At 32.8% G+C, this 60948-nt stretch overlaps 7 protein-coding genes and 1 pseudogene across 8 annotated transcripts; 3 read left to right on the forward strand and 5 right to left on the reverse strand.

Moving 5' to 3' along the window:
• Nucleotides 1-16706: 16706 nt before the first annotated feature.
• On the reverse strand, nucleotides 16707-19885 carry LOC106407808 (scarecrow-like protein 28). The gene has a single exon (XM_013848669.3). It carries the CDS (start codon nucleotides 19136-19138, stop codon nucleotides 17225-17227), a length of 1914 nt encoding a protein of 637 aa, XP_013704123.1. The 5' UTR covers nucleotides 19139-19885; the 3' UTR covers nucleotides 16707-17224.
• A 10390-nt stretch (nucleotides 19886-30275) lies between these two features.
• On the reverse strand, nucleotides 30276-32214 carry LOC106411309 (RHOMBOID-like protein 2). The gene is made up of 4 exons (XM_013852051.3): nucleotides 31503-32214; nucleotides 31178-31341; nucleotides 30947-31110; nucleotides 30276-30862 (listed from the first exon to the last, which is right to left on the reverse strand). The coding sequence occupies exons 1-4, from the start codon at nucleotides 31769-31771 to the stop codon at nucleotides 30512-30514; spliced, it is 948 nt and encodes a 315-aa protein (XP_013707505.1). The 5' UTR covers nucleotides 31772-32214; the 3' UTR covers nucleotides 30276-30511.
• A 3311-nt stretch (nucleotides 32215-35525) lies between these two features.
• LOC106410764 lies at nucleotides 35526-37196 on the forward strand (annotated as a pseudogene).
• Nucleotides 37197-38956: 1760 nt separating this feature from the next.
• Nucleotides 38957-40986, reverse strand: LOC106410763 (replication factor C subunit 2). The gene is made up of 7 exons (XM_013851361.3): nucleotides 40582-40986; nucleotides 40252-40358; nucleotides 40082-40183; nucleotides 39807-40002; nucleotides 39571-39699; nucleotides 39295-39489; nucleotides 38957-39217 (listed from the first exon to the last, which is right to left on the reverse strand). The coding sequence occupies exons 1-7, from the start codon at nucleotides 40984-40986 to the stop codon at nucleotides 39107-39109; spliced, it is 1245 nt and encodes a 414-aa protein (XP_013706815.2). The 3' UTR covers nucleotides 38957-39106.
• Nucleotides 40987-41264: 278 nt separating this feature from the next.
• On the forward strand, nucleotides 41265-43003 carry LOC106410766 (E3 ubiquitin-protein ligase At1g63170). 2 transcript variants are annotated; one of them, XM_013851363.3, is made up of 5 exons: nucleotides 41265-41689; nucleotides 41926-42045; nucleotides 42145-42277; nucleotides 42345-42536; nucleotides 42619-43003. In XM_013851363.3, exons 1-5 carry the CDS (start codon nucleotides 41265-41267, stop codon nucleotides 42793-42795), a joined length of 1047 nt encoding a protein of 348 aa, XP_013706817.2. In that variant the 3' UTR covers nucleotides 42796-43003. The 2 variants fall into 2 exon arrangements, with proteins under 2 accessions (XP_013706817.2, XP_013706818.2); XM_013851364.3 differs by having other exon boundaries at nucleotides 42357-42536.
• Nucleotides 43004-43091: 88 nt separating this feature from the next.
• LOC106410765 (bifunctional UDP-glucose 4-epimerase and UDP-xylose 4-epimerase 3) lies at nucleotides 43092-45438 on the reverse strand. Its single transcript, XM_013851362.3, has 9 exons — nucleotides 44980-45438; nucleotides 44708-44757; nucleotides 44476-44611; nucleotides 44276-44377; nucleotides 43949-44176; nucleotides 43777-43858; nucleotides 43618-43700; nucleotides 43443-43534; nucleotides 43092-43297 (listed from the first exon to the last, which is right to left on the reverse strand). Exons 1-9 carry the CDS (start codon nucleotides 45175-45177, stop codon nucleotides 43213-43215), a joined length of 1056 nt encoding a protein of 351 aa, XP_013706816.1. The 5' UTR covers nucleotides 45178-45438; the 3' UTR covers nucleotides 43092-43212.
• Nucleotides 45439-56558: 11120 nt separating this feature from the next.
• On the forward strand, nucleotides 56559-58897 carry LOC106420414 (16 kDa phloem protein 2-like). The gene is made up of 6 exons (XM_013861247.3): nucleotides 56559-57419; nucleotides 57774-57839; nucleotides 57908-57955; nucleotides 58232-58331; nucleotides 58413-58527; nucleotides 58632-58897. Exons 1-6 carry the CDS (start codon nucleotides 57353-57355, stop codon nucleotides 58698-58700), a joined length of 465 nt encoding a protein of 154 aa, XP_013716701.1. The 5' UTR covers nucleotides 56559-57352; the 3' UTR covers nucleotides 58701-58897.
• Nucleotides 58898-60118: 1221 nt separating this feature from the next.
• On the reverse strand, nucleotides 60119-60734 carry LOC111210852 (CLAVATA3/ESR (CLE)-related protein 14-like). Its single transcript, XM_022711557.2, has one exon. The coding sequence runs from the start codon at nucleotides 60594-60596 to the stop codon at nucleotides 60342-60344; it is 255 nt and encodes an 84-aa protein (XP_022567278.1). The 5' UTR covers nucleotides 60597-60734; the 3' UTR covers nucleotides 60119-60341.
• Nucleotides 60735-60948: the final 214 nt, after the last annotated feature.

The raw sequence follows: 60948 nt of genomic DNA on the forward strand, positions 1-60948 counted from the left end.
ATTAAGCATTTTATTCTTAGTATCATTTTCGAACAAGGATATAAAATGGTCACAGTTTTCCAATAATTATTCAATTTTTTCAAATATAATATGTAATACTTGAGATATATAACCTTTTATTTTAATATATAGAAAAAACAATTTTAATAAAAAGTATAATATTCATCATATCACAAATTTTTCTTGTAATTGTTTTAAACGCATCAATATATTTAAAATTTATACCATAAATATTTCATCCAGATTTTTATGTTTTGATTTTATTTAAATAATTATAATTGGATATTATTGTTTTCTATAAAATACATTTCAAGTTCATCAATATAAATTATGTGAAATTATATTTAAATATTAGTATTATAAATATATAATTTGTATTCACATACATAAAGCTATAATTTTGAACATTTATATCAATAATTTTAATACAAGAAATAAACACGTTTATTATTTTTTATTTAAAAATATATAGTATTAGATATTATTATTTCAGTGAAATATGTCTTGACATTTTTCAGAAACATATTATGCATATTTAAATTTTTATCGTAACACAAGATTAATATTAACACAAATTATGTTATACATTGTGTATTTAATGATGTATATCTATATTATTAAAAGACAACTACAAAATAGAAATACCCTTTAATTTTACTATTTATTTACATTAGAATGCCATTGAGATATTTATTGAACCTATATTTGAGGTTGCTTGTCTTTTCCTAATTTAAATAATAGATTTAAGCATTTTAATGTCTTTTCCTAATTTAAATATAGATTTCTTTAATCAAATTTTAACTAAAATAAATTTCCTAATATATTTTGTATTAACATATTAAATATTTTTAATATTTGTTAGTAATAAATAATAAAATAAAAAATCACACATCATAATCAATTTATATAACATAAAAATAATATATAAAATAGTTTATTCATATATTATTAGTATAATGCTTTCATAATATAAGTCTAATTAGTTATAAATATTGGATTTTTAATTAAAATCACAAAATATAATTAATCAAAGTAATAAATTAAATTATTATGTTTTAAAATTTTATATTAACAATTATGTAATACATTTAAATTTACAAATATATATATATATATATATATATATATATATATTTTATACCATTAGTACAAATAAAAAAATTAAAGTGAAAGCAAATATTTATACGGTCACGGGTCAAACTCTAGAAATAAACAACAACAACGCAAGATTATTTTTCTTTAATAAATTTATTTTAATAGAAATTATAGTTCCAAATATGTTTATATATTTTATGTATTTATAAATTTAGTTTCTTTATTTTTAAGGGATGCTAAGATTTTGAAATTAGAAAAAATTATGACCCACCACTATCTTATTGGAAATTGAAATTGGAAATTTAAAATTTGTATCGAAATATTTTATTAAACTTTCAATTTTAATTTTTATTATAACTGCAAAGATTAATTTTCAATATAGATTTATGTTTAAATACATCATTTAATATAAACAAAAAAAACTAAAAATAGAAAATAAATACCCGCCTGATTGGACGGGTCAAGGTCTAGTTTAATATTAAAACAAAATATAGCTGGTGTTCTGCCAAATAATTACTATATTAAAATTAATAATTTTGAAGATGTCAAAGGATATAGATTTGAAGATATTGTTTCTTTTGATAAATTAAATTGCAGAAAGGGTTTTAAGGAATTCAAAACTTTGCTAAAAACATTATTAGATTATGTTTTATTTGCGAGGGATTTACCAAATATGATTCAAAACTTGATTTTGATTGTAAAAGTATATCCAAACTTGAATCAAATGCAAAAGTAACCCAAAAGCCTTGTGAAATTACAGTCAGCCTCTTGTGACCAAACAAAAAACAGAACTCATTTTTACGAATATAATTCCGCTAAGTCTTCTGAGATTCTGTTAAGTCTTCTGGACGACGTCCACGGAAGTCGTCTGATATAGTTGATCTTAAAAATAATTTATAAATTTTGTAAAAAAATTTTTGGATAAACGAAAAATTAAAATCATATAATTATAAACAGTTTTAAGTGATAAAAATTAAGATATAATAAAATTGAATTGTTTTCAACATAGATGAGTGAAAGTAGTGAATCATGATATTCTTTGGTCTTGGGTTGGCAACATATGTTGTAGTATTGTATTTATTCTTAGGGTTAGATTTTGGAAAGCTTAAATTTTTTTTTTGAAAAATTAAAATTTTACCTACATATGATTATTTATGTGTATAGTAAACATTTTTTAAGTTTAATTTGATTTTATGAAGTGTTTAGTTAGTTAATTTAGTTTAGGGGTTATGTTTAGGGTCTAGACGACTAACATGTAAGTCGTATGGGGATTAGAAGACTTCTCTGAAAGTCTTCTAACTCCCCCTAAAAATATTTTAGTTTTCCGCTAAAAATATTTTAGTTTGCCGCTAAAAATATTGAAGTCTTCTGGGCGACTTACATCGTCTAATAAGTCTTCTGATAAAAAATTTCTGATAGAAAATATTTGAATTATTGTCTCCATATATAAATAAAAATTTACACATTTTCTCTTCTCCTCTCAAATGGCTGCAACAAAAGTGGTATGTTCCCCATTCTAAAATTCTCGAACCTCTTTCTAATCTCATATCTTTCTCAATAGTTTATCTTGTTTTACAGGTTTTTCATCACATGGTTCTCATCTTCCACTCATTTAAAGGTAGATTTGTTAATTTTAGATATGTATTTTTGTGTGTTCTATAAAAGTAGATTTATCTAATCTTCCACTCATTTTCTCTGTTTTTAAGCCATTTGAACGTTTTTGGAGACGCATGTTTTTCAGATCTGGATTTGGATGTGCAGTTTTTTCAGATCTGGAAGACTTCTGAGCTAGAAGACTTCCACATGACTTCTAGGAAGTCTTCCAGACGACTTCCAGGAAGTCTTCCGACGGAGTCTTCTCTCATGTCTCCCTTTCATAATAGATCTGAGCGTTTTGGTAAGTTTTTATGTCTGATGTTTCTTCATTTGGTAACCTTCTGTTGCATAAAGTTCATACCTTTTTCCCAAACTAAAACTCTCCAAACCCATTCTAATCTCTTTGACTTGAAAACACTAAACTTTATATGCATTTTTCATTTTTGTCTCATGTCTTTCTCACTAATCTATCTTTTTGTTGCAAGTCTTTATTCAGATGGTTCTCATCTTCCACTTGGATATGTACTTTGACTTTTAAATGGGTTCTTCTAGACGACTTACATGGAAGTTGTCCATCTTTGTTTGTTAAAAAAAATTCGAGACGACTTCCATGTAAGTCATTTAGGAAAAACGGGTTAGTTTTGCATTTGACCGGACTGTGTCGAGAATTTTGACTTTTCCTGGACGAGTTACACATAAGTCGTCCCGTAGAAAATTAAAAAATCAATATTTTGTTATACCTAGACGACTTTCATGTAAGTCGTCTCAGATTAATTTTGCAATTGAAAAATAAAACAAAAAATATTATTTTTTCTAGACGACTAATACGGAAGTCGTCCGTCCGACGACTTACATGAAAGTCATCCAAGATAAGCAAGGTTTGACCAGAATCTCGGACTAAAATCATTGACGACTTTCGTGTAAGTCATCCATCGGACGACTTCCTTGTAAGTCGTCTAGAAAAAAATAATATTTTTTGTTTTATTTTTTAATTGCAAAACTAACCTGAGACGACTTACATGGAAGTCGTCTAGGTATAACAAAATATTGATTTTTTTTAATTTTCTACTGGACGACTTACATATAAGTCGTCTAGGAAAAGTCAAATTTCTGACACAATCCGGTTAAATGCAAAACTAACCTGTTTTCCCTAGACTACTTACATGGAAGTCGTCTCGAATTTTTTTTTAACAAAGAAAGATGGACGACTTCCATGTAACTCGTCTAGAAAAACACATTTAAAAGTCAATTGCAAAACTAACATGTGCATTGACCAGAAGACTTCCATGTAAGTCGTCTACAGCCAGACGACTTACCCGAAAGTCGTCTGGACGAATAGATCTGGAAAAAAAAACTAATTTCATAGTTTCAACCAGTGAGATAACTTGTTTAGCACACAAAAGTCTTCTCCAAGCACCCATAATCTCAAACAATAGTGACCCACCAAGAATCGTAAGCTTCAATGGCTCTATGAACCATCAAAAATTTAAAATCAAAATCTTGGGTTTTTTTTGGATGAATATGAAGAGAAAGTAAAGAGATGTTGTTTTTAGTTCATAAGAATTGAAAAAGAAAGAACGTAAATCGATTTTTAGGTAGAGCTTCAAATTGGTTGTTCATGGTGGTTGGTGTATTGATGGCAATGGTAATATTGTGAATACTTGAAGAAGATGAGGGTGATAAAGTAAAATATGCATTTTCCAAAAAGTAAAAAAAGAAAAAAACAGTGATGGCATTTTCGTGAATACTATGAACTTTGGAGATAAAAGAGGCAAGTCAAAGTTCCAAAAAAAATATGGGTTAATTTTGTGTTAGCTTCAAGTTTTGAATCATATTTGCAAAAACTCTTTATTTGTTGACAAAAATTATGTTTTATTTACCACAAATAAACAAATGGAAAAAGGGAAATCAGTTCAATAAAAAGAAAGATATTACATCTCATTTCAAAAAACTTACATTCCATTTTAAATAATTGGGTATATGTATCTACAAACGAAGAGAAAAAAATCATTTTCCCAAATATGTAGGGGTGTTCAATCTGGATATCGGTTTGGTTTAGGTTCGGTTTTTTCGGTTTTTGGTATTTCGGTTAGTAAAATATAACTACCATTCTAAATCCATATTTACTTCGGTTCGGTTCGGTTTATATACCGTCGGTTTTCGATTTATTCGGTTTTATACCAAAAAACATAATTATTTAGTTTGAGATCATATTATATGAATTTTACAGTCATATTGCCAACACAATCATTTATTAAAAATATATTACATGTTCAAATAAATGAACAAAAAAGTAAAAATGCTTCTACCATCAAATAAAATAATCAAATCTATAACTAAAATCAAAGCTTGAAATTTTGAAAATAAAAATATGAAACAAAACAGAAACATGAAAGAAAAGTTTTTCCACTCTTCCATATTTAGTGTTCATTAAAGTCATGCTTTTTCAATTGAACACGAAACTCTGTTTGTTTACGGATAAGAAAAAAATTGTGAAAATTTTTCATTAATTATTGTCCATCAAATTTATAATCTTCATATTAATTTAGTGAAGACAAAAATAAAGCAAAAAGATCAAAAGAAGACTTAGAAAATAAGATGTCTGAATTGCGATGTATTGTTATTAATTATAGTTCAAGTGTTTTACAAATTAAGGTTCTTTATTACTATAAAATTATGGTAATAGTTATTAACACAAATTTAACTTATGTAACAGATAGATTTTCATGTATTGTTATAAAATAGATACATATTTATATGTTTCTACTTTTAATCGGTTTTATTCGGTTTATTCGGTTTAATCGGCTATATACCAAACCATATCCAAATCCTATGGTTTTTATAAAATTATATCCATTCGGTTTATATGGTATATACCAAAACCAAACCATATTGTCTATTTCGATTCGGTTCGGTTTTACCAAATTGAACAGCCCCACAAATATGTATACGAGTGGATATAAGCTACATAAATATGCAAGGCTCCCTTTCTCACACGTTATATTTTTTTAGATTTTCCAAAACAAAAACTGAAAGTTATATGAAATGGTAAGTTGGCAACAATGGCGTCAAGTTATTTCCCTTCAAGACGCATGGAAAACATATTCTCTCCGTTTTATATTAAGTCTTTATAGAATAAAATTTTGTTACAAATTAATATTTTTCCAAATTTTCAATATAACATTAATTAATTTTATTTTATAGTTTATTTTTTACTGATTGAAATATAATTAAATTTTTAAATAATAATATTATTTTTTAAAAATATATAAAATTAAATATTTTTTTAATTTTTATACACAAATCTAAAACAACACTTAAAATGAACCATAAAAAAATATTTCTTAATAGTGTACTTTTAAGAGATTTTATCATTTTATGATAATATGTGTTTTTAAGAATGTGTTAGATTAATTTCATTGGTTTTCGTTTCATGAATTGACCAGTTATCAAATTTGAGTTCTCATTTTACAGAATTCTTTCTCTTATGTTTTATCTGATTTGAACATTTGTGCAGTGGAAACACTCTAGGCTAATGGTTAAGGTTTAAAAACTTCTATTTTCAGGTCTGGGGTTCGACTATGCAATTTCTTGCAGATTACAAAAAATCCAGATTTCAAGTCTCGGAAAGAGCGATTTATTAATGCAAACTACAGAAGAAAGATTTACAAGGAATCTTCAACATGGTGCAAGTAAATCTGGTCATGAATTGATCTTCATAGGACGGCTCAGATGATGCAATTAGACGTAGATCTTCATAAAGCAGGTAGTATTGTCGGTTGTTGAATCATCTATGTAATATTTTTCATAAATGTAATGTCATAATAAATCAGCGATATAAAAAAAAAGTTGTGCAAACTCATTGATTTTGAGTTTGTTTACAGCAGAAACTAACATGTTCAGTTTTTTTGGTCATCTAAAGATCATTCCATTTATTAAAAAGAGGTGGCTTGAAAATCAAGATCAAAGCTAATATGTTTAGTTAGAATAAGTTTAATAATGAATTTTATTTGATTACAAAAATTAAAATTTTATTAATCAGTCATTGCTAAAACTTATTTAAAATATGAATAGGAAGAAGATCATTTGTTTGATTTTAAAAGTTTTTCACTAACGCATTCAACATATTTAGTTTATTAATATTTTTAAACAGTCGATGGTATAATAAATTTAAAAGAAATAAAACGGGGATGACAAGAAAAAGATGACAAAAAAATGAAACGGTTAAATGAATTTGAAACGGTTAAATTAATTTGAATTTTTTAGTCGCTTTTAAATATTGTGACAATTAGGACGACATTTTGCAGTAATTAGTCACAACATTTTGCGGTAAAATTGTCTATAGTTAGTCACGTTTTTTTGTGACAATACTATGCCAGTTATAGCAGCGAAACAAACATGAAGAATCATGTTTTTTTTTCCTGTTTATGCCTTTCGTGCCTATTTCAGTATTTCTGACAGTTTCGTTACTAATTCAAAAGTTTATGCATTCATCGTGACTAAAACGTGACAATAGCGAATATTTCTACATAATCTTTTAAAATAGAATGATGTTAATTGCATTGGTATGATTCTAAAAGAATTTGAATATCATTTGTGACATTCACCTATAATCTCAAGAAATTATGGTTAAGAAAAATTCATAAATAAAAAGTCATAAAGCAAAGAAAAATGTGAAACAATTCAGCAAAAAGTAAACTCAAGAAAAAAACTTTTTCTGTTTTCGAAAACATGTGATCCATAGCGGTAGCACCCGACATTTTATCCGTTAAATTTGATTCGATTCGAAAATTTCGGATATCCGTAAACCTTCGAAGCAAAACAAATACTAAAAATCAATATCCGTTAAAATCAAAGCAGATCACAAATATTAAAATTTTGGAAAGCGGATATCCGATCCGATCCGATAATATATAAATACATGTATATCTTGATTATATTTAAAGGTTTAAATGTATAAAATTATACAATTTTTATTCTAACATATGATTTGACAAATTCTATTCACATTATTACTTATATAAAAATATTACATAAAAAGAAATGAATAAATTTATTGCAATTATATTTTTTTTCTTAAGTTTTGTCTTATTATAAAATATGTAGATTCACTATTTCTTTTAATTTTTATCTTATATATCATGTAAAAAATTATTTTACAAAACAAATTTGTATCAAAATTTTAAGATTATTTGCATTAATCAAAACATATGAGATATCCGTAAGTATTCATAAATATCCGTAAATATCTATTTATTTTCCGGATATCCGTATTTTTCCGAAGCAAAGCAAATCGAAAAATTAAATATCCGTGACATACGAAACAGATCACAAATATCTTCAAAAATCCGGATATCCGATCCGTGTCCGGGCCTACATAGAGGTTAGATTTTTCAAGAGACCGAAGATTCAAATATCAAATATCCAGTGTCCAGAGAACTTTCACCAGCAACTGTTTTTCTAGTTTTTTTTTTTAACTTTTTGTTACTGCTGTATGTGGTCGAATTCATGTTTTGCTAGTTCAGTTAACTGTAATTCAAAATGGTTTCGTTCAAATATTATCCGTGTGATTAACAACGAGATTATTTGTAAAATAACAATGAGCCAACAATTGCGAACAAGAGATCGTGTTTTCTCATAACGTAAGAACAAATTACGTTTCATTGTTTTGTAGAATTTGATTGGAACAATAATCCAAGCAAAAGAACTGTCAGCACAAAAAAAACTCACGATGTGCAATTAGCTGGCATTTTTTTTTGTAACTTAGGCTAATTAGCTGGCATTTTTGTTGGTTTGATTTGCAATTTTTACTTTTTAATCGGTTGTAGTCTCACATATGAGCTTTTATCGTAGCGTCTAGAACTCATAGTATCATATAATCTCGTCATTTGCCACGTATATAATAATCGAGTATTATCATCGAAAATGCAGTACAAAAGCTAACATGAAGAAGAATAAAAAATGATCTCTGAAGTTATAAAATAAAATTTTGTAACTATCGAATCACAATTAATTAGTTAATTTTGCTTTACTATTGTGTCTTGTTTTTAATGTTAAACTTCATTTATAAAGTTCAAAACTGCATATACGAACTATACATTTCTACAAGTTTAGAAGAGATTTTACCACAGAAAAAAAGTTTAGAAGAGATCCCATACGAATACCATCACTTTATCAAGCTCAGAAATAAGAAAGCGACAGGAAGCTACCACGCGTACGGTTTATTCGTATATATATATAATTTTGACCAGTTTATTAAGCCGTAAGTCTTTTATCAACACCTTATATACATGGCTGATCAAATAATAGAATATCAGAGATATCATACAACGTGGGATGTAATAAAATAACAGCAGTTTGACATAGAGAATGTCAAATAAATAAACAACGCTAGGCCATGGTCAGTGGCCATCGCCGAAAGTTGCAATTATTTGAACTTAAGTGTATTCCATAACAATTACAAGGAAACCATTTGAACATTGCCGTTTCACATTTAAAATAAGGATGAAGATTAAAGATTTATAAACAGTAAATAATTCCTAATCGATGATAAAAGTTTACCAGTGATAATATATGCTTCCATAACTCATACTGTAAAAAGTTCGAATATTCTCCTCAATATTAATTTACTTGAAAACAAGTCATAGTTCTAAAAAAGAACTCATAGTTCTCCTCCGGTATTTTTTTTTTCTGTACAACACTTCTCCGGTATTTTTATCTACTTATTTTTCTGCACCCATATTTTTTATTTAGTTATGTGATAAGTTATCACCCACCACACACTAGGAGTGATAACTCGCAGAACCATGTTACAATTATTTATCTCCGCTGACCGGTACAAATATTAAATGACTAAACTGCAATTGAAACATGGAACATAGACTAAAAAGACGAAACGTTCCATAAATGTACATAAATAAATAATGAAATACGACCTATACGCGTAGTTACAGATGAGCCACGAGTGAAAGACCCGAAGTAGAAAACGCGGCACGTGTAAACGTACGTGTTGAACGTGGTACACTTGTCTCTGACGAGGCTACTATACGACGCGGATCTGGACCATACGTATCTCGCACAAAATATTTATAATCGAATTATCCAATTTCTGAGTCTGTTTGGTCAAATACACAAGCACATATTATTCAACAAGTTGTAAGATTTGACGAGAAAGAAGAATATTAGTTTGATAAACCAAAGAAGAATATTAGTTTGATAAACCAAAGAAGAATATTAAATTGAGAATTCCGTTTAGCAGGGGTTGATTGTTTACTAGTTTGGTTTATGCATTATGTGTTTAAATATAAATATGTGGTTTTGATAAATATAGAATAAATGTGGTTTTGATTAAAAAAATGCTTTAAAATGATATGAAATAATGTTTAATTGGTGAAAACATATTGTTGTGATTTGTCTAGATAAATATTAAATAAAATACTTTTGAAATATTTAAATTTAAATTGAAAACTTAATTTTGATTTTAAATTTAATCACCGGTTTTGACAAAATGAGATAGATTTTTGAAAAAAAAAATCTGACTTAACTCAAAAATTGTTTTGAATATAATTCGTAATTGGATAGAGAACAAATCATGATTTGACAGGTTGGTCGGACTCAGTTTTAAAACACTAATTAAAATTAAATGTAAATAGTATTTAATATAAAATTAATATATATATAATTTATAAAATGTTTGAGAACAATTATTAATTGATAAAAATATTAACTTTTGATTAGTTTCAATAATTTTAATATTTGACATCTTGTGAAAATAATAAAGTGTGTTAAATTTTTAAATCTACATATATATATATATAAGAATATAAAATAAGTGATTAAAATTATTAAAATTTTAAACTAAAAATGATTGGTATAGAGTTATTTATTAAAAGGTGATGTAGCATGTTTCTTATTAATTATAAATTTAAAAACAGTAATACTTGGTGTGAGAATTGAAAACAGATGAATAACGAAGTTTCTTCATGCCTTTAAAGTGATTTTCCTTTAATGAAAATGGTTAAAGTATTTATTCTTTCAAGGTAAATTTAAAATTTAGTATCTAATTCATGGTAAAATTGAAAATCTCTCCTTTTAAGAGATGGTATCAAAATTTAAAATTATTTTAAAACATTTATAAATGATTTAAAAAGATAATTTTAGTTTTTCATCACAAATTTAAAGTATTTGTTAAAATGATTATTCCTTAAAAATAAATTTGAAAAATGGTATCAAATTCTTAGAAAATTAAAATTCTCTCATTTTATTTAATTTTTTTGTCAACAATTTTTTTATTTAATCTTAACATTCATATCTTTTCATATTTCATTATTTCTTTAGCATATAACATATCTATTATAACGAAATGATGAACTAGACAACTGACTATAGCATATATAAAAAACAACTGATTATAGCTAATATTTTTACAAATCTAACGACTGATGTAAGTGTTTATATTTTGCGATTTATTTTGGTTAATTGAACAGTTTAGAGACCAGAAATATGATTCTTTCACTTTTGATTAAGACTCACCAGTGACCTACTTTTCCGACCAACCTCATTGTATGGCTCGGCTCTCCGTAAGCCTTCCGTGCATCAATTAATATTTTTATAAATAGAACCATCCGTCGAAAGATATTTCACGTCACTAAATTTTCAAAAAAAAAAAAGAACAAATTGATTTTAAGACATCCAATTCTCGTGTTTCTCTTTTTATATGGAGAGTGACACATGAGTGATAAGACTCGATCGAGCTTGTACGACAAAGATTAGAACGACAAGAAAATATAATTTACCTTCAGAACAATAAAGAACCAACAAAAAAAATCATCAGAACAACTGTAAAATCAAATAAACAAGAAAACTGAGATAAGGACATTAGAAGAAGTACGTAGGAGACAAACTTCGTGCAATTTGTCCTTTGTTTTTTATTCTCATATCATAAAATCATGTTCAAGTTGGTACCTTCTTGAAGTTAGAATATTTTTCCCTATGGATTTATTTTACAAATTCTGAGTTAATTTTTAACCCAGGAGAAATTATAAATAATATCTTTCAGCTGTGACTGTTTTGAAATCACTAGTATACAAGTACTTCCCTGCGTCTAAGCTAAAAATGAAATAATAAAATAAATGATAGAATTACAGTGTATATTCTAGCAAAACTTTTTGCTACATGTAGTTTGTTAACTAATATTTTATGGTTATGTATGCTAATTTATTTATTTTTACTAGAAGATGAATTTTCAAAAAAAAAAAATCTGAAAGAATAGTAAAAATAATATAAAATACTTTGTATTTCCTATGTAACATACGTCAGTGTCAGGGTTGTGTGTGATCATAACTTTTCATATCAAATAAGTTAATGCGGTAAAAATAGTATATAAAATAATAATTAAGTTGTTTGCAAAAGTTATCTACTATGATCAATAGTTATTTTATTTTTTTAGGAAAACTGGAAGACATAACCATAACAAAACAAAGATTAAATACATATCTATTAATATGATATAATGTATAGTTTTGTAACAAATATAATAAATGCACAGAAAAGTCAAATGCACCATCGCAAATTCCCGAAGCCGTCCACCTACCACTGCTACTCCTAACCGAACAAGAAACAGGTTGTAATCATTGGTGCTCCTTTACATGTAGCCTGTAAACCTGCACAGAAAAGTCAAATGCACCACCGCAAATTGCTAAGTGAACCAATGCGAACATGGGATGTACACATTGACCAAGAGCGACACCATAGCGACCAACGGCTGCAACTGGGATCTTCCACAACTCTTGAGATCTTCGAGAACCGAAAGATAAATTTACGCTAAAAGAAAACTATCTCCGGTGTCAGAGACCTATTAGACAAAAAATCGGAGGCCAACTCTGAAATGAAAATCACCAATAAGCTGTGCAGAGAATTCCAAAAGTGTAAAAGCACCGTGACTACATGTTATAACTACTCACCATAACTACGCAAGCCGGACCTGAACCATGTACTATATACTGCTGCATACAGTGCTCAAGACTCGCCACTGTAATAGAAGAACTTACCAGAGTACACCTTGACAAATAGGCGAAGAGAACTCCTCTCAACGACACCGCTGAGAAAGAGAAGCATCCCTTAGCAACCTTCAGAACATCCGCCAACTAGCAGAGAAGGAGCCAAGCCTATCCTCCTCCGCACGAACAATGATAACCATAGGTTACTGTGAGGAGAAAACAGTTCAACTTTCTTAACCCAAAAAATGACCACCACCACGACCGTCGCTGCCCCACCTTTGAAAAGCCAGAGCAAGACAAGTCACCACCGAGTTTGAAACACCTCTCGCCACATCCAAAAATGAAAACCTGACTAAGATTCGCGTGTATATCGGAAAGGAGACAGACGAACGAAATGATAGCAAAAAGGAAGACGAGGATGAAAAGAAGAGAGGATCTCTCGTACCGGTATGCGCGCACATATACTGCTGACGCCAAAAAAACTGAAATGCCTTTATTTGTCGCGAAAAAGTGAGGCTGGAGAAAGATATATGTAGAAGTTAACAAGATTCTTTCCTCTATGGACATTTTATTTAGAATATATCTTACTCCTTCAGTTCCAAAAAAATCCATATTTTAGATAAAAAAATTGTTTCAAAAAATATTCCCTCCGTTTTTTTAATATAAGTCGTTTTAGAATTGTGCACTTAGATTAAAAAAATCATTAATTTTTATATTTTCTAAACAAAAACATCATCAATTATTTACCTAACCACAAATCAACCAATAATAAAATAGAAGGTATATTATCATTGGTCATATTACATTAAGTGTTAATAAATTTTACATATAAAACCAAAAACGTCATATAATTTGGAACATTCTATAAAACGACTTATATTAAAAAACGGAGGGAGTATATGTTTTACATTTTCAATGCATAAAGTAATTAAAAATTGTAAACTTCGAAAACATAATTGTGTTTATTAAAAATTTATTGGTTAAAAATTGTGGGGAATAATTGATAACGGAAAATTATGCATTGGTAACTAAAATATGATATGTTTTTCTAATAAGTCTGAAAAACCTAAAACATACTCCCTCTGAATTTAAATATAAGATGTTTAAGGTTTTACACACATATTAAGAAACAATAAATACATTATTTTAATTGTTACTTTTTGATTATATCAATAAAATTTCACCATTCATAATTTTACTTTTCAATTTATGTTTAAATTTTAAAAATAAATGCATTAATTATATCTCAAAACATCATACATTTGTATACAAGATAAAAATATAGAACATCTTACATTCGTATCCGGAGGGAATATATCTTTCTGAAACGGAATGAGTAATATATAAATGATTTTTCTAATGGACTTACTTCAAGGTTTTCTATTGTCTTGGCGAAAATGACTTGCAAATATTTTCATCCACTAAAATCATAAATGATTAAATGCAATCGTCCTTCATAAATTCAATCACCCATGCCAACTTTTCTTTTACAACCGAACTAGGAGCCACTACAGCGTGAATGAGCCACAGGGCACAGAGTTTGTAGAAGGTGAAATCCCTTATATATTAATTGAGGAACATTTGAAAAGATGTAACCTCAATTTTGTATTAATTAAAAGAGGCCCCAATGCATAGGTGGCACTCAATTAGGTAGTCAATTACATTCAATTGAAAAATAAGTAGGTCCACATTCGATTTTTATATGTTGTTAGATACATAAGTTGGTCAAACTATATGATATAATGATATGATATGATATTTTCTTTCCTTAAATAAAACCTACGGAATTACCATAAATGACTAATATATATATGATAATTAATGAGTTTAATAATAAAGATTTGATAACAATGTATATCTCCTCCATCATTTTTTGTTTAATTTTATATTATTAAAATAAATTAAACAATCAAATTAGCTATAAAAATAAAATTTAGATTTTTTCGTATATGCTATATTTTGAATTTTTAAAAACGACAATAAATGACTAAAACTATTAAAATTATTATGTTAAAAATTAATGATCAATGGTTTAACATTTTTATTATAAGAAGATACACATGATTTTAAAACCATATGAGTAAAAAATATCATTTAATAATAAAATAAATATATATATATATATATATATATATTAAACACTATATACCATAAGATTACATAAATATTTTAATATTAAAACTTTCAATGAATTTTCAAGAACATTTATAAATTATAAATTTATTAAAGATTTCAGATTGAAAATTTTGTTATCGATGATTTAAATATTTTGTTATAAAACGATATGAACGATCATAGAACTGTATGATTATAAATTCTTATTTAATAAATAACTATACAAAATATACTATTCCTAGAAAAATAGGTTGGTTCATCTTAACTTATATTACACTTTTTATTAAACTAACTATCGAATTGATAAATAACGTACCAAAAAATATTTTGCACTTTCCTTAAATAAAAGCTACGAAATTACCTAATATGATTAACGTATATATGAAAATTAATTATAATGAATAATAAATATTTGATAACAATTTTTGTATCTTAGTTCTTTTTTTAATTTTATATTATTAAAATATATTTAAAAATTGCATTAAATATATAATAAAAACATTTATAATTTTTCTTATATGTTATATTATGAATTTTTCAAAACGTCTATAAATTATTAGAAATTTGAATATCCCCACTCTGAAAATTTTGTGATCAATAGATTATTTTTTTTGTCATAATAAGTTACAAATGATCATAAAATTATATTAATATGAACTTTTATTTAATATTATAAGAAGATACACATTATTTTAAAACCATATGAGTAAAAAATATCATTTAATAATAAAACATATATTTATATATATATATATATAGATTATACTATATACCATAAGATTACATAAATATTTTAATATTAAAACTTTCAATGAATTTTCAAAAACATTTATAAATTATAAACTTATTAAAGATTTCACATTGAAATTTTTGTTATCGATTATTTAAATATTCAGTTATAAAATGATATGAATGATCATAGAACTGTATGATTATAAATTCTCATTTAATAAATGACTATATAAAATATACTATTCTTAGAAAAATAGGTTGGTCCATCTTGACTTACATTATATTTTTTATTAAACTAACTATCTAATTGATAAATAATCTACCAAAATTATTTTTGCACTTTCCTTAATTAGAAGCTACGAAATTACCTAATATGATTAACGTATATATGAAAATTAATTATTATGAATAATAAATATTTGATAACAATTTTTGTGTCTTAGTTCTTTTTTTTTAATTTTATATTATTGAAAGATATTAAAAAATAACATTAAATATATAATAAAAACATTTATATTTTTTCTTATATGTTATATTTGAATTTTTCAAAATGTCTATATATTATTAGAAATTTGAATATTCCCACTCTGAAAATTTTGTGATCAATAGATTATTTTTTTGTTATAATAAGTTACAAATGATCATAAAATATAACGCATATGAATTTTTATTTAATAAATATTCAAACTAAATAATATATATATATAAACACTAATGATTTAAAGCAACAAGATTGGCTGATCAATTTAGTCGTCCAGTTGAAATCTTTCAAAAGTACGTGAAAGACTAAAGTCAAAGTAAATATTGATTTAGAATAGTAGTTATATTTTACTAACCAAATACCGAAAAAAACCGAACCGAACCGAAACTAACCCGATATCCGGGTTGAACACCCGTAATCCAAATGAAGCCAAACTATTGTTTCATTCTCCAAAATATAATAAAAATAATAACTTAATCCCGCGCAAGGCGCGGATCTTATCCTAGTTCCTTGATTAAAAGTTAAAACCATGAATCGAAAATGACCCATTTAATGGACAGACCTCAAATAAGGCTCACATCAATACAACACTGTTACAACACTTGTTGTTTTTTTTCTTTCTCAGACACAAAAGTTGTGGAATGTTTACTTGTGTTTATTTTTTAATATAAAACCGTTAGCAAAACAATTTGGGAAAATTTCATAGAATATTTTAAAATGACATTTTTTTTTACCACTAGATCACATAAGGAAAGAAATGACCAAAAAAAATTTCATTAAAAAAGTAAAAATCATTTTGAAACCATTTAAGGCTATAAGTGTTTTTCTAACTTTTTAACGAAACATTTTGATCATTTTGAATTTTGATCTTGTGTACTATATTTATGATAAAACTATTTATGACTATTTTTAGGAATTTCTCCAAAAGAAAATAAAACTAATAAAGTAGATTATCACTACGCTTATAAAATAACTTCACCTTTGTTATTGATAAGAAAAAATATATTAAAAATTCAAACTAGTACAAAATATTTCTTCTAACCCTTCAAGTTTTTCATATAAAGAAAAAAAAAAATCCTACCCAAGCAAAAAGAATGAAAGAATAAAATCAATTTTTTTTTTTTTTGTTCCTCGCTATCTTAATAAATAAAAACCCATTTATCCTTTTCTCTAAAAAGTCTCTAAACCCTATAAACTTTCTTTTATCTCAAAACGAAGAACTTCCTCCAATTCCCCAAGCCGAGATTGTGTAAAGCGGCTGTTCCAACCACCGTAACGTGACTCCTCCGCCGTCACCGTCTTCAGCGCTCCTCTCCACATTAAAGAATCCCTCATCACCATCTCCATACATCCTAAGCAGCATCTTGCTCTGCAAAACCTCTCTCTCTGAGACTCCGAGACTCCTGAACCCTAACTGCTCCATCATCCTCCTCCACTGCCCAAAACCCACATGCCTCCCTTGCCGATGACTTCCTTCGCACGCTACAATGTTCCTGATCTCTCTCCCGAACAAAACCTCCTCGATCTTGACTCTCATCAAGCTATCCGCACGGAGATGCGTGTGCATCACGTCAAAAACCGCCGAGTAGTACTTGAGCGAGTTACAGACACGCGTCTCGAGCTGCGCCGAGTCGTGTTCCGCTTCCTGTTCGGCTATAACGACCGCGACTGGGTTCGTGCTTCTGACCAAACCCACGAAGTTCCTAAACGCGGCTCCTCCTGTCCCGTCGTCGTAAAGCGTCTTGTGCATCTGCATGAGGCAGTTCACAGCGACGGCTTCGCCTTCCTTGACGTGAAGCATCCACAGCCTAACGTCCTCGAGTCTATCAACGACGGGATGAAACTCGAACGGGAGATTCATCGCCTCTGCGAACCCGTGAAGACGGTCTCCCGTCTCGTTGAGCTCGAGTTTTGATTCTCCGACGCCCGTGATGCGCACGTGTCGCGGTGGGTTTGACCTTGAAGCTAGGCTTTGGAAGAAGCTGGGCCATTGTAAGCCTTGCTTGATGTCGAAGTCGATGATGTGAACTCTCTCTCTCCCTTCGAACGCTCTGAGTAGCATCTCGTTGGCTGTGTAGTGAATGAACTTTGGGATCGGTGTCGCTTGGTTCAAGAACCTCCATGCGTCGTCGTCCTCGAGGGTTCTTTCGAACTCGCGAGGCGGTGCGATGTGGAAGATGTGAGGCCACATACGTGAAACTCTTAGAGCCAAAGCTTCTGTGTAGTAAGATATGAGTCGAGTCATTGGTGTTGTTCCTCTAGGAGAAGCAAGTTCACCTGTTCTTGCAATGAGATGGTTAATGGCTGCTATGTTTCTTGTTCTGATTGCTTCTAAGCATCCAGTGAGCAGATTCACAAGCTCGAAATCTCTCTGCGAGTCGTTCATGTGATTGTTGTTGATGGTCCTTTCCTCCGTGTTGCCTCCTCCGTGTGAATATTGATTCCGTGAACCATTTGTGGGTTCTGGTACTCTGTGTCGACTGTCTGATGATGCGCTTGTTGATGATCCTGAAGCTTCTTTAACTGCTGCAGGACGGCTACTACTGTCAATGTCCTTATCGCCTAAACCAGCTAACTCGGTGGTTATCACCGAGTTAGCCCAGTTTGGATTATTACTCTGTAAAGGCTGAGAGATCACTTCGCTTGGCGCAAACCAAACCTTTTCTTCATAGTCATCACCTGAACATGTCAAGGAAAAGGGTAATGCTTGAGATGAGTTCTGCGTGGTGAGATGTTCAAACCAGAAACCCCTGTTGTGATCATCATCTCCGCCTCTTTGCCTCTTCACTCTGCTCAGACAAGACTTGTCTTCCTTGTTCTCCTCCGCAAATCTCTTCAAACTCTTCTTCTTCTTCTTCACTATGTTGTTGTCGTTGTTCCATGAAAACCCTTCTGTGTTTCCTCTTGTTGTTGCCAAAGGTGGAAGCTTTATGCTTTGCTTAAGGGAACATCCACCGCTCTTGCGCTCAATCGGTTCCTTGCGGGAGAAGCTACTGCTGCAGGGTAAGTCCAGTCTCTGTGTGTTCATGGGAAAATGTACTGAAACTGTTGCTGCTACTGCTTCACTCCTTAGTCTTCGGGTCGGTGACAACAATGATGAACTTGAACAACCTGCCAACATCCTCTACAATATTCTAACCCACCCAAATGTCTAAGTGTGTGTGTGTGTGTTTGCACAAACAACAATTGATGAAAAAAATGGAATCCGATGGGAAATGAAATATAACCAATAGTCCTAAATGAAGATGAATAATGAATTTTTGTGAAATCAAATGAAAGAATGTTTTTTTTGTGACTTAATATGCAGTGTTGAGAGAAAGAAATAGAAAAAAAAAATGAAATGAATCCCCACCCCTAAATGTATATTGAATTAAAAGAATGAAAGAATATAACTAATCTAATAAACTTTTCTCAAATCAATCTACCATTAAAAACAATCATCGGATTCCTTTCACAAACAAAATCTAAAAATGTAGATGATAATGACGACCAACGAATTCACATCATCATGCACAGAGGATGCTCTTGAGGAAGAAGAAAATCTCCTCAGTTGATGAGCAGACTCGAAAGTTGTTGTAAACCCGGTTCTCCATTCCGGTTTGCCAAAATCCCCAGATCAGAAATTCACTCAGAGACCACTGCAACTGCTCGAAGTTATATCTCAAAGATCGTTCCTTTGTTTCTCCCTCTGTTTCTCTCTCTCTCTCTCACTCACTCACTTTTGTTTCTCTCTCTCTCTAACACTCTACAGAATGTACTATACAGGGTTGTTCTACAAATACCATACTTCACCGACTTTTTTAGTTTGTTTTCTTCCTTGGGTCTTCGAAAATTGAAGTTGTCACTTTTCCTTTTCAAAGTAGATTGTTTTTTTTTCAGTGTTGGGAAGAGTGAGTGTTATACGAGGCACTCTTGATGTTTATGCGCCGTTGGATCTACATAATCGAACGGTGTAAATTTCGTTGAAGGTTTAGTGACCGTTTTGTCAATTGTCGGAGAAATATGACCGTTGGGGGGAGGTTGGAGAGTGTTGGGTGTGTACGGACATATCAATGAAGTGGTCTCATTGGGAAAGCCAAAAACAAAACGACTTTTACATACACAACAAAAAAAAAGCATTACTATTCATAGTTTACTCTTTTTGTCAACAAGGCATTATTAATTTAATTTGATAGGATAAAACATATTAAAAAAACAATTTGATAGACATAAAAAAAGTTAGACATGTCATCAAATGTTGCTCAAAAAAGAAAGAAAGAAGAAGACATGTCATCAAATATATGTCTTCACTTATGTCTTAAGAAAATAGATATATTTATTATTCTTTCTTTTACCGTAACATTTATAAAATAAAGAACTGACCCTGAGATTTAAGGATTTCTAAACATTTTAGTGTAATTCCCAACAACTTTTTACAATTTACAAAAAAAAAAATCTGTACATTAATTTTTTAAAAAACTGGAAAATATAGACCTACGCTCATAGCAGATCTTGTAAAAACTCTTGATCCTAAAATATGCAATTTTCAGTTTTCAATTTTGGTGTCTTAAACAAAGTACGTAGAAAACTAAAAAATGAATTTAAAAAGTAACAAAGTAAATGATCATCGTGAGTGTTTGTATTTAATTGGTGTTGAATTACTTCAACAAGAAAGAAGAATTACTCGCCATTGATGAACCAGTAAGAGTTATCCTTATTCAAACTTGGAAAGAGAGGGTATAATTTATCTTCAGGCAAATCTACAAAAATACTTTTAAACAATTTTTATCAATAAAATATCACATAAGGAAGAAAATGATTAATTATAATATGTTTCATTAAAGAATAAAAGACTAAACTATTCTTAATAAATAATACATTTTGTAAAAATAAATATTTTAAAATTAAAATTTTAAATTATATACTCTAAAATCTAAATTCTAAACCCTAAACCCCTTTCTCCTCCCAAAATCTAGAGTAAGTAACCCATTAAATTTATATTTTTTGCTCTTTAATGAAATCTATTAAAAATTGTTGTGTGCTATTAAATGGTATTTCTCTTTATCTTCTTGTATAAATTAAGGATAGTTATTCGTCGCTCTGTGTGCTGGTTTTATGTGGCTTATAGCATGGTGTGCTCGAAGAGATGTTCAAGAGGTAACTCTTAGCTCGATAAGTTAGATTCCAAGTCATATCATATAAGTTTAGACGTTCTGATGTTAGTATGCCTGTGCCCCTTAATATAGGACATATGGTTTCATTCTCAGTATCGAATATCTGTCACCGAACATCGGAGCCTTTTGCTAAGTATAAAGTCACATGGAATAAGAAATCTCTGCTTTTCTATTACCACTAATTGATATTCTTCTCTCTTTCACTTCTTTGCTGAAGTTTTCGACTTCTTCAGAAGTTTCTTCCTAATAGTTTTCCACGTAAATATTCTGTTTATGTTACTGCCCTTGCTTCCTGGCTTTCTTTCATCTACTTAATTAGCGATCTCTTCAATTATTAAATCTTACCCTTCTGTAAGTACCTTAATTCTCAGTGAACTAATTATTATTTTTTCTTCTGAAGAATTGTATTCATCAATGTTAACTTGCCTAGGTTGGAGATTCAGCTTTATATTTTAGCTTATGGGCACTGTTCATCAATGAATTGGCAGGTAAAAGCAGTTCTCTTCTGCAATGTTTTAGCCTTTGCATATAATCAAACTCTACTTTTGTTTTGACGTAGATATGAAGTTCTCGTTCTTCTTCTTCTTCTGTGTATATCTTGGGGTTTCTCTCCACAGTCCTGTGATGCACAATCTCTGGATATGGCGTGTAACTATCGTAAGCTCAAATTCATAACCAAATTCATCACAACATTAGCAACCAAATGTTCCAGTGATCTCAAGTTGAGAACAGCTTTTGAATTCAAAACCTTACTATTTTTATTCTTCATTTCAGGGCACCGGTAATGCCAATTTCCACTTCGGAAACGCGATTGGCTATGCATGCTTTCAGGTAAAATATTGGCCTGAATGAATTTAGAGATTCAGTACTATAATAGTGACTGGGAGTTTACATTCATGGAGATCACTATTTGATATGATCCATTGGGATGATATTATCAGTTCTTGATTAAAGGATGTTTGGGTTCTACGATTTTACAGATCGTTCTCGTGGTTGACAGCGTAGGCGCAATGCTGAACCATGACCGGGCGCTGAAGAAATGTAACTCGAACCATCAAAAAGTCAAGAACTAAGCTGTTTACAGGTCAAGCACCACACGTAAAGAAAATAGTTTAGTCTTAAGCTTGTAGGTGCGATTAAAGCAAACGCTTAACGATGGCCACACATGTGTTTGTGATTTATACGAATCACATCTTCAGACTTCCGTGCCTTGCGATTAACGTAATGACTGATTTGCACTTCGTAACGAGACAACAATTTGAGTAGTGTTTGTCTAACTGTCTTAGTCTTCATCGTTCATTTTATACTATAAACTAAATCTAGTTTCTTATCGTAGTTGTAAAATAATACTTACTACATATACCTGACATATCCACTTGTGTTTCAAAAGAAAGTTGTAAATTTAAAAGGCCAAAGCCTATAGGGATATGCATGGGCATTCGAGTTGGGTCCGGGTCCTTAACATTCAAATTCAATTAGGTACTTGGAAAGTTTTGGTTCAGTTTCAAGTAGGGTTTGGACCGGTTAATTAAGGTAAACAATTTTATACATGTAAAGAACCTCTATATTCGGATACAAATAGTCTCGCGCGGTTCAGTCTTTGGGTCTTGTCACTTGTGGATACTTTATGGGTTGATTCCTTTGTAATTTTCAGGTATGTTTTATAAATTTCGAGTATAGCAAGATCCATTTTATTGTATACATGAATTTACACCTGAAAAATTCACTTTTTACAATAAATATTAGACTAGGATTATTAAAATTCGAGTCCATTGTTAGCCGATCAGATCTAGGGTTCGGTTCGGTTTAGATCCAAAACCCCCCAATCTTCCATAATAAGATCCCATGAAATAAAATGACATTATCCATATACCTGACCCGAACCAATTTTTTTGGATCAGTTCGGGTAAAATGTCCATGCCTATATAGGGACATGGAGTATATACCACCAAATATGAATATTTGTAAATTATGAGTTACCTTCCTATCCCAACAGTTCTGAACGTTTAAGATGTTGTTCGTTTGGATATCTGAACATAGTCTCTAGACGTAATAATATGTAAACATGTTATTTGTATAGAACATTTGCATACTGTATCTGGATAAGACCTGTCTCAAAAGTAAAATAGGCCCTAAGCTAAAGAAAAATGGGACTTATTTAACAAAATATAAATTTTTAAAAATTTAACTCCAATCTAGGCTAGAATTTTAAAAAAAAAAAACTCGGTGCAAATGCACCCCATGCATATGCATACAGCCTGGCTTGATAAGCTATCTGATAAACACGGGACTTTAATGTGAATGAGTCAATATTAACTATTCCCTCTATTTTAAAATGATCCATGTTTTAAAAATTCCTTCAAAATATACATTTTTTGCATTTTCATTGCATTTTATTATGTAATAATGGTAAATTAGAAATTTAGAGTAAATTAATTGTGTTTATTGAATTTTGATTGGTAAAATTTGTAGGAAATAATTAATCACTAAAATCATGCATTTATATCAACATTTAATATGTTTAAAACTCCAAAACACACATCATTTTTAAATACATGGAGTATTAAAATTAATAGTATACCATTTTATCAATTTAGTGATCTTTTAATAGAAATAAAAATAAATATTATAGTCAAAGAAACAAAATTAAACTTATTACTGTAGGTAGTTATTTATATTATAAATTAAATACTATAGTTAGTCAATTTATTTTTTGGTGCATTATTTAGTGTTTACTATTTGGTTCTTTTCGTGTGTTATTTAATTTTTCCTAACTAATTAATTCTTGCAGTTAGAGTATTGAATCCTAAGATAACATATTTACATATTAAAACAAATGGGAATTTTCGAGGCATAAATTCTGCAATTGTGGTTTCAAATAGGTTTTCTTTTAATTTGGATATACTATTTTGGCGTCAATCTTTGAGGAATAGTTTTACGTAGTTATGGTTTATTTACATCGAATTAACTAAAACATTAATAAATAAAAAAGATATGAATCCAAATAAAAAAAAGGATCTATATAATTTCATATATGTTAAGAAATCAAATTTAGTTTTAGAAGCAAATCATCAAAAATCTTTTGAATCATTGTGAGGAATTAAAAAAATATATAAAAGATGGCGTTAATAGGATAAAAATCTGGGCAAATCTCCAAAATAGCACATTTCTAAGTTTATATCACAAAAATAGCAATCAAAAACTAAAATGATCAAAATAGCATTTTATCTTTTGAAAAATTTAAATTTTTTTATTTTTCAAATTTTGAAATCTTATCCCCAAAACCTCACTTCTCAACTCTAAACCCTAAAACCTAAACTCTAAACCCTAAACCCTAAATTCTAAACCCTAAACTCCACCCCTTGAGTGCTATTTTTGTGACTTTTGACCTTGAGTGCTAGTTTGGGAACAAAAACTTGATTTAGTGCTATTTTGGTCTTTTTCTCTAAAAATCTTCTTGACATATTTTTCTCCCTTTATATTGGTTACCTAATTAAAAAAAAAATTAGGTCTGGACGATTAATCGGACCAACACCCTTCCTCATGCTATAAAAGATAGAACTAAGGTTCTTACAACAGTCGCCACTATACTCGTCCAAGGTTCTTCTTTCTCGTCGTGTTTTTTTTTTGGGTCTAAATGTTAAGATTTATACCAGCTTTTTTAGTTTTTTACATGTTGTGAACCACAACTTATTACACAAAAGAAAAGGAGCAGAGAACACAAGAGCAGCAGCAACAGAAAGAGAGAAATGTAGCAGCACTAACTATAAGGGGAGATAAAGCAGAAATAGAGCTCAAGAAGAGAAGGAGAGCGAGCAGTCGCTGCGGGCCTAGGCACAGATAGGAGCCTATCACGCATTGCGCGATCCACCACCCTGAAAGTAGCTTCCTGAGATGTCGAGACGCCTTTGAAGATACGAGCATTCCGCTCACGCCAAAGGGAGTAGATGACGACCTGGTTGAGGAGCTTCAAAACCGCTACTGCGCGAGGAGCATAAGGGCCCTGAAGGTTGTGACACAAGCTAACAACTGCAGCTAGAGATGTCGGTGGAGACGCCAAATACCTGCCACAAAAACGACTCCAAGTAGCAACCGCAAAAGAACAATCGAAGAATAAATGACTAATAGACTCATCAGCGAGAGAGCAAAGGACACAACCTGGCGGAACTTGTAGTCCCCAAGAGATTAGACGATCTCGGGTTGGTAATCTACCAAGGAAAGCAGTCCAAGAGATAAAGGAATACCGAGGAACTTCCTCCTTAAACCAAACCACCTTGTGCCAATCAACGGGGGGGTTAGGGACCCGGATTCTCTCCCAAGTAACCCTCGATGAGAAAGATGGACCAAAACCACCAGAACCCTGCCTCCACAAATACACATCATCGCTGCTAGCTGCAGATGGAACCGACATAGTAGATAGAATAATCTGAAGGGTCAGAGCATTTTCGGAGCGCGCCGGAGGCAGGTTCCAGTGACCGTTACAAACAACTTGAGAGACTGTGGCTGAGAGAGGAATCCTAAGAGACCTCGGCCCGGATGAACCTAGTAGGAGGATTAAAGGACCTAACTCAGTCCAATAGTCGTACCAGAACAACGCTTTGGACCCATTACCAACGTTGCATCGGAGAAACAGCGACAGGTCTTGCTTCAGCTGTAACATGCTCCTAACTGTACTCGAAAATCGTGGCGCGTCGTTCACTAACCAGATACTTCTTCCCCCGAACCTGTTGTTGATGAGCCAAGGGACCCAAAGCGAACCAGAGCCATAAAAGAAGAGCCATAACCTCTTCAGCCTGAATACCATCTCGAAGTCCTCGAGCTTTCGAAGACCAACCCCCCTTCAGATTTCGGCTTACAGACATTGATCCAAGAAACTCTAGCTCCTGCTGCCGACGTTGTACTGTTTTTCCACAAGAAACCCGAACAGAGAGAGTCCACCTTCGCGTAGAACCACTTAGGGAGAACAAATACTGAACTCCAAAAGTTAACCATGGAGTAAATGACAGATGATATCATTGTCACTTTACCCGCAAACGATAGGAATTTAACAGTCCAAGAGTGAAGTTTCGTAGTGATACGATCAATAAAAGGCTGAAGAGTAGCCGCAGAGATCTTGTTAGGGCTAAGAGGCAAGCCAAGGTACCGTGTAGGAAACTCACCACGACGATAGCCAGATAGAGCACACAAAGCCGTGGCTTGATTGACTGTATATCCCCTATGAAATATTTCTGATTTGGCCTCATTTGTGTCTAACCCGGACCAGTCTTTAAACAAATTCATAATGGCTTTAATACCAGCAGTCGAATCACTTGAGCCATCAGAGAAAACTAGAAGATCATCTGCAAAAAGCAGATGGGTGAGCTTAGGAGAAGAGCACATAGGGTGTAACAGAAACTGTCCATCTGATTCAGCTTTATCCAGCAACTTTGAGAGCACTTCCATAAGCATGATGAAGAGGTAAGGGGAAATAGAGTCTCCTTGTCTTAATCTTTTCCTTCCTTCAAAGAAACCAGCAAGCTCACCATTTATAGCCACTGAAAATCTAGGAGAAGATATGCACTCAGTGATCCAAGTGATAAACATCGGTGAAAATTGTTGAGCCTCCAAGACCTTGATCACAAAGTCCCAACAAACCGTATCAAAGGCCTTTCGAATGTCGATCTTCAGCATTGCACTCTTGTGGCAAGAGGACTTGTTGTAAGGTATGTTTTCAAGGTATGTTTTCCTTTTCTCATTTTCTTTTCTTGTGATATCGATGTGTGGTTGTGACAATGGTTTCGCAATTTTGTTTTCCAATTATACGGAGTCTACCGCTCTGTTACGTGTCAATAGATCTCTCTTCGTGCGTCTGATTAGATTCCTCATGATTATATTTATAGCTATATCTTTTGTGTGTCAATTAAACGTTGGGTGATTGTTATTCAATTAAACCCTAGCAATTTGATGTTATTGAGAAATAATGCTTGTTTTCATGATTATTGACATGCATGCATGCCTTTGTTGTTTTTCAAGAGATTTTATATACCCCTATGTTTTGTGTCAATGTATCTCCCCTCGTTTGTCTGATTAAATTCGAAATATTTATATTACAGATCTAAGGGCTGGCTTAACAGTTATACAGACCCTGAATCGAATTTTTTTACCTTCTAATATTTATATTTATTTAATGTTTAAAATATTTTTAAAATATAATCAATAATACCGTGTATATTTTCTGATGAAATAAAACTACATACATAAAAAGTATTTTTGGGTCATTTTCAATTTAATTTATTATATATTTTAATTTTTTGTATACAAATATAGATTTATAGGAAAAATTGAGACCCTTAACTATTTAATATAAAGGGACACTGGGCTGGATCCGGGGTAGTCGCACTGTTTGTTCTCCTACTAATCCGGCTTGTGACTCAAATAAACGGTCTGTGATTGTTGTTTTCATGAGTTTTATGACGTCTTGCGTATGTAGTTTCCAACACTATATTTATGTTTTCTGAATTTAACTTAGGAGTTTTTGATATCTCTTGGAATCTTTATGCTTTCCGAAATTGATATGAAATTTTCTGATTTTGTTGAATTTCATTTCCATTCATATTTAAGTTTACTTTTACTTTTTCAACCCAATTAACAAAAACAATCTTTGAATCAAACAAGCGTTTTTGCATGGTAGAATGTTGTGGGAACATTTAAAAAAAAAGTTTCATTAATCAACCCTAGAAAGGGCAAATCGGGGGACTACAATTCCGGTAAACGCTGGTACTAGGCTACTCCGATCTGACTACAGTTATAGAGCAAAAGCAGTTTGAAACAGAAAAACGAGTGTAGGTAAAGACGACGCGCAAGCATAGCTCTCACCCCGATGAACACCTGGGAGCACCAAACAGGCGTAGCGACTTCAGTGAGACCGGATTTAGAGAAATACGATCATAATTTCAATAACTTTTACTTTGATATAAAAGAAGACAATGCACGAGATACAAAATGGTCTTCATTGGTTGAGGTGATCGGAGGAGAATACTGGCGGATAGTTGAGCACCCAACAGATGAAGTCAATGTAATTATTTATTAACCAATTAAAGTAGTCTTATGTTGGTTTTGTGATTTAATTACGAGTTGCAAGTATATTATGGAGCTTATTTAGAGAACCGAGTTCTTGGAATCGTGTTTTCCAAATGAGTTGAAATGCTAACTGAAAACACTGGTATAGATCAATACATAGCTTATGGTTGGAGCTTGAATAAATTAACTCATCTCTATGGTTATATACTCTCCTTTTAGCATAGTGATATGTCGGGTGTTCCCAACATAGAGGCATGGTACGAGAACACCCGAGATATGATGCTCAAAGGACAGTATAGAACCAGAGAGACGAGATAAATTATCCAAGTTCTAACCAGACACTATGTACTGATCTATACCAGTGTTTTCGGTTAACATTTTAACTCCTTTGGCAAACCAACTTCCAAGAACTGGTTTCTCCAGATCAGCTTCTTAATATACATGCAAAATTGTAATCAAATGACAAACCTACTGACACAAAACAACAATAAGGCTAGTATTTAATTAATAAGTACCTTGACTTCATCCGTTGGTTACTTAACTAACCCACAGTATTCCTTTCAGTCTCTTCAACTGATGGAGACCATATTGTATCTCCAGCATTATCTTCTTTTCTTTCAAAAGTATGAGTTCTTGAATTATCGAGCATATTTCATAAAAACAGAGTTAGGTAATCTCTTGAATGAACCCATTTTTGAGTTTCTTTTTAGTGTACGTTTCATTCCCTTAGGTTTCTCATGAAGCTTTATACAATGGTTGAGAACCGTCAATAGTAAGCCATTGGATGGGAAAAGGCGGACGTTGACATCTTAATGAGAAAATTTTGAAACTGTTTCAGCCTGGAGGAGTTGACGACTAATGGACTACTCATGTATGTGGAGAATGGTGGGTGGCTTGCTGCGATCCCATTATGTGGAACACACTCGACCTATCACACATTAACCCTAAATTCATCCGGAAATACTTTCCCCATATATTGATGTGATGTGCTTCTCTGACGAGGAACTAGCCCGGATCTTGAAACTCTCTCTAATTCTTAGAAAGGAAATATAAAACAGCATAATTTTCCATATAAAAGTTAGTTATATATAATGTTTAAAATTATTATCTATACTATTAAAATAAGATCATTCTGAAAAATATATTTAAATAAGATTGTTGTAGCTTCACTATTTTTTGTCTTACCTTATATTTCTCAACAATAAAATGTTTGACATACATGTTAAATTCTGTGGTTTTGTCAATCCTATTATACATCAGGAAACAAAAACATTATACCATATAATTTATCTTATATTTTTCTAACAATACCTTAGTCAATACTCTTTTTTATTATACAGAATAATCTATACTATTAAAAGAGGATCATTCTGAAAAATCTAATTAAATAAGGTTGTTGCACACTTTATTAGGCTTAACTATTTTTCGTCTTACCTTATATTTTTCTGACAATAAAAGGTATGACATACATGCTAAATTTTTTGGTTTAGTTAATCCTATTATATCTGAAAACAAAAACATTATACCATATAATTTACTTTATATTTTCTGACAATACTTTAATCAATATTATTTTTTATTATACAGAATAATTTTCTTATGAAAACATTATACCAAAACTATATCATTCGTTTGAGCCACCTTATTTTTAAAGGCAACTAAATTAAAAAAAAAACAAAAATTGAATATTCTTATATTTTCACCTTATTTTTAAAAACGAAGATATATCATATATTATACAAAATATTTCAAACAAAAAAATAATGTACTGTAGATATGCTATTTAAATCCACTAAATTTATTAACTTTAATAGATTTTGAAACTCATTTAAAGCCAAATATTAAAGATAAATAACTGATTACTCTATCTGTTCAGGTTTTAATTTTGAATAGAGGATATGAAAGATATAGTGGTTATAAGGATCTAAGAGCTAATGTATGCATTATTGCTTTCAGATCTTGAGAAAGAAAAAAAAATATTTATGAAGATTGATGATTATATGACAAAACATTTGACAACAAGATCCAAACAAGAGATTCTAAGCATGAATGTAACCAAACTAAAATACTTTTATTTTATGTGTTCACAGATATGTGTTTATTTTATTAGATACTGGAATATACATGACGAATTTAGTAATATACATGTATGTTATATAAGGCAAGAGAGGTCAAAGGCAAAAAGAACAAACAAATTATCTGCTACAAGAAGAACACATATAAGAATTTTTAGAGGATAATGATGATGATGATGATGATGATGATGATGATGATGATGATGATTAACAGGTCCATTTCGAAGTGGGGAAACAGCTGAGGCGATGACACCATTTGCAATGTTTGTTACCATTCTCTCCTTTGAAAAGCATCACTGATCCAACAGTTAAACAAACCACAAGTAGAAGGACTGCAACTATGAACAGAACGTACTGGTAGATGCTATACTTGCGTTTGGTAAGGGAAGTGTTGGTGCGGGAACTTTCCCAACCGTGCTGTGGCCGGACAAGGAGGATAAAACCGAGGCAGAACCCGGTTATAAACCCTCCTATATGCGCGAAATTGTCAACCCGAGGAAGCAAGCCTAGTCCTAAGTTGATCGCTATGATGAATAGGAGTGTGAACAAAGCAGCCGCCTGCAAAAAAAAAAAAAGTAAACCGATAAAAACCAAAGCTAAAGTACATTTCCGGTCTTAACCGGTTTAGAGGATAATAAGTACCTTGTTAGCATAGATAGTCCAATTGGTGAGAAGTTCAGACAACATAGCTCCAAGAAGTCCAAAGAGAGCACCAGAAGCACCAACAGAGATACTTTCTTGAAGGAAAAGAGAGGAGAGTATGCTTCCACCGAGACCAGAGATTAAGTAGATAAGCCCGACTCTTACTGCACGTTAATCAAAGATTAAAATGTCTCAACTTGGAGGAGAGTGCGTTAAGACAAAATAACTTACTGAAGCCAAACTGCTGCTCAAGGCGGATACCGATGAAGATCAAACTCAACATATTGGTAAGAAGATGAAGGATACCAGCGTGTAGCCACACACAAGTGACGAGTCTCCATCCTTGATGCTCATGTACTACTTTCCTCCACTCCAACGCTCCCATTCTCTCCAATCTGAAACAAGAATCCGTAGTAAAACCGAATCATTCACACAGGTAAACCAAAACTCAAATCCATCAGACAATGATTGATCTCTCAGCTTCCAAGAGGTCAAATAAAGATTGAGACTTTCGAGGTACCCACTTGATTTTTTGAAATCAGGAGGTAAAACTTACGTAGAGGAAGAAGGGCCAAAGAGGGGATTCTCTCTAAGGGGCTGAAAAGAGAATCTTCCGAGGAATCTAGCGACACAAGCTTTGTTTGGTCCGATGATCTTCTTGGGACAGTCGTTGACGAACATAACGGCGATAAAGACGGCGAGATTCGCCACGACGATCAGTGGAACGAGCCACGAAGTCCAATGAGTATCGCTGGAGCTTTCGTCATAGGAATAGTTGGTGTTGTTCTGCTTCCCTTCTCCTCTCTCCGAATCTCTGTTCGCCATTTCTCTGTTTCTTTCTCTCTCTCTCAGCTCAAAACCTCCAGATCTATCTTCGAGATTGACTGATCAGATAACGAAACGGGGAGAAAGTAACTTCGAAGAAAGAGAGGAGGATGAATTAGACTATTAGAGGAACAAGAGATTGAGACAGAGCATCTGTAATAGGAGAGAAGAATTAAGGCAAAAGTTGTGACCTTTTTTTTGTTGTAACAAATTTAAGTAAAAAAAGTAAAAGAAAAACGTTTATTTTGTTTGTGTGCGTCTGTGTACTTGGGTTTCAGCTTCAACAAATTGATGATTTACTATGGAAAATAAAAAAAAAAATTTAGAAGTGAAATTATATAAGTTTTGAATGGTGACGTGTGAGACAACTGTAAGACAAATGCGGTAAAATTGTAATAATAGTAACAAAAATATATAAATACATATATGTATGTAAAAAAAATTATTATTATTTACGGTGGTTCAGTGCGGAGGTGCGGTTTGTCGCCATTTAAAGCCATAGTTGTTATTAGTCTAAGTCGATATTTGGGGAATAAAGAAAATAATAGAGCTTTTGGTGGTGTGTCAACTGTCAATGGCGAGTTTGGTGGTGCTGCCAGCTCCTCTCCAAGGTTTTGCCGTCAGTACAAATACAAATAAAAGAAGATAAACTTGTGAAAGAAAGAGATGTTAAAATATTATTACTAAAATAACGTTACTTTGGTTTATATATGTGTTCTTTGTGTTTTGAATATATTTTGATGAGTTTGATCCAAAATATATATTTTTTTTTTGATGAGAAAAGACTCTTGTTTTTGTCAACTAGAAAAGACATATAGCAAGGGTTCTATTATCTTTTTGTGTTGCTAAATGCTAATGATACAGGCTACATTATTTTTTTTATCTGGCAAATGGCAACTATCTTTTCTCTTCAAATATAAAATTGTATTTTCTTTTATGGTATATTATTTTAATCAATTTTGTGGTATATAACGATACACGCTAAATATTAAAAGATGGTGTTTTTGGTTTCTATGAAACCACTACGACCTTTATTATGGATCACTACCAGAAATAAATTGGTAAGGTCCACGCGGTTTCAGGTCAATTAGAAAGGGATGGTTATAAGTTATAATTATCTAAATCGTGTAATAGAGATTCCAGTTGGAAACACTCTACCTAACCAAGAAATAGTGAAAAATAAATCTAAGGCATTAATATTGTAAAACTAAAAAAATGATATTGTAAAATGTTTTCACAAGTTTATACTGATTATATGACATTAGGTAAACATTATAGGGCCATTATGGAGTACCACAAAAATAGTGACCATCTTGATTTTTAAAAAGTGACAATCTAACCTTTTTTAAAGAGTGGCCATCCTGATTTAAATAAAGAAAGAGTGACATTATCAAACATAAACTACAAGTCACTAAACTTATCATGTAAACTAGTTGATATACAAAGTGCGGACAAATATATATATATATATATATATATATATATATATATAATTTTAATTCTGATGTTCATCTTTATCAAACGAAATATTAAGTTCATTTTTATTAAACAAAATATTAAATTAGATGTAATTTTAAATTAATATTATAAATATAAAACTTCAATATTCATATTGGTAATCAATATATTAAATTCTGTTCTTTTGTTTCATAGTTTAATTTTATTTATGAGACGTGAATTTTTGATCAAAATTTTTTTCCATTGTAATAATCAAATTAGAAAAAATTAGAAAATTTTAGATTTGCGATTAAACACTTATTGCATTTGGACCGAAAAGAAATCTAGTGGCATTTAAAGGATTATAAACAATTACAACTCATAAACGTCAACAAAATAACAATAGCCTCGGATGTTCAATCCGACAAAACCAAACCATTTAAAACCGAACCAAACCAAAATAGAAAAAATAGTTTAGATTTGATAGTACCGAATAAACCAAATAGATGTTATATTTAAGAAACCGCAATATATAGATATAGTACAGTATATTAACCGATCTAACCGAATAAATTGAAGAAACCGATTAAATTAAATATATTAGTATACTTATGTATATTTTATAATAATTTCTATTTGGATCAATATTTTCAATAAGAATCAGAGAAACATACTATAATATTTGTCATTAAATTGTAAATTAAATATAAGATAAATGTTTTTAATATCTATTTTTAATTAAATGTTCTAAATATCATGATAATTATATATTAAAATATATTTTATAAAATAATAGTATATATATCGGTAGAATAAGTTAATATTTATTAATTATCTTAAATATTATGATATATATACATAAAATTTTAAATAATAATATTAATTAAACTAATGATTTATCTTAAAATCATGAAAAATATAACAAATAAGCAAATTCGCTAAAATCATTTAGAAGATGACAAATAAGAAAATTCAATTCTCAGATAATAGGGGATGATTGGTTGTGTTATAGATACTCTAAAGAGCTAAAATTTAGATTAAAATCATACATGTCAACCAATTATGTTTTCCTTTATTTTAAAAAGTTACAGCAAAAATATCTCTGAAAAACTAAGAAAGACCGTAGAAAATTTTATTTCTAGAGCAAAAAAATAATTACAAAAAATAAATCTACAGTTACTATTCTAAAACCAAAAAATAAAAGCTACAACACTTACCAATGACTCCATAGTATATATATACATAACACACGAATTTATTTTTCATACATAAATTATAATTTGTATAGTAAATTATACTAAAATAAGTTAGTAGTTGGTTCGTGTTTCACACAGGACTAATTTTCATTAGATATTTTTTTTTATTGTTTGTTTTGACTTTGAAAGGTTTGCTCATATGTTATATGTGAATCATTATTTCTGTGATTGATCTTTTTTATTTAATCTCATTCTTGTTGCGGTTAACTAATTTTCATAACCAAAGCCCTGCACCATAACAAAAGAAGAAAATGTGGAAACAACAAACGAAGATGAAAAAAAACAAACAGGGAAACACTGTTAATAAATTATTTTTATCTAACTTTTAAATTACACTTGAAAGGTCAAAATTAAAAATATATAAAATACAAGTTAATCCCATAATTTTATTGTCGATTGTTGGGTTCAAAGCTGGCTGATCCTAATTTCTTTCTTAAAACAATACTGAAATCGTAAACAAGAAAGTTTCTCAATATCCTCTTACTTTTCCTTGGTTTAGTCGAGTCAAGTAAGCACCCAAAGAATCTGCAACATGTATGCTTAATATCCGCTGCCATGATGGACCTGTAACCCACCATTTTACATCGTGGCCAAATCAGCGTACTCATTATAAACTCAAGAAATTGAAGTTTCATAGGTTACTCGTAGAGATTTAGTTCGTGTACATGTGTTATACATAAAACATTATGTAATAATGTGTGACATATGTAATTATGTAGAATACTTTTGTATGTTTGGTTGATGAAATAAGCATTAACAAATATTGTTAGATCACGAACTGAAAATTTTGGTTATGCTAAAATATATGAAATAATATATATGATAATATATATATATATATTAGTTTTTACCTAAGTTTAGAGTTAGAGATTTTAACGATATAATTTCCATAGGAAACACAAAAGATTTCGAAGTTTCATATCTGACTCAGACTCACTTAAGAGATTTGATCAACAGATGTTGAGTCAAACAATGTGGATAAAATAGGTTCAATCGGTGTTCAGTTGTGTAAGACATGTGTAATCGGATTAACCAATCTATAAAAGATCGGTTGAAATATATTTTCAATAAAGAAATATTAGTTCTAGAAATTAGTTTGTGTGCCGGTTTATTTTTGCTGAATCTCGATTTTACACTTTTAAATGTTTCACGTGGGTAAACAAGTTTATCTTCATTATTACACGTAATCAGATCCAGATCCGGTCCTCGGTACAAGCACATGAATCATGTGGCTAGTGGCCAGTCTATTTCTATACCATTTTAAAGAAAGCAGGTATTATTATAAAAATGAAATATAGTAATTAGTACAACGACAAAAAGAACAATCTAATGTCGCTATCGATTTGCTTCTAATGTAAAAAGCCCGCTCTCATCAGATCTTGTCCGAACAACCATCTCTGATCTCACACAGAATCATAAACACATGTCCTCCAATCTTCTTCCTCTATCTCCAATGGCAACGGAAACCGTAACCGGCACTACCGTGCCAAACCATGACGAGACCGAGTTATAACAGAGTTCCAAAAGAATCAGAAACGGTACCAAGACCTGATCTCCACGTTGCCTCACGTGAAAGGCTGGAGGCCGAAAGCTCCCTTGATTGGGTACGGTGGTCATTGGTGGATACAGCCTTTCCTTGAAGGTTCCCTTTACGCGCAAGAGTTCTTCCAAGCGCTACCCAATGACTTCCTCATCTGTAGCTACCCAAAGACCGGTTCCACCTGGCTCAAATCTCTAACATTCACAATAGCCCATCGATCTCGTTTCAACGATCTCGCTTCAACGATCCCACAAACCCTCTCCTCAAACGTAACCCTCACGAGCTTATTCCTTTCATTGAGATCGAGTTCCCTTTGTTCCCTCACGTTGATGTTCTCCAAGACAAAGGGAACACTCTCTTTGCAACTCATATGCCACACGATTTCTTACCCGATTCGGTTGTAAAATCGGGTTGCAAGATGGTTTACATCTGGAGAGACCCAAAGGACACTTTCGTCTCCTTTTGGAACTTCATGCAAAAGCAAAGGTCAACACGTGGCCCGCTCAATAGTCTTGAGGAGTGTTTTGATATGTTCTGCCGAGGTATTTCCGGGGAAGGTCCTTATCTTGATCATGTGTTAGGCTATTGGAAAGCTCACCAAGAGAATCCGGATAAGACTTTGTTCCTCAAGTACGAGAATGTGAGTGCTGATCCTTTGCCTTATGTGAAGAGATTGGCTGAGTTCATGGGTTATAGATTCACAGCTGAGGAAGAGAAGAATGGGGTTGTTGAGAAAGTTGTGAACCTTTGCAGCTTTGAAACGTTGAAGAATCTTGAAGTTAACAAAGGAGATAAGGAGAGAGCAGATATTTCTTCTCCTAATGTAAACCGCGCGTTTTTCAGAAAAGGAAAGACCGGAGATTGGGTGAATTATTTGACTCCGGACATGGCAGCTCGTATGGATGGGTTAATGGAAGAGAAATTCAAGGGTACTGGTTTGCTTGAAAATGGTAACTGAGCTACTAGTTCTTGTTCGGGGAAATGACTGATCCTTGTAAGTTTGCTCTTTTCATCACTTTGATTCTCTATGTACTAAATTACATGTTGGATGAATAAAACGTTACATGTTGTATGAATAAAACTTGTTTTTGTTTCATGTCAGTGTATTGTCAGTAAAAAAAAAAGGAATTGGCTTTGGTTGAAGAATGTATTGACTTTGCATGATAGATCGATAAAGAGAAGGATTGCCTAATTTCAATTTTAAATTATTAAAAATAACCTAAATCAATGACAGGTTAAGAAAATTGATAATTTATCTTATTTTTCATATAATAATATTTTTATTTAGATGATAAAATATTGAGGATTTCTTTCAAAATGATCTAAAATCACGTGATATATAGGATGAATAAAACTTGTTTCATGTCAACGTATTGTCTAGGAAAAAAGGAATTACGACCTTTCTTATGGATCATTACGAGGATAATTGGTAAGGTCCACGCGGTTTCAGGTCGATCAGAAAGGGATATGTCAGGGATATACGTTATAATTATCTAAATCGTGTAATAGTGAAAAATAAATCTACGGAATTTAATAGCTAAACTAATATGTGTGAGAAACTGAGAAAATGAAATTGTAAAATGATTTCCCAAGTTTATACTGATTATTATATAATTTTAGGGAATCAACATTTACATTAAACCATTATGCAGTACCACAAATATAGTGACCTTGATTTTTACAAAAGTGACAATTTAACTTTTTTTAAAGAGTGACCATCTGATTTAAGCAAAGAAAGAGTGACATTATCAATTGTATAACTACAAGTCACTTAACTTATCATGTAAATAAAGAACACATGACTTGTTATTCATTTTCCGTACATAAAATTATAATTTTGTAGTAGATTATTATACTCAAATAAACTAATGGCTGGTCTGTGTTCGCACGGGATTTTATCTTCATAAAGCATATTTTTTTGTTTAACATTTGTTTTGATTTTGAAGGTTTTGGTCATATATTATATGTGAATCACATTTTGTGATTGATCTTTTTTATTCTGTTTCAATATAGTTGCCGTAAACTAAATTTAATAATAATAATATTAAGATTGTGTTATTTATTATGTTATTTTTTAGGTCAATTTAAGTGAATATACATAAATAGAATGGTTATTAGGTAGATGACTGCTTTTTAAAAGTATTTGCAGATTAGTGTGAAATTACAAATGACTCGACAACAAAGTTGGGGGTGGGCTGATTCTTTCATATCTCATATTATTCTGACATAAGTGTGTCAGGCAAGATCATGCTGAGTGATAACCCAATATAAGGGGGAGATAACTTTTTTTTTTTTTTGCATTGTTAGAAAAGTTGTGAGGTATTGTTGTTTGCATTTATATTGTTAATAGTATTAACTAGAGTTTGATCTGCGCGCCCGCAAAAATAAATCCAGACTAGTCACGTATTAGCAGTCTATATTTTCGGTCTATGTGTAAAAGATTACGTGTCAGTCCCTTATTTCTGGTGATGCCGAAATATTAATCACCACTAGGTTACCTGTCCACGGTTGAGAAACAACCGTGGTGTAAAGCTGTCTCACTGTCCAAGAAAACAATCAGTAAAGGAAGAAAAAGTAGTTTAAATTGACAAGAACGAAGAAAAAATATTAAGAAGACAAAATGTTTACGCGGCGGCGCGTCGCGTCGCGGAAGAGGAGAGGGAAGGTGGGGATTACCATCTCCCCACGGCTAGTTTTTTGTGTGCTCAAGGTGAGAACAGCCTCCAAGAAAACCTTAATCATAACCACCATCCAAACACAACATCCTCCGCTGTTGTGATGAGTTCATTAGTTGGGATTGTTGTGAAGAGTTCATTAGTTGAAAGTATAAATCCAATTGACTGGTTTTAAATGAAATTTCGTAAGATTTTAATACATCATAATTATTTTATTAATTCATCCAAGATTGTATTTAAAAAAAAAAATTGCGTTACCACTTCTTGGGATAAGATATATTTCTTGGGACAAATTGCATTGCAATATCTCAATGGGTTGGAGGAAATGTTATTTAAAACCGTCAAACAGCGAGAGTTAACCAACTCAGTTTAAACATACAAACCAGCCACCGATCCCATTGCTACTGATAAGTGGAATTTATCTGGCCTAAGCAGCTTTCGCTGTTTCACGAACAACGGCTAACTTAGCAAGAAGACCACATAGCTGGAGGTATGATCCAACTCCATCACATATTCTCATATGCGCAAAACCAGTTTCCTGAAGAACATACAATTGGTGTTAGACGAGTATGATGATGTTTTGAAATGTGAAGAAGAAATCAGATGTATACATACTTTCATGAACTCAAGTTTCAGATACTCAGCCATATCATAATTCTTTATTATACGGAAAAGTGTTGTGATAATGTCGGTAGGAGAGTAGCCTAGATCGTATAGCTGCTTCATGCCGTGACAAGCATCGTCAAACTTGCTTTCCAACACATTGCGAACCATGTTCTTGACATGAAGCGGGTGAGGCTGGTCACAGACCTGAACATATAAAAAAAAAGAGAGGAGGAAATAAGTGGAGAGATGTATAATTTGTGATCAGATAAGTGAACTAAAGGGAACCTTGAAGACGTTTTCTTGATTGACAAAGCGAAACCCACTGAATGTAGCTTGCAAGTTGTTCAGAGCTTGCCTCATATCACCATCAGCTGTGAAGATTATCGCCTCAAGGCCTTCAGGTACATAAGGAACCTTGAGAGATTGAGAAACACAAGCAATTAGAAAATGCAAAACAGGGAATATGATTCAGAGTATTAAAACTTGAACAAGGAAAGAAAAGTGGAAGAATCCATCCATACATTCTCAGCTTGAACCACGACCATGAGACGGCCAAGTATCTCCTGATCAGATAACCTAGAGAATCGAACAAGGGCGCATCTACTCTGGATAGGCTCAATAATCTTGCCAGAAGTGTTACAAGCAAGTGCAAACCGGGTAGAGTTTGAGTAGATCTCAATCGTTCTCCTCAAAGCTTGCTGTGCTCCAGATGTCATGCTGATATATCACAATGAATCAAGTTAAAAGTTGCCTGTTACAATTCACAAAAGACTCAAGTCAAAAAAGCCACACGAACCTGTCAGCTTCATCAAGAATGACAACCTTATGACGACCCGGAGGAAGTGTGACTTTCTTCTGAGCAAACATCTTAATCTTGTTCCTAACAACATCGATACCCCTGCACCATAACAAAAGAAGAAAATGAGGAAACAACAAACGAAGATGGAGAAAACAAACATCACATACCTATCATCAGAAGCATTCAACTCGAGAACAGCCTCTCTATAGTTAGGGCCGAGAAGCTCGTGGGCAAGAGCCAAAATGCTACTGGTCTTACCCGTTCCAGGAGGACCCTGTGCATAATCAACCAAGCAGCACATATCAGAACCAAGTCCTTAATATTCCAGTGAACACTAAACTTAGCAAGCCTTCGATACATGATTCAAAACCCTAAAAGACCAAGCTTTACCCTAAAAATCTAGCAAAATCCTCATAAGAGACAAACCCGATTCTCTTAAGGAGTTTCTCATCAATCCTAGTGGTCGAAATTGAAAGATTAAGAAGAGTAAAACTCACGGCGAGGATAAGATTGGGCATGTTGCCGTCGCGAGCGATGACTTGGAGCCTTGAGACTGCATCTTCGTTTCCGACGATATCCACCACTTTGCTCGGCCTGTATTTCTCCACCCACGGGATCTCGTAACCTCCGCCGCCGGAAGATGTTGAAGACGAAGACGCCATTTTCAGATCTCCACCGATGAGATTTGGGGGTTTTCTGGTTTGGAGGGGGCGATAAATTTGCATTAAAGGGCCTACAAAGTGATAAGAATTCGATTTCGGGATCATATTATATAAATTATCAGAAATATCCCCAAAAATAACTCGATACTTAAAGATATCATCATTTTTCATTAAACGACTCGTGAAAATAGAATAATACGAAATCTGAACAAAAGTATTAAATTTTGCTAAAAAGGCCATTTATAAAACCTCGATATATTTACATACATGCCCCCGCATTTTTGTTTGGCTGTCGTTTAAGGAGGAAGACATAAAAATATTTAAATGATTTTTTTTTATATTCAATTCAGACATCAATCACGTGTTTCCCATTTATTCGTTTCATCTTGTTTCTCTGTTCGAATCGAAACACCCTAGATACTCCGGTTTTGTCTCTGAGATTGTAATTTCTCCATCGTTATAACATAACTCAACACCAATTTCGACGAATCGAGATCAATTTTCTCAAAATAAAAAAAATGCCAATAGAGAGTACGGAGAACGACGATGCGAGGCCTTTGATTTTAACCAGAGGTGGAAGGTCGTCGGTGAGGAGACAAGGGCTGAGAGAAGCGGCGAGGCTACTCAGACATGCAAGCAGCGGGAGGAGGAGGATGACGACGATGATGAGAGAGCCGTCGATGCTGGTTCGCGAATCAGCGGCCGAGCAGCTCGAGGAGAGGCAAAGCGATTGGGCGTACTCGAAGCCCGTGGTGGTTCTTGATTTCGTTTGGAACCTCGCCTTCATCGCCGTTGCTGCAGCTGTTCTTGGGCTTAGCAGCGATGAGAAGCCCAATACGCCGCTCAGGGTTTGGACCGTTGGGTATGGGTTGCAATGTGTGGTGCATATGGTCTGTGTTTGTGTTGAGTATCGTAGGAGGAGTAATAGGAGTCCGAGCAAAAGGTATGTTCTTTATGCACATCAAGTGTTTGGGATAATGCCAAGAGATTTTGGGGCTGGGAGTGACTTCTTAAAAATATATATATATTTAATACATTTTGAGTTTTTTCTTACAAATTTGGGGATTTATGTTTATGTAATTTTCTTTTAAAAAACTTGGGTCCTAGGTGAATGTTTCAACCGGCTTTGCCCATTGATAATGTGATGTGATAGTGTTTGTGTAACGATTTAAAATGCAGTTTTACTAAGCATCTAGAGTCTGCAAATACAATGTTTTCATTTATATGGTGGATCATTGGATTCTACTGGGTATCTTCTGGTGGACAAGAGCTAGCACAAGGGTCACCTCAGCTTTACTGGTTTGTTTGTTTTCCTTCCTTCCTTCCCTTTTATCTCTTAAAATTCTCCATATTGTGTGTCAGTTGTTTGAATAAAATCATTTTTTTTTTAAATTGTAGGTTGTGTATAGTCTTTCTTGGTTTCGATGTGTTCTTTGTGGTTTTATGCATTGCACTGGCTTGTGTGATCGGCATTGCTGTTTGCTGCTGCTTGCCTTGCATCATTGCGGTTCTATATGCAGTGGCCGAACAGGTAACTTGTTTTTCCCAATTTGTAACTCCAAGAAAGTTGATTTTTATGTATATATAATGGAAATCAGTTGAAAATGCAGGAAGGAGCTTCTAAAGAAGACATTGACCAACTTACTAAGTTCAAATTCCGAAAGGTTGGTGAGTCTGAGAAACATACTGTTGATGAAGAAGACGAACAAGCAAAAGGAGATTCAGGAGGAGTGATGACTGAATGTGGTACAGATTCACCCCTCCAACATACTCTTCCTCATGAGGATGCAGTAAGTAACCCAAAATGATCACTTCCTTTTTTTCTATTAGTAATCTGCATTTTGGTTTTGACAAATGAGTGTGAATCTACAGGAATGCTGCATTTGTCTTTCAGCTTATGCAGACGAGACAGAGCTACGAGAACTTCCTTGTGGCCACCATTTCCATTGCAGTTGTGTGGACAAATGGCTTTACATAAACGCTACCTGTCCTCTCTGCAAATACAACATCCTCAAGAATAGCAACTATGAAGATGGAGAGGAAGTCTAACACAGAAGAAGAAACAAACTTGCAAATATGCGGATCTGTAGTTAGCAGCGAGGAACCCATGAAAGAAAAAAGGGTTCAACAATTGATCAAGTTGTAGTTTTATATTTGCTTGCCACAGTTTAGTTAAATCTTGTTGTGTTATTGCTTGTTGACTTGTTGTTATATGTAATACACAGTTAAGATAATCTTGTTAAAATCTGTTAACATCTTTTGGTTTTTACTTGCGCAACAAGACAACATCTTTGTTTCTCTGCTTTAAATAAATGTTGTCATGATTAGTTGATAATTTGAAATCGTACAGTTTAAAGTAAATTCTTATTAGCCGGAAGAAGAATGCTCGATACAATTCTTATTGTTTTTCCTTATGTTTAGTGACGAAAGAAAAAAAGAAAAGCTTTAAGAGAAAGAGGAAGAAGGTCAAGGCTTTTCATGGAAACCCCATGGGTTGTTGTTTGCCCAGTTCCACTGATCTCTGCACATCTCATCCACTCCATATTTTGCCCTAATTCACAAAGAATCAGTCCCTTATTCAACAGAAAGTATACTTCTATGTATATCCATGAGCATAGAGTGAACAGATGTTCTTTCTTGTTATGCAAGCAAGGTTGTATGTTGTATATGATGAAATGGTAAAATCAACAACTTACTTCCATCCTAGTTCTTTCTCAGCTCTCTCAGTTGAAGCATACACAGCTGTTGCATCTCCAGCTCTTCTTGGACATAATTTCATTGGGATTTTCTGCAAATCAGATGTTTGTTTATAGCAATTTTCTACAGCAAATCTTCCATCTCATTTGAATCAAGAAAGGATTGAAATTTCACCTTGCCAGAAGCTTTTTCGAAAGCAGAAACCATTTCCAAGACAGAAGTTCCTTGACCAGTCCCAAGATTATAAGCAGTACAACCTAAGAATCAGATAAAACACCAAACATTCTCAAAACCCTAACCCTTCAAACAATTAAATGTTTTTATAGAGTTTACCAATCTTTGGATCAGTAAACAGCTTGTTCAATGCAGCGACATGTCCATCTGCTAAATCCATTACATGAATATAGTCTCTGACCTGCAAGTAATGTATGTTAGTTCATCAATCTATCATCAGAGAATCCAAACCAAATTTTCTAAATAGAAACAGCAATTATAGATGTTGTACCGCGCTACCATCCGGTGTAGGATAATCATGTCCAAACACATTGAGTTCAGGTAATCTTCCAACCGCAACTTGCTGGATATAAGGCATGAGATTGTTTGGTATGCCCTTTGGATCTTCTCCAATCCTTCCGCTCTCGTGTGCTCCAACAGGATTGAAGTACCTCAAGAGAATTATCCTCCACTCTGGCTCTGCCGCTTGAATGTCTCTAGCTATCTCTTCAAGATACAGCTGCACAAAAGAAAACAGATTCGAGGTTAGGAGTTCAGAAAAAGAAGCCTAAAGATCAAAATATATTCACGATGACAACTTTGGTGTGATCATAATTACCTTAGTGCGACCATAAGGATTCATAGCCTGTAACTCAAAGTCTTCCACACAAGGGACTACTTCTGGTTGGCCATAAACTGTTGCAGACGACGAGAACACCATCTGCATAAAAAATATTCCAGCATCACAAAAAATTTGTAAGGCTATCAATGTGAATCATTTTAACTATTTAACTAAAAAAATGAAAGTTTCTAGCTAACCATTTTGCAGTTGTACTTTGCCATTGTCTCATAGAGATTGATAGTTCCAACTAAGTTGTTGTCAAAGTAACGACGAGGGTTTGCAACACTTTCACCGACAGCTTTAAGACCAGCAAAGTGAATCACAGCATCAAATCTGTTTCCCCCTCACAAAGAAGAATCAGAATATTAGACAAATATCATTTCATCTGAATTAAAAAAAAAATTCATAAATGTTGAGTTTCAGCATTACCTCTGATTGGAAAAGAGTTTCTCAATGTCTCCTTTGTTTCTCAAATCACCCTGCAATGAATCAACACACCTGTAAATTAATAAACTAACGAATATGTGGATAACAGAGAAAAAATCTTCAACTTTTCTTGGAGATCAAGCAAACAGAAAAAATGCAGAATTTAGGATATTTCATTGATTTATTTATTTATTTCTTTTTAAGTATACTGAAAGATCATTGAAGAATCTCAGTTCTTTAAATGAAAGAACTTTTTTTTTAAAATGGGTACTGACCAGATTGAATTCAAGCTTGGAAGAGAGATCAGGACCAACAAGCTCACGAACCCTATGAACAGCTTCATGGACAGAGTTATCAAGATTGTCGATGATGGAAACCTTGAAGCCCTGATTCAAAAGCTGAACAACAGTGTGCGTCCCAATGAACCCAGCACCACCTGTCACCAAAATGCACTGCTCCACAGAAGAACCCATTGATCTTTTCAGCAAATCAAGGGGAGAGAGAGAGAGAGAGAGAGAGAGAGAGAGAGAGTCTTTTTACTGATCTGTTGGTTCTTGTGAGTAGAGATAAGAACGTAGCCGCGAACGAAATAAAGGGAGAGGTTAATGAGATGGAGAAATCTCTTTTTGATGGTTTCTTTGATGTAGGAATTGAACTCGTGAAGGTTTGTTATATAAGTGACGAGGAAAATGATACACGTTACACCTTTTTGACCAAAAAAGGATTTTGTTTGAACAACAAAAAAAGATATTCATTTGCCTGTTCTTAATCTATTTTTGGATTAATGGATAACGAAAGACCAAATCCACGAGGATTGGAGTTGGAGGGGTAAACGGGTAATTTAGTGTCTCTGAATTTAGTTTTCTACTTTTAGATAATTAAGGATTTTTTAAATCACAGATTTAGATAGCTTTTTTTGAAAAAAATATAAGGGTTATTCACAGATATATGCCATAATTTTAATGTCTACCTAGTCATAGTTCCAATTGAACAGATTCATCGGTAACATAGTGTAACAATCAAAACAAATGCTTACTGGAATTCGGAAAAATAATTTTTAATCTTTTTAAAAATAACAAAAATTTTTTTGAAAAGATGAAATACTTTTGATGAAAATTTAATTCAGTAATATGTATCAAATATGTTTGTGTTTTATCTGTTTAATTTCATAAACTATAAACTAAGATAAAATCAAACGGAGAGAGATAGAAAAAAGTAGGACTGAGCAAAAAAACTTGAATTCAAAAAAAAAACTGAACCAAATCCGATCCGAAATAAAATTAGTTAAATATCATAACGGGTAACAAATTTTGGTATCTAGAGGATCAAAACTAAATCTGAACCGTCCCGAAATATTTTGGGTATCCAAATATATCTGAATCAAATTATATTCTTAATATATTATTATTTTTATATTTAATATATAAAAGAAGGAAAGTTCCATAAAAATATCCCAACTAATTTTTGTTAAGCTTTTTAATACTCAATTTTTTTTAAACCCACTTCAATACTTCAACTCATTATTTTACACATATTAATTCACAAACTTTTAAATATGTGCTCATTTTAAAACTCAAACTTTGTTTATATTAATCAAAAAATATTAATATGTTTCAAATCAAATTTAAAAACTGCAAAATGTAAGAAAAATATTTAAAATTGCCACTTTTATTTTAAGTTATAGGAAAGAAAGAAACTAAACTATGGAGAAAGTTTTAATTAAAAACTTAATTTTGAACGAAAAATAAATAAATTTATTTTTATTTCCAAAATAAACCAAATTTGATAATAAAGTTAAAAAATTTATTACACAATTAAAGATTATCCACAATTTAGTTGCTTTTAATTCTAAGACTGAAAAAAATTAGAATTTTAAGATTGTTTTGTGAATTTTAGAGATTTTTTAATTTTATTTGAAACTTATTAATATTTTTGCTTAAAATAAACACAATTTGGATGATAAAATGACCATCATTTTAAAAAGTTGTGTATTATAAAGTTGAGGTATTAAAATGAATAGCGAAAAAATTAGGTATTAAAAAGCATAACAACATTTAGTTAGGGTATTTTTATGTAATTTTTCCTATAAAAGAATATCAAAAATATATAAAATATTTTAATGTTATCCTAAATACTTAAACACATATATAAATGGTCAAAAATAAATATATTTTTTTGTGTCAAAAATAAATCTCCAAAAAAGCAAAATAATACTCATAACACCATAACTATTTAAAATATTTATTTATTCTCTCTCCAAATATTCAAGTCAAGTCCATTTATTTGTTAAGTTTAGGTATTTTGGCAGGTATTATTCAAAATTTTATATAATATATTATTTTATTTTTATATTTTGAGAATTTAAAATATATATGAATTTTAAGATTTATAGGGGTTATCCGACCCCGAACCGAAGCCAAAAAAAAATCTGAAACGAATTTGAATGGAAACTTATAAATACATGAATATGGCTGAGATATTTAACTCCGAAAATCCAAAACTCGAATAGACCCGATCGAATAAGTATCTGAATGCCCGCTCTTGCTAACACCCTTCGGTCCTAACACCCTTCGGTCCATATTTAAACTTTAACTATTTAATTAAGGCTTTGATGGATGATGTGCGGTAGATAGAACCATTCAATAACGTTATGGAATAGCACATGTGGTCTTATGCTAATATGAATATTGTGGGACCAATATAGGTTTACTCAGATAACGAAAAATATTTGTAACATGCAATTTTCTGCTTTTAATGTTATATATTACTTTGTTGATGGTATATGAGATAATTTCTATCATATTTTAAAAATGAATGTTTATATAGAAAAATATTTTAATGGTGATATATGAATTATTAGTCGTTACTTTAATTAAAAAGTCTTCCCAAAAATTTAAATATGTATAAAGAAAATTATACACTTTACAACTAAGTTGGATGTCAAAATAAACTATTTTAATAATATATATTTATAAGAATATGATATAAAAATTATAATGTAATTATATTTATTTAATTTTATTAATGTGATATATATATTGTACTATATATCCTCTTGGGTGCAGTAAAAAACATCTTAATTGAAATTTTTAACGGCTTCCTTTATCCAGATAATGTATCCTGTTTCATATGCTGCTTTTTGTTTCTTTTGAAAGCATAAACTAAAGTTGCCTGTAATTTTTTCTTTTGTTGTTAATCAATTTAAAAGTTCAACAAAAAAAAAAAAAAAAACATCTATTTTCTCAAATTCAACAATATTAGGAGTTTTCATGCGCCATGCGTAAAAATAATAATTTCAAATATAATATTTTTATTTTAAAATAAAAATTTAAGTTATTTTGATATTATTATTCATAAATTTTATCTTTATCAGTTTGAAAAAAATAAAATCATAAAATAATATTATTTTATTTAATTTTTATTGTATTTAATGATTATTTATTTTAAATAAGTCTCTTATCTTCTAGTTTTAAATATGTTTCTTATCCTCTAGTATTAAACATTTATGTACTTAATTATATAAATTCTAATAAATTTTAGATTATGTTTGTTTTAGTTAAAATAGGCTAAAATTAAAAATCAGATTGTTAATTAACATAATTAACCGAAAATTTAAATATAGTTTCAGTCATTTAACTATCAACAAAAAAATATTTGATTAAAACTGCTTAAGTTTTGTATTTGTTAAACACACATATTATTTATTTTGAGATATATATATATATATATATATATATATATATACACACACATCAAGCTGAATTTTTGATTAAGGTTAAATATATATATATTATTTTGATTAAGGTTATATATATATATATTATTTTGTTGATGATACATGAGTTATCATATTTCAAAAATGAATGTTTATATATAAAATTTACTTTAATGGTGATATATGAATTATAGTTATTACTTTAATATATATATATATATATAATTTATTATTATGTTGATATATGAATATTAGTCATTAATTTATTTAAAAATCTTTCAAAAAATTTAAATCCGTGTAAAGGAAATTATACACGTTACATTTAAGTTGGATGTCAAAATAAACTATTTTTTTAAATAAAATTAATTAATTAATTTTAATAACATATATGATATATAAATTAATGTAGAAATTATAATGTAAATATATTTAGTTTAATTTTATTAATGTGATATATATATATATATATATATATATTTATTTATTTATTTATTTATTTTAGTGGTAATATATAAGTTATTAGTTACTAATATGTTTCAAAAGTATTGCCAAAATAAATAAATAAATAAATATATATATATATATATATATATGTATATTATTTTTAATGATGTTATAAGAGTTATTAATAATTACCATACTTGTCACGGTTAGATCTATGTCATTTTTTTAGTGAAAATGAGTGTAATGATGACAAATATACAAATCACTTTGGTGATTGGTTCGACTGTGGTTATAATAATTTAGTTGTAAGAAATTACTTGTAAGTAAGTTGATTGTAAAGTTGTTATTGTAGATTTTTTTTGCAGAGACTTTTGTTGTATTTATAAGTTATACGCTGTAGATATTTTAAAATAAAATATGTGAAATATGTGATGTATATAAAATAATTATTTTTTATCAATTAAAATAATTTATATTAGTATTTTTTAATAAATTATTAAATTTTAGTGTTATTTAAAATGTGATATATAAATAATATTTATGTTATTTAAAATACTTCAATAATTAAAAAAACAAAATTAAATTAAAATATTTATAGATATTTTATTATGATTATTTAATTTATTTTATATTATAGATAGTTTTTTCATTTTACAGATTTCACAGTCTATAAATGAAAGATGTTGGTTTTTTACCTAAAATACATAAGAATAAAGTTTGCTTTATTTTTTTTTGTCGTAGCTTTAAAAATAAAGCTAAAGCATGACTGATAATTCTCTATTTCTTCACCAGTGCACGGGGGATCAGACATAGATGTTCTCTATCACCATACATGTATGTTATCCTCAGCAATGTCTTGTCTAAACTTCTGAATCAGGCAGCAGAGGCTGGAGAATTCTCCTATCATCCTCAATGTCAAGGAGTCAAGCTTACTCACTTAAGCTTTGCTGATGATATAGTGGTTTTCACCAATGGATCAGCGGAGTCTCTTCAGGGTATTATGGGAGTGATGAAGAGGTTTGCGGCAATTTCTGGTCTGCATTCAATGCCACCAAATCTTATATTTTTGCTGTTGGACCGGAAACGAGTTCTCTTCTTGACACTGTGGCTTCCTTAGGTATCAGCATTGGAACTCTTCCCATACGGTACTAAGGAATCAATTAACAACAAAATCACTTACAGCTGACTACGAGCCACTAATAGACAAGATCTGAGACTGTATGCTTTGCTGGACTAATAGAAGCCTGTCTTTCGCCGGTAGACTTCAACTCATTAAATCAGTCATCTCAAACATTGTCAACTTCTGGAGCTCTGCTTTTATCCTCCCAGCTAAATGCCTTGAAACAATAGAAAGCATGTGTTCTGCTTTCTTATGGCCAGGGTCCCCTACGCAAACTCTTTCTCAACAACAAAGACGTGGAATCAGTTCCGACCTAGGAAAGCTGTGGTACCTTGGAGTCATATCGTCTGGTTCACTCAAGGAGTGCCAAGATATTCATTCATTACTTGGCTCGATGTTAAGAATAGACTGGCAACTGGAGATAGAATGCGTGCTTGGGGATTATTCAAGGTTGTCCTTTGTGTGGAGAAAGAGATGAGACAAGAGATCACTTGTTCTATGCGTGTCCTTATGTCTACACCATGTGAGATAAACTGGGTGGAAAGTTGTTGGGTGCAGGCATTGATCCGGATTGGCACCAGACACTGATGCACCTGCAGAATCATCGATTCAGCAGTCTAGACTCCATCCTAGCTAAGCTCATATTCCAGACGGTAATATACCATATCTGGAGGGAAAGAAATGCGAGGAGGCACCACGCAACCTGGACTAATGTCGATGCTATGTTGGCAATGATTGACCAGACCATTCGGAATCACATCACATCGTTGAAATACAAACCTGGGCACAAGTTTGCAGGCCTTCTAAAGAGATGGTTCCTTCATTCTTTATAATATTTTTCTACTTTCTTATGCGTAGATTTAGCATAGCTCTACAGCGTATACGAAATTTGCCATAGGCGTTTTTGCAAATGAATTACCTTCATAGATGAATAAATATCAAATTCCATAAAAAAAAATTAATAGAAACTTACTGTATGTTTTAAATTTTAAAGATAAGGCTACAATATGATGTAAATTTTAGTGATTTAAAATAGATAAAGCTAAAATAAGAAGATAAAGCCCGACCAATCAGCTCTCATTTGTAAATAATGTTTAGAGAAATTGTTTTTCTCGATTCAGATCCAAGTTATCATCACGCAGAAAGAAAGGAAAACAAAAAAAAGACGGTATAGTGAGAAATCACGCGCTACAGCTAAATCCCATGTGGGGGTTATGATACCCACTTGTTGCGGAATACAAGCTCATGATACCCATCTCCCTTTCACTAATCATACGATTCATCTTTGTTCATGACTCAAAAATTGTTCACCCAGTTCACGGCCGCAGCGCGCTACATCTGGGGTGGATCCAGGATCCACAACATCCACTATGAAGTATCGGAAAACACCTACGATGTGGTTTACAAGATCATTACTTTCTCTGTCCTGGGTATACAAACCCTAGAGAGTATAAAGAGAATACAAGAGAAGTACATGGCTAAGAGCTAATCCTAGGATTACATATCTATCACTAGCTTACTCTATCTCTCCAAGAGACGCCATGGAAGCTCCCGCCTCTTAGAGGCTCAGCTTGAGCTTGGAGATCTCTGTCGTGATCTCTCCTTCTTTGTATCAGCACTTGACCTAATGGGCTTCAACGATTAGGCCCATATGTTGTCTGCGCGTAACTTGTGCAAGCCGGCCCAACATTAAACATGTCTGATGGGCTTTGACCAAACCTCACAGAACTCCACCTGTTTGGTCCAAGTCCATAACCCTTACTTTGTGCCGACACCTCTTGATGCTTGAGCAAGCCTGCTCATCTTCTGCATCTCCTTGTCTTCTCTTATCTCTTCTCACTTCTCTCAGCTTAACCTTGAGCCAAGCTTGAAGTTCCTTCATGATCTTCTTTAAATCTGCATAAGCTTCAACTTATACACCACAACCGCTCAAGTAGATTAAAACACTTAAATCCACTTAGCCCCATCAACGAACATAGACATCACGCCTGATGAAAGGTATGTGACAATCTCATTGCCATTCTGAATATCCATCACCTTCATCTATTGTCTTGAGTTGCGAACTCAGCTGCTACACTCCAAGTGTCAAGCTCAACTCCTCATTGACGTCGTGTTACTTCATATCTTGTTACTCCTCGTGAACTTATCAACAACACAACCTTGCTGTCAAAATCACGAACCTGTTCAAGTGCTTGAACAGAAACCTGAACATCCTTCTGCAAGTTGATTTCCTCCTTGGCCTTTCGATTCCACTCATGTGCACTGAGCCTTGAATCAAATTCCTTGAATACTGTGCAACAACTTTTGAACCATATATGCTTCAGACTTGAAACAACCTCTGATTCTCTACTTGTTTAAAACACTCTAGCCTTGAACACGTTTTGTACTGCTGTTACTCAGAACAGGACCCGCCATCCAACCATCACTGCTGGACAGACTCTCGACATAACCTTTATTCACCCTTCATGTTGTTAACAGAAATTGCTACCACATAATTCTCCTTGAATCAACTGTAAACCCTTGAAGTCACTCATGCTCCATATCTCTGAAACAGTCTTTGACTTACCCTTGATGTTCTTGAACAGATTACACTTGAGCATCACTTTGTGCCGCTGCACACTTAAGCAGGACATGCCGCCTAAAACCATATGATTAGGAAGACTATCGACAGAAATATCTTTGCTCCACCATCTGATCAAACTGTTCTGCAATAACAGAACCTCCACTAACAGATTTAGACCCCACTGCTAGTTGAATGAACTGAGTCTTATACCATTGAATCCATGATACACCTTGGCTCTCCTCACGAGTTGCATGTGATGTCTTTATCTAGAATCCCTGATATCACTCCTTTTCTCAGTTGTGAATCACCATCAACGACTTGAACACGCCTGTTAGTCATTGAACCCGCCAGTAGCATGATGAGTACCTGGCCATCGATGAGTATCTAGCCATTTGCTAATGGACTTTCCTGAGGACACTGCCTCAATATTCCCCTGTGATGCGACCAAATATCCAGAACTCCACATGTTCTAATCCATAAATGCAATCGGCTTTTCCTGCACTTATACCTTCATGAAACTTCTTTCAGTTCCATGACATGAGCTTAAGATGAGCCTGCTTGTGGAGAACAAGTCTTACCCTTCCTGAGATGGACATACTATAAGACAATTCTCTGCAATCCCTGCAATGTCTTCTAACAGTTTCTTAATTTGCTTCATCTCACCATTCTTCATCTTCACTGCCAATATTTCAGTATCTCTTGATACTTACATACCTTCAGTTTAACCAAGTACCTCACCACGTGTTATCTTGCATCATACTCGGCTCTGATTTCGTGGTCCCTTGTATCAACCTCACTGCAGTGTATTCATGATACATATGCCGATTTACTTGTCTCGCCGACAAGTTCCCTTATGTAAGACTCCTCTTACAAATATCCTAATGATGCGCCTTGTACTTGTTAACTGACCTTGACACTCCTGGCCTTGACACACTGAACATATCCACGCCCCTCTTGTCATGGAATAACCTTTCCTTTCAGCTCTTACTCCCTTGAGCTGACCATGTTGCTAACCGAAACTTTTACCCCTTTAGCTGAACCAATCAAGACATCTTCTAACCAGTGACTCACTCCACCTGGAATCAGATTATATATATCCTTGATGCATCAATCTTTATATAATCTTAGTGGCTCCACCTGAATCAAATAACCCTTTAGAAGTACCATGTCTCTGTAACTAATTTTCTGCAACTGGTCTCCCATCATCTATGTCTGTGATGCTCCTGAGATAATCCCTTACAGCTTCTCTTATGTCAAACTCGAGTCTCATGATGAGTTTCTCCAGCTGTAACTATACTTGAACCATAACATGTTCAAATCTGAAGTTCCGACCTGGTCAAGTCTACAAATTTCTCCTTTTGCCTTTGAGCTTCGATTCTTGTCTGAGAGCTCCACCTTGACCATTGTGGTCGTGACACCAGACCGACGTCCTTACTTCTCCTCTGAGTCTATTCATCTGGAATTTCTGACTTAAACATCCTTGACGATTCCTCTAAGGTATAACTCACACACGCTTCTACTAACTGTGGTAGCGACTTTCTGCTTTTTGAACAAGTGTTGATGACTGTTGTCTCATACCCTTTTTCCTCAGGATTACAACCTGTTCAACCCGATTCCGCCTACGCATTTTTTTCTGCCTTTGACCAGAATCTTCAAGTTAAGTCTAACCTTGAATCGCCTTTTTCTTTGGTTTCCTGTCACTCACACGACCTTACTAAAGTTACTACATGATGTTACCACAAATAGCCATTTGCTCCAACATACCCTTGTGTAGGCTTTTACACACTTTGTCCTTGATCTAGTTGCTTTTTCGTGGAGGTACAACCTATTCCTGCCGCACTGACTTGGTGACCATTCTGGCTTTCTTCTTACCGCCAAAAACTTTCTGTGTCACTCACACAACCTCACTAAAGTTGTTACATACCACAAATAGCCATTGCTCCAGCATATACTTGTGTAGGTTTTTACACACTTTTCCATTGCCCTAGTTTCTTCATCGTGGAGGTACACCATGTTTCAGTCACACTAACTTGGTGACTCTTCTGACTTTCTTCTACCAGCCAGAAACCATTCCTCTCATGCACCCATGAGCCTGACTTGAACTGACCCAAAACAAATCACCTTTGTTTCGTCATATTGTTGTCACACGACAACCAACCTGTGCAGCTGCAAGATCCGTTGATCATCTTTCGCTAAGATAACCTATATTCCTTGTGATCTTTGAAAAACCTTCAGTCCCTGTGAGATTGATAACCTTTGATTCCATCTCCTTAAGTCTAGCTTTGACTTAATGTGAGTTTGTCTTCCCTTGAGATATCCTCCATCCCAAACGACTCAAATCAATCTCCAACACTGCTGATCACAAACACGCCCACCTGTGCAGCCTTCTTGCTGCAGCTTACGCGAGTCTTCCCTTTCTTGCAAATACCGCTGCATCCCTTGCAAGTCTCTCATTATGATTTCACCAACCTGAAACCACCACGTGCTTTGAGATCATCCTCTATGAACGTTTCTTCCTTTGTCTCTGACGCCGTTGTTGTCTACCACAAACGAATGCCATCTGCTTTCTCTGACGCTACATGTTCAATGTCATCTTTGGTTTGTCATACTTACTGTGATCGTGACTACAAATCTACTGATTCTTCTTCTCCAGAATTGCCAGCTGATGTCGATGCTAACTTGAAGCTCCTGCAGAACCTAAATCACCACTGCCTCAAACCAGAAGCCCTTTGACTCAATCCTTATCCAACCTCAATAGCCCGTAGACACCAAACTCCTCTTCCTGAGAATTTCCTTTGTAACAATTTGAATGAACACCTTGCCTTGAACATCACTCTGAACCGCTGCTGTTGCCAACAGATCCCGCCGCTTAGCTCAACTTGCTAAGAAGACTTTCGACGCAAACAAATCATTACCTCTGCAACCGTGATACCCTGTAGACCCATTTTTTCTTCCCCTCATATGCTCTGAGAAGCCAAAACAAACTACTACTGAATCCCATGCAGAAAACCCGAAACATACATGTTTCCATCCTGAATCAATCTCGATTTGACACTGCAACCTGTTCAGCCGAACTCTGCCTTGAACAAGTAACTCCTCGTTCTCGCAGATCCATTCCAGCAGAAAACTATGTGTTGCACCAAACACATATCTGCTTAGAAAACCACACTTCATTCCCTCTGAAAATAGCAGTCTTGTAGTATCTTGTTCTCTGAACCTCTACCCGACTGTAGACTCTCATAATCACACATAGACAAACCCGCATAAGTCGATCTCTTTCAACCCTTCTGCAACACCCTTCACGCTGACTAAAGAATACCATCTGAAACAGCCATGAAACACTCATATCATTCAAGGTTCTAAGGCGTCCCCTAGTTCCAAGAATTCCATGAGATACCGAGCTGAAATAACCACATATATTAGAACATCATCTGCAACTGATATACCATGTAGAGATAACCTAAGAACACCGTGAAATCCCTCACTGAATCTTCAGACAATCCCATACAAAAACCAGTGAGAAAACCCTTTGTGCTCCACTATGCTTTCAGTTCCAATAACTTGTAGAATATGAAGAAATCTGAAACTCCAATGCATATAGTCACACACACCTTGTGACTATCACACACTCCTTGTGACTGCAGATCGAAGACAGCTCTGAAACCTTTCTTTCTTATGCTAGCAGCCTGCCACCATCTTATCTTGTGAGTAACCCGAAGTCCTTCTCACACAGTAGCAGATTCTTGCACCCCTGGAGAACTTTAGAGAAACTCTGATTTCATAATTAGAAATCATCTCAACTGATTCAACGGACTCGTGAATCCTTCCTCCGTAAACTTGTGCGGCTGCAGCGAAGAACGTCCAACAGTTTTTCTTCTTCTTTTGTAAACCGAAAATCTCTTTGACCTGATCTTGTAACTTGGTTTATCCTCTGATTTTTAACTTAATCAAATTCCACGTGTGTAGAACCACGTGACCACCAACTTCCATTAAACCTTGCGAGTTTCTTCTGTCTCGCTTGGAAGCTTCTTCATATGTTTTTCCTCCTCGAGATGTGGACTCCATGAATCAATGAGCCTATACTCTGATACCACTTGTGGGGGTTATGATACCCACTTGTTGCAGAATACAAGCTCATGATACCCATGTCCCTTTCACTACTCATACGATTCATCCTTCTTCATGACTCAAAAATTGTTCACCCAGTTCACGGTCGCAGCGCGCTACATCTGGGGTTGATTCAGGATCCACAATATCCACTATGAAGTATCGGAAAACACCTCCGATGTGGTTTACAAGATCATTACTCTCTATGTCATGGGTATACAAACCCTAGATAGTATAAAGAGAATACAAGAGAAGTAGATGGCTAAGAGCTAAGCCTAGGATTACATATATATCACCAGCTCACTCTATCTCTCCAAGAGACGCCATGGAAGCTCCCGCCTCCTAGAGGTTCAGCTTGAGTTTGGAGATCTCTGTCGTGATCTCTCTTTCTTTGTATTAGCACTTGATCTAATGGGCTTCAACGATTAGGTTCATATGTTGTCCGTGCATAACTTGTGCAAGCCGGCCCAACATTGAACATTTTGTATGGGCTTTGACCAATCCTCACGTCCCAAAATATAAATTTCCATTTGTCGTGCAGAAAAAACGATCTCTAGAATTGAAAAGGACAGATTTATTAAAAATCCAACCAATCAGACAAAAGCCTCACACCTCTCTATTGGGATCTGAATCTTCACTTTCTCTGAGATTCTTTTGTACGAAGAAAAAAAAGAACAGAGGAGAAGAAGAAGAAGAAAAATGCCGCATGGAACGCTTGAAGTTGTTCTTGTCAGTGCCAAAGGTCTCGAGGATTCTGATTTTCTGAGTAAGCTTTCGTATAATCACTTTCTTTTCTGATGTTGATTAGTAAACGTGTTTAAATTGCGAATGTGTATGTTCACGTGTTTAAATGTTTCGACCTTTTTGGGATCAAAGATTTAATATTGTGAAACGGTTACTCCCACTGATATTCCAATGAATCGGATTTTTGTGGATCTGTTTTATGAAACATCGATAACAAGATTCACATTCCTATTTGAGATATATATAAATCTTGATATATATAGTCTAATTGATGGTTATGGACATGTAAATCTGTTTTTTTTTTCTTTTAAAGAAGATTAAGATCAAAGATGGGTTGCATCTTTTTTGACTGACTCGTGCTGGCTTAAAAAAACAGATAGCATGGATCCTTATGTGCTCCTCACATGCCGGACTCAAGATCAGAAGAGCAATGTTGCATCAGGTAAGTTCTCTCAATCAAGATCGTTTGTGTTTCAAGATTTAAAAATAAATGAACCTTGTTTTTGTCAGGACAAGGCACAACTCCGGAATGGAACGAGACATTTATCTTCAATAGCCGTGTTCGTTTGTTAACCGCAAGATGCTCCCGCTGCGGCAAGAAAAAGCACGGTGATGATGATCAGAATAATAGAATCTGAAGCTAAAGTAACCGCCAACGATTTCCGGAGACACAAAAAACTTGACGCCGGTGCCGCTAAAATTTTCAGCGTCCCTTCTACTGCCGCTGCGTCATCGGTGTTGCGTGTTGTTAATCGCCACTGCGGTCATGGGTGTTGTGTGTTGACGTGATTCCCGTTTAATTTTTGGTCGTTGCCGCTGCGTCTTGCGGCTAAGAAACGAACACGGCTAACGTCTCTGAAGGAACTACAGAGTTAAAAGCCAAAATCTTTGACACAGATGTTGGCACGGAGGATGATCCCCTTGGTGAAGCAACGTAAGATCTTCTAACAATATTAACCATGATCAAATTAAATAAGATATTTGGATTTAATATCTAATTAAGGAGACAATGCAGTATTTCACTGGAGGCGGTTTTCTTGGAAGGAGATATCCCACCATCTGCATACAATGTGGTGAAGGATGAAGAGTTCAAAGGCGAAATCTGGATCGCACTATCCTTCAAACCTTCGGTATAATAAACAATCAAATGATGTCTTTGCATCGTTCTTGATTTTCTTTTTAAAGGATAAGTCTGGATGCTGAAGAACAATGTGATTGTTTGTTTGTTTGGTAGGAAAACCGAAGCAGGGGTTTCGAAGAGGAGTCTTATGGAGGCTGGAAAAACTCTGAAGCATCTTACTAAAGAGAAATAACATCAAATACTCTTTAATTTGTTGTCTTGGGAATAAAATGTTGAGCTAACCTCTTGAAAAGGAGTTATTATTATTATTATTGTTGTTCTGTTCGGTTTGAAATTCAAAACTCTTGAGAGTTTGATTCTTTTGTCAAGAATTTGTTTCAGTCTTGTTTTGGTATTTAAGAAAATATTTTACAACTCTAGTTTTTATGATCATAACTTCATAAGTCACGCAGTTATTAGGCACATACATAGATCTACATATACTAGTTTTTTCTTATATTAAAAGCTTGTGGAAGTCTCTTTAGTTTCCTGCAATTGTCTGCTGCAAAGTAGCAACCACGGACATGCAACAAGGTAAGCTTGAACTTTTATTACACATGTAGGGATCAGGAGACTTCTTTTTATTTGATTTAGGTTCTTCATTCAGTGAGAGTTTGATGCTGGAGAACTTAGGCAATATTCCGAAATCAGGTAAAGGTAGATTACTATCACTATCAGCACTCCCTGCAGCTGTAAAGTGTTGCCCAAGGTACCTGCGGATGTCATCGTCCTCTGTTCGAACTGAAGTTGGGTTCGTTTCAAGTCCATTTTCTCGATTTCATGAAGATATTTATCATTTCTCCTTAGTATCGATATTAACCCCAAATCTTTCATTACGTACTTCAAACTCCACCACCACCCCCACCACACACACACACACGCTTTAATCCTAAATTTCATCCACCGTCAACAATTTGGTTTTCAATAATTTTACGTATACAGATGCTGATCATACCTTACTTTTAGTTATACTTTGAAAATGTCCACACAAAAAAAAAAAAAAAAAAATATATATATATATATATATATATATATAAATTGAAAATAACATGTTCATTTTATGTTTAGATAAACGTTTTTGATTATATTGGACATGTTTGAATCTTCTTTTTCTTTAACCAAAAAAAAAGATTATATTGGACATAAAAGAGGTCAAATGCATGGCTGTGCCTGTCTACCTATTTTGTTGACTTTGACTCCTAAATTCATGATTATCACTTTGTTATTTACAAAAAGTAAGATTGTTTTATATTTTTCAAAGCCCACTTCTATGATTCTATTACAAAGTTAGTTGAATAGATTACTTATTTATTCTTCTGGTTGTTGTCTTCATATATATACATGTTGACCGATCAATTTCTTTGGGAAGAAATTTCAAAATTAATTATTCGAAATATTCGTAGTTTAAATGAGTAGTTTTCATTCGTAAATATCGTCTACGTATGTTCACAGTAAACCATAAAAAAGCTTACATTAAAAATTAGACAACGGCATTAATAAAATACTACCTCTGACAAACTAGCATGGCAGATGCTTATTATAGTGATCCATGATCAATATATTCGAAATACATCCCTCATAGTCATATATATATACAACTATAAACTTAAACTAGCGTATCTTTTTCTTATTTAGCTAATACAAAACAAAAATCAACTTGAAACATGATTTTAACGTCGTATGTAATAAATTTAAATACAAAAACCCTACAAAGTTTCTATGTGTGTGTGTGTTTATCTACATGAGATAATTTTTTCAGACAAGAAAACTGAGAATTTCTTTCTCAAATAAAAACCTAGCATAAACTAAATAATATGGAACGTATCATTTGTTGTGAAGGGGGTTTGGACCGTCGGGAACTTCTCTAACTGAAACTCCGTAGATCTGATCGTTCTTCTTGCCAGTTTTCCTTTCCGGTAACATTCTCTCACCGTCAAATCTTAGCTGCGGAAACTGTTTTTGGAACTCCTCCGTAGCCGTCATGCTAGGAAGCTTGCGGGCGTCTGAGGAGATACGAAGTCCGGCGAAGAAAAAGATCACCACGATTAGAAACGATAATCTCGAGCTCCAAAACTTCATTTTCTTCTTTTTTTCCCGGAGAGATTTCTTGGTTTCTTGGCTAATGCTGTTTGATATGGTCCATGTGGATGAGTTAAGCTTAATGTATATTAATATTGTAGGATCTTGTAAGAGAAGGAAAGAAACAAAATTCTTATTGAGTTGATAAAATATTTCATTTTATGGAAGGACAATACTAACCTTTCCTTGGCCTACAAGAACTGTTTTATGGTGTAGTTTGTTATACAAAATCATTGTGTGAATAGTTGGATGATCTAAGGGTATTCATGTAGTTTACCTCAACGCGGTGGAGTGCTCGCATGGGCCTCTCCTGTTGCAAACCGTTGACTTGCAAAATAATTGTTTTGTTTTG

Source organism: Brassica napus, chromosome C9 (genome assembly GCF_020379485.1).
Source record: "Brassica napus cultivar Da-Ae chromosome C9, Da-Ae, whole genome shotgun sequence".
Classification (NCBI taxonomy): Eukaryota; Viridiplantae; Streptophyta; class Magnoliopsida; order Brassicales; family Brassicaceae; genus Brassica; species Brassica napus.

What these genes read in the sequence shown, in the direction of transcription:
- LOC106407808 (XM_013848669.3), bottom strand. Translation starts at nt 19,138, where the DNA reads ATGTTGGCAGGTTGTTCAAGTTCATCATTGTTGTCACCGACCCGAAGA.
- LOC106411309 (XM_013852051.3), bottom strand. Translation starts at nt 31,771, where the DNA reads ATGGCGAACAGAGATTCGGAGAGAGGAGAAGGGAAGCAGAACAACACC. An exon ending in TTTGGCCCTTCTTCCTCTAC is followed by an intron (nt 31,342 to 31,502) that starts GTAAGTTTTACC and finishes TTCTTGTTTCAG; the next exon opens with ATTGGAGAGAATGGGAGCGT. An exon ending in TGAGCAGCAGTTTGGCTTCA is followed by an intron (nt 31,111 to 31,177) that starts GTAAGTTATTTT and finishes ATTAACGTGCAG; the next exon opens with TAAGAGTCGGGCTTATCTAC.
- LOC106410763 (XM_013851361.3), bottom strand. Translation starts at nt 40,986, where the DNA reads ATGGCCTTTTTAGCAAAATTTAATACTTTTGTTCAGATTTCGTATTAT. An exon ending in ATTCTTGATGAAGCTGACAG is followed by an intron (nt 40,003 to 40,081) that starts GTTCGTGTGGCT and finishes GTGATATATCAG; the next exon opens with CATGACATCTGGAGCACAGC. An exon ending in TCGTGGTTCAAGCTGAGAAT is followed by an intron (nt 39,700 to 39,806) that starts GTATGGATGGAT and finishes CAATCTCTCAAG; the next exon opens with GTTCCTTATGTACCTGAAGG.
- LOC106410766 (XM_013851363.3), top strand. Translation starts at nt 41,265, where the DNA reads ATGCCAATAGAGAGTACGGAGAACGACGATGCGAGGCCTTTGATTTTA. An exon ending in AATAGGAGTCCGAGCAAAAG is followed by an intron (nt 41,690 to 41,925) that starts GTATGTTCTTTA and finishes TTTAAAATGCAG; the next exon opens with TTTTACTAAGCATCTAGAGT. An exon ending in GGGTCACCTCAGCTTTACTG is followed by an intron (nt 42,046 to 42,144) that starts GTTTGTTTGTTT and finishes TTTAAATTGTAG; the next exon opens with GTTGTGTATAGTCTTTCTTG.
- LOC106410765 (XM_013851362.3), bottom strand. Translation starts at nt 45,177, where the DNA reads ATGGGTTCTTCTGTGGAGCAGTGCATTTTGGTGACAGGTGGTGCTGGG. An exon ending in CCAAGCTTGAATTCAATCTG is followed by an intron (nt 44,758 to 44,979) that starts GTCAGTACCCAT and finishes GATTCATTGCAG; the next exon opens with GGTGATTTGAGAAACAAAGG. An exon ending in TCGAAAAAGCTTCTGGCAAG is followed by an intron (nt 43,535 to 43,617) that starts GTGAAATTTCAA and finishes TCTGATTTGCAG; the next exon opens with AAAATCCCAATGAAATTATG.
- LOC106420414 (XM_013861247.3), top strand. Translation starts at nt 57,353, where the DNA reads ATGCCGCATGGAACGCTTGAAGTTGTTCTTGTCAGTGCCAAAGGTCTC. An exon ending in GACATTTATCTTCAATAGCC is followed by an intron (nt 57,956 to 58,231) that starts GTGTTCGTTTGT and finishes CTTGCGGCTAAG; the next exon opens with AAACGAACACGGCTAACGTC. An exon ending in CACTATCCTTCAAACCTTCG is followed by an intron (nt 58,528 to 58,631) that starts GTATAATAAACA and finishes TTTGTTTGGTAG; the next exon opens with GAAAACCGAAGCAGGGGTTT.
- LOC111210852 (XM_022711557.2), bottom strand. Translation starts at nt 60,596, where the DNA reads ATGAAGTTTTGGAGCTCGAGATTATCGTTTCTAATCGTGGTGATCTTT.